General features: G+C 44.4%; 1 protein-coding gene across 1 annotated transcript; it reads right to left on the reverse strand.

Moving 5' to 3' along the window:
- Positions 1-38,575: 38,575 nt before the first annotated feature.
- Positions 38,576-49,598, reverse strand: ELL2 (elongation factor for RNA polymerase II 2). Its single transcript, XM_058043813.1, has 6 exons — positions 49,470-49,598; positions 46,494-46,691; positions 44,977-45,101; positions 39,285-39,456; positions 38,814-38,858; positions 38,576-38,674 (listed from the first exon to the last, which is right to left on the reverse strand). Exons 1-6 carry the CDS (start codon positions 49,596-49,598, stop codon positions 38,576-38,578), a joined length of 768 nt encoding a protein of 255 aa, XP_057899796.1.
- Positions 49,599-66,792: the final 17,194 nt, after the last annotated feature.

Raw genomic sequence — 66,792 nt, forward strand, 5'->3', positions numbered from 1 at the left:
GAAGGGTTTGAAAGAGATGTTCCTTCAGACTGAAGGAATTATCCTTTGCATTCCACTTGGCTACCTACAGGCAGATATGTAGGAAAACAAACCTTTATTATGCTTGCTGCATGCAAAACTACAGAAATATGATTGGTCCTGAACAGCTGCTTATGAGAACCCAGTTTCAACTAAATTATGTCTTTTAGTACAGAGCTTGATTATTCCTCTATCACATGAGTTTTAAACCATATTACTGTTTTCACCAATTGGAAACAAGCAAGGATCTCTCTTCATATCTAGCAACACTGAGGGTTACAATGTGTAAGCAGAGGGGACCAGGCCCAGAGTCCCTTATCATGTGGCTGAGGCAGGGCTCATTTCAGCAAAGTCCTGCCATGAGAAGGCAATGCACATGCCTTGCTGTATTTCGTTGAAAAGAAATTAGGTTCATATCTTCCTCAAGACACATACAAAGTCTAATCAAAAAGATAAAATTAGGTAGTAAAACCTCAAGACCTCTGATATCAAAAGTGTTGGTTAAGACTTCATCTGCTGACAGCTGCTCAGAGTTACATAGAAAAGCCCTTTGAAAAACCTTCATCATTTTTTTTCCTAGGTAAAGAGGAAATGTTCCTATTTGGTATATCACTATTGGCGGCATTCAGAAACAGCCTAGGAGAACAGGGAATATATTAAAAGGAAGGAAAGAACCAATGCATCTTTCCATGCATGTGTATCCTATGGTGGGCTATAATAAGGAAATTCCAGTGCAGTTCAGAGGAGCAACTTCAATGCATGTGCATCCTATTGTTGGCTGTAATAACAAAATAGCCATGGAATTCAGAGGAGCACTGGAGAATTTACTGAATAAAAGCCTTCCAAGGAATATGGAGATTTAATTCACATGACAGCAAATAAACCCTCTGCTCAAAGTTTGGCTACCATCTTTATCATGGAGGATGTGCCTGGAACACCCTGGGAAGGCAATCCCCACAGATCCTGAAACAGCCACCAACTCTGTTCAAAAGAAACACTGGCCTCTGCAGTTCCTGACCTCCTCTGCTCTGGACAACTCCCAAGAAATTTTATGTGCCATCACAAACCATTTCACACAATGAGGGAACACCTGTGAAGTTACTCCATGAAGCAGTTAAACAGTGCACGGAAAAGAAAAAGAATGGAATAAGGCATGAGAAGCAACAAGATTACAAAGTGTTACCCATTGCCAGCCATTCTAGGAAAACAACAATGCCCCAATTTTTTATAGTTTTCTTTCTTTTTGTCACATGGACCTGCAGCTTGACACGTCTGGATGAAGCCAATGGAAGAATTGAAGAGGGAGAATTCCCTAACTTGTTCATAGGTATCTAATTTAAAGAGACAGAATTTAAAGTGACTATTAGGAACAAAAGAATAGCGTGCTGGAAATAATGCTGGCACAAACTCCACAATCTCACCTGCTGAAGGATCTTTGCAAGGCTGCCCTTGTCCTTTTGCATGACTCCATCTCTCTGCAAGCGAGCAAGCAACTCTGGCTTCTTGTAAGCCCTCAGAGCAAGTAAATGAATCACCCTGTCCCTGTAGGGTCGCCGATAAACAGCACTGCAAGGATTCTGTTCACTCCCTGCAGGCTTCATGGGCTTTGTTCTCTTGTCCTCAGAGGAAGGGCATGAAGCGTTTGGTTTGGCTCTTCTCACATCTGCTGGTTTTCCCAAAGGAAAGGAAAAGAGAAAAAGAAGTCTCAAATGGTAAGTTGGCAGAAGGGAAAAGCGTTGATTGAAAATGATGATGGAAATCTTGGAGATGGAGCTGCACTTGCGTATCCTTGTGGATCCCTTTGAATTCCCATATTCTCTGACTCTGTGACAAGGCCCAGTCCCTAACTGGTACTGTATGGAGCATGTTGCAAAGGCACCCTGTACCCTACCAGCAACCAGACCTGTGTCACCTGAATTTCTCTGTGCCAGCCCAAAGCAAAATTGCCACCAGGTTCCACAGCTGACTCAATACTGCCAGTCCTCACATGCCAGGTATTTAAGGTTAAATATCCCCTTAGCATCTATGTAGACCACCACCAAGAATCACACAAATCATCAATCACATGTGAAACAAAGCATCCCCAATGAGAAATTTAGAAGTTGAGTTTTGTCTCTCCAAAAGGCCACCTTGATGCTGCCTTAAAATGCTCTGCACGAGGCTAAGGCAGAGCAAGAGCTGCACTCGCAGGGGCAGGGATGTCCCTGCAGGCAGGTGACTGCAGCCACAGCCAGGTCAGAGCCTGTTTTGCTCAGAGCAGCTGGCTGTGGCTGGCTCAGCTCCCTGCTGCAGGCAGCACCACTGAGTGCCTGGAAGGGGAATGTGCACCTGGTGTCTGCCCGGAGCCAAGCTCCTGGGGGAAACTGCACTCAGAACAGGTTAATACAAATGGCACCACCTAAGCACATTGTGCTTTGAGGGGAATGTTAGAATCTGTGGGTAAGATGAAATCAATATCTTCCTTTCAATTTCCTTGAAAAGAACCCAGTGTAGTATTGTGGTAACATTCACCTATTACTGACCAAGGGAAATAATTAAATCAAGCATGTTTTTCCCATATTGGCGTTATGAAATTCTCTATGCGACTTCCTAAACCGCATTTTCTTTCAATTTCCCAGTTTGATTTAATGGATAATGACATTGCCTAGGTTTTCCAAAACCAAAATCTTAGCTACCAAGTCTGTGAATTTAAGTGCATATGGTGGTCCAAACCTTGACCTCCTTGTGCCAAATTGCAACCCAGCACGCAGTATGGGAACAAGGAAGGACTGGCAGGCTTTCTCAGAGGAAAACAAACCAGTGCCTAAATGCAGTGGTAAGAGACTGCAAGGCTGACCTGAGGGCAAACCACCTCCGGGCTAAGAAATCTGAACACAAGAGATCCCTGTCCCAGGAATATGCTGCAAAAATGAATGACCACGTTGAAAATCTTACAGACATTGAGCAAAAGATGAAAGGCAGCCATACCTCCAAGTGGGTTACATGATTTCACATCCTCTGTACTTCCATTGTGCAACACCTTGCTGTCATTTGGCTAAAGAAGAAAGCAATTGTCTGTAAAAACTTCAGCCTTCTCTCCATCACTACTGATCTACTAGGCCCTTCATTTTAAACATGACCTGTAATTGCAAAGGTTTGCTGTCACATCACCAAAAAGGGCTGCTTTGACACAGTTCTCCCTCTGAAAGCAGCCAGCTACAAAAGTGCCCTGAGAGAGCCACTCTCACTCAGCCTCTAATGCAGCCAAACCTTGGAGTAGCAAGTCATTGTTTCCCAATTGCTGGAATTTATAGGCACAGGCTTCCCTTGAATTCCAGTGCCTGAGTACAATTGACCTGGCCAGCTTGCCTTAGCTAACAATCCTGGTGAGAGTGGTTCACAAAACGATCAAGAATACAGGGCATGACCAGCACTGGCATTCATTGGGCACTATGGAAGCACATCACAGAGTCAGCACTGAGAAGAATTTCATCTGCACAATCTGAATTTCAACATGCATGTAAACTCTTTCACTGTTCTTTATCTCTAGAGGCAATTTTTTGCATAGATGTGAAATGGAAACCGTTTATCCTAAGTTAGTAAGATGTAATGAAATTTGGGTTTCTTGGCTGAACCCCTCATTTTGTAGAGAATATGTCATATTCCATTGAAACTCAAAAAACACTAAAATGTTTATCAGCCTAAGTAAAGTTTTTAATAGAAATAACTATAACTTCATTCTGAAGGCAAAATTGGCTGAGATAAAATCTAAACTGCTATGATAAATGTACTAAAAAATGTGGACTAATTACCATGAGAAGAGAGATATCCATAACAAATACAAGACAGAATATTAATTAATGGAATTGTAATTTTGAATCAAAGAGGACTGTTATTTACTTTCATTGGTGAAAATGTATCCATAACTGGAAAATCTTTGAAAACAGGGTTCATGTGGCTGGAGTTCTCTACTACGCATCACAGCAAGAACTACAGTAATATATCCTGCTAATAATAGAAAATACTGTAAGAGAGTTTTCTATACCCAGACCTGTTCTGTGAGTTTAGTACAAACAATGGACCATGAGAAATACTTGCATTTTGGCCATGAGCAATGCCCAGAGCATGAATTTCCTGAGTGTCACAGCATGGAGAATATCTGCCTTCCACTGGCACATCCTCTCTGTTATCCCTGAGGGCCACTTCCATCAGAGAACCTCCCAGTTCCACAGACGCCTCCTCCGTGCCATCCCTGTGCATGGCTTCCCCCTGGGCAGCTGCCTCAAAGGGCCCTTGGAGCACCAGAGGGGCCCCAGCCCTGCCCAACAGGTCCCGCGGGCTCAGCAGCGCCTGACACCAACACCATGGCCAAGCCCCCACCCGCTGCCAACCCACACAGCCACACACCTGCCCCTCACCTGCTGCTCCTGGCACCTCTGGCTCACCCTGACGGGCATGGCAGTGCTGGTGGGGGCCCTGCGGGACGCAGTGCGGATTGGGGCCCTGTGGAACTCACTGGATCCTGCCCAGGCCCGCAGCTCCGCCATCCCGCTCTGCCTCGGCTGCTCCCGCTCCCACACACACACTGATCCTGCTGAAAATCTGAAAAGTGTAAAATATTTCTTAGGAAAATGTGTTCCTGGACATTTGGCCTTTGTAGCTTCCAAGGCTCATCAACAAGAAGGGAGATGATTCCCATGAAACAAGAAGCAGCCAACAAGCTGGAAGTGATGGCCATGCCATGGAAATGCAGGTGACTTCTTGGCTGAATTGCCTTGTGGAGGTGCAGGGCCTGACAGGCTTCAGTGACCTCAGACACAGGGCAGGTCAGCAAGGTTTGAGAACAAGGATGAGACACTGGTTGTGGATACAAAGAATACAGAATTTTGGCCACAAGCACATTTGGACAAACCCCCCAAAAAAGGAACAAACTGATAAAGGCAGTGCATCAACTCTACTGAATCAGCTCCAGCAGGGTAAAAGGCCATTCCAGCAAGAGCAGATCATGGGCAGCTACTCAAGAAACCTCTCTAAGAAGAAGGGAGAGACTGAGCATGCAAACTAATGAGCATGAGAAGTGAGAGGATCATTACCCAGCAGCAGACAGAATACTCCTTTTGAAGACAACTAGGGAAATTGCAGTCAACGAAAACTAATTCCTTTCTTTGCTCAAATGTATAAATACTCAAACATTCTGTGTTCTTGTGCTGCTGAATTTGTGAATTTGTCCCTGAGCCCCCCTGTCTGCACAGATCTGTAAATAATTACCTCCACTCAGTGGGTGGATCGGGCTCTTGAACAATGGGTGCTGGAGCCAGCCAAGGTGGAACAACACTCGCTGTGGCTCTGACACCCCCGCTCTCGCTGCAGCCGCCGAAGGCTCTGAGCGCTCCTGCCCTGTGCCGGTGACAATGGCCACGTGTCCTTGGAAATGGGGAGTCCCGTGTGCCAGGCTGGCCGGGATGTCACTGAGGAGTGAGACGTGACACAGTGGGGGCAGAGGGATTTCACAGTGGGCACAGGTAGGGAATGCCCCGCCCTGTCCCATCACTGGCTCTGCTCACTTCAAAGTGCAGAAAGGGGCACCCCACCAACCCCAGCAGTTTCTGCTGTGCAAACCAGGGCTAATGAAGTGTTTCTGCACCAAAGTGCTGCACTTGGCTCTCTCTGAGGCAAAGGAGCAGCTCAATACCTCTAACCAGGGCAGCAAGGTGCAGCCCTTACAGCTCTGGGCCATCCTGTCGTGGGCCCGTCAGTCTGTGAGGCTTCCAGCACGCACACGCTCTCTCAAATATCATCTCTTTGACACAATGCCCCGGCCTTTCCTCATCCCAGCCTCCTCAATGGAAACAAGCCAGCAGCATGCCCAGGCCCGCAGGTGCTCTGCAGGAGGAGCTGACATGGAAAGGCCAGGGAGGACCATGAACACAATTACAGTTGGTTGAAAGTTGTGCTGGCTGCAGGAGGCCATTGAAATTACTGACGCACCTGAAAAACATTTCATACTCTGCTTATGATCATTTGACTTTTATTTTCCCCACACCTAAGCTTACTCCTGATTTCAGCCAGCTGGCACCCATGAAACTCTTGTCCAGTCATTACAGGGAGATGTAATGAAAGCATGTCATATACAATGGGTTGAATATTACCATCCAAAGCTGATTTCTCATGAAATCTTGTCTTTGTTTTCAAGACCATGTCCATTGTTGCCCATGTCTCATCTGGCTGCCACACTCACAAGGACATTGTAATTTGGGGACAGAAAGGAAGGAAGCAAATTATCAAACACCAGACACAACATGAATAGAAGAACTGTGTTCCTTTTTAGGAATGACTGGATTGTATTGATCCAGTCCAATTGGATGTCCAATGGATGAACTTTTGGAAAAGCCTTTGTATGGATTGGATTCCATGAAAGAAATCCAAGGAGGTGTTACACCGGACTGCAAAATGTCCAACAGCCTTTCCATCTCTTAAAAAGACATTGATGGCAGCTCCTGCCCTGGAGGTACCAGATTTGACTGAACCTTTTGCACTGTTCAGACATGAGAGCCTTTGCCTTGCACAGTCACTCCACAGTTCACTCAAGGGCTGGCAATCTATGGAAGAAGCGGGTTGAAAAGAGTGTATTTCTTAAAAAAGAGCTAAACAGTGTAACTGAGGGATGGCCAGTGCACCTCAGAGCAGGAGCCAGAACAGTTGAGGCTATTCTTTTGATAGAATAGGCCTGAAAATACATGGGGGGAAAAAAGCAATTGATGTCCTGCAGAGGGTTAGGTCTGGTGAAGAGCAAAAAGGAGCTCACTGGTTTTCCTAAAGGAATAGATGGCACTCCTGGAACAAAAGACATGGTGCTAAAGACAGCTACTGCCTTGAACCCTGCTGTGTTCCTCAATCCCTCTGCAAGGAATCAGCTTCTCAAATCAAATAGGGACAGTTTTGGGAGCATCCAGTTCCCTGCTGAATTAGCAATAATATGCCGCAGGGCTCACCAGCAGACTGATGAGGAGAAAAAATGCTGGAGAAGAGGCAGAACAAAGCGTCTTGTTGCCAATTTTTTCCAAATTGTGATTTTTTCCAAATTAGAACCCGAACACCACAATGAAAACAATCATTCTTCAAATCCCTTAATTGTCCTGAAGGATGGTAGGTAGCAACAAATGAACAAGTTAGAGTGCGTCAAGCAGCAATGACACAAACTTGAGAAGACAAAGATAAAGAAACCCAATGGTGTATTGAAGGTACAGCAGACAATTTGGAAAGGCAGCTACTTGGTGTTAGGCTGACAGGGATGGTGACAAGTGAAATGTAAAATCTTTTTACAGAACAATGCCGAGATTTACAAAAGACTGCCCGGAGGGATCCAATAAAAGGGAAGTAGTACAGGAGATTTATTTCCAAAGACTATTTTCTGACTTACCTCAGCAGGAAGGGTCTAGGTATTTATTTGCCTTAGTAGGCCCTTTTCTGCATGGCCAGAGGCTTTTCCCTGTCACACCAAACAAAGCTTTAGGCATAGCTCAAGTAATAATAAAAGAAATAACTCCTAGTTGAGACCTACTTAGCACATGGAGGTCTTACCCCAGCAGCGAGATTGAGAGAACAAATCAGAGCCTACAAAGACAGAAATGAGTACAACTTGCCAGGAAAGCACACAGCAGATCACAAGAGCTTCCCCTTGCACTACTGAGAATCAGAATTCCAGTGGCTCCTAAAGAAAAATTGACCCCACAGGGAATGCTCTATGGAAGACCTTAGCAAGTCACAATCCTAATCTAGAGAAAGTCATATGAGAGGAAGTGATAATTTAAGTCCCTTTTCATCATCTTTTGGCCAAGTGCTCCCATCTCTACAGCAATTTTGGGTATGACCATCCCTGATGAGTTTGGATGCTCAGGTACATCCTCATCAAGGTGGGGACAGTGTCTGTGTCAGAAAGCACAGCAACAAGGCACTTCAAGAAAAGTTGGAAGAACCATTTGAAGTATTCCTAAGCACTCCTGCAGCAATAAAAGGGGATGGGACTACTACTATGATACACCTTCCCCCAAGGGGAGCCTGCCCCTACTCACAAGGAACTGGAGAGGAAAATATAGTTGAGAATTTGAAACTTAGATTTGTGAAGGTTGGAAATAATACACGTTTTTTGCTGTGTTGAATCAGAAGAAATTCTATGAAATACCAGATAAGTCATGAATGGGTAACTATGAAAAATCCTCACTCTCAGCCCACAATCTTGCCAGCAGCATTCCTGCATGCTCTGTCAACCAGCAGCAGCCACCGGGCCACGGGGAGGCTTCCCGGCACAATTCACCCCATGCCCCCCTAGGCAGCGTTCCTGGGGCTGCTGCACTGCAGAGCTGTAGGAGAAACTCCTGACCCAGGCAAAAAAGCACCCAAGTCTCAGGGTTTAAGTGGTGACATATTGCTGAACTTCACTTGACAGAGAACAGAAGGGAAAAATGGCTCAGATGTTCAATCTAAAATGCCCCAAGAATTCTCAGGAATGGGCACTCAACATAATTGGCACGGATATAATTCAGGAATTTGTAGAATATTTTCCAAGGAAGAACGTCCTACTTGCATGTTCCCAAATGTTATCCACCCTCAGTCAATTTCATATCTTTCCCAAAAGAAGGTTCTGGCATTGCTGGCCACACCTCTACCCTGTCAGCTGAATATATTCCTGACAAGAACTTAGAAAAGGGTTTAGACTTCAAAGTCTGTGCAGGAATTAACATTCGTGTATCTCTAGAAAGATGGGTTGTGACAGAGTAGTTTGGAGAAAACTACAAAATTCATTGAGATTCCTTTGGAGACTCTTGAACCCAATTTTTCTTCAAAACCCATTGAAGTACCTTGACTCCAACACCTCTCCATGTGTTTTTCAAAACTCTTGAAAAGAACTGGATATTCTGTGGCATCCACTGTCAAGGTGAGGCCGTGATTTACAAGCAGTCCTGAGAGCTGCTTCAGCTGACACCTTAGAGCAGCCCATGTGCACTGCTCTGTAACCCTCCTGAACAAGGTCATTTGGGGGGGGGTTTGTCCAAACTTCAATGCCTTTGACCACTCAGGCAAAGAGTTTGCCACAACAAGAAATGTCCAAAAACACATGTCCTAAACAATTTCCATCTGCCACAATCTTTTCCTAAAAGGAGCACAACTTCACAGTAGAGGTAGTGGGTTTCCAACCTCTACTGATGAATTAATTTCAGTGGACAAACTTAAGACTTGAGGAACGGAATTGACCGGAAGAAACCCACTCCAAATATAATACAAGCAACAACAGGAGAAAGAATTAAAAACAGTGAGATTTCTTTATTGTTCATATTCAACACTATCATCTATCAACTTCTTAAACTTACTAAACTTCTTTGAACTAATTCTACGCTTTAAAGAAATAACCTATTGCTCAGTGCTAAAGGAACCTACTGTACAATACTAACTTAAAAAAATCCTAAAAACCTAATCTTGTAGTTGAAATAAAAAAATCCTGGGTTCGCAAATTTCAGGAGGCTGAAGCAGGTGTCTGGTGCCAGTACTCCACTTACAGCTGGTCAAATTCAGAAATGCGGCTCTGAATATGGGCCAGCTTGTTGTGGAGGTACAGGCACCTGCTCTTCATTTCAGAGTGGCTGGGACTACCCTGTGAAGGAGAAAGAAAAAGAAAATTAGGGCATGCAAACACTTCTGCAAAGTCTACACTCTGATGTCCTTTGCTTTAGAAAAGCCTTGAGGCAGACTCAGCAGTTACCATGGCCCCGCAGCTCTGGTGTCACACGTACCTGTTGTAACTGCTGATAATCTGCTAGGATTCGATGATGCAGTGCCAACAAGAGAAAAAAAATGAGGAGTATTTCACCACCACTATGAAATACAAACATTGGTAAAACTAAATGTTCACTCAGTCTGGCTCTAGACATTTTCTTCTCTGTCAGTCACCACTCTTCTGGGAGATTTACAAAAACAAATCTCCTCCACCCAGCATCACCCAAGATCTGCAATTAAGACTCTCAACAGGCAACAGAAGGAGCCCATGCTCTAAGACTCTGCTTGGGACACCTCCCCTCTTACTGATCATTCACAGACAGCTCAAACAGAGGCTTTTGGGCATGGTCTTGCAAAAATCAGACCCAGCCCAAGCACTGTCTGACCATATATGCCAATTCTGCAGGTTGCCGTTGTTTCCCTGAGCAGCTCCAGGGAATCCAAAACACTGCTGTGATGATGAAGCACAGTCTTCATGGTTTTGTCCTTCTTTACCTGATAGGATTCAGAGCCTGGAGTCAGACACTTCCATTGCTCCTGAAACTGTCTGAACTTCTTTGTGATCTTCTCAATTTGAGAATATAAATTCCGGTATTCATCATACTCTGCATTGAAGTCATCCTTGTAGCGCTGGCGTTGCTCCAAGGAGACAATGGCTATGTATTTTCTAAGGGAAAAAATAAGGCCAATTTTTCCATGAGTGAACTCTAGGAGAACAGTCCAGTATGTTTCTAGTCCATAAAACACGTGTAATTTTACACTAAGCACAGGGTAATGCCAAACACAGACACCCAAGCTTTGAGTCAGTTGCTCTGGAAATGACAGTTTCTACTTTCAAGCTCATGTGCATGAAGAGAATGCAATTAGGTAGCTCAGGAATCTGTAACATTTCTATCACACTTAGTTACTAACACTTGACGTTGTAGAGGTTTTCTCCATTAGGAAGTGGAGCACACTTAGAAAACATTTGCTTTAATTTCAAATTTCATAGGAAAAACACAGCATCTTAAGGAAGAGGAGATCCATTACTAGATTATAATCTCTTCGTCTGTGGGAAAAGCTTAAATTAGTTCCACTTTCTTGTGACAATACGTGTCTAAAACCTATTTGTCAGGGACCGCATTTATGGAGCTGAGTGCACAGAGTTGGACTTTTGAGCTACATTCTTTACTCTCTAACGTCAGAGTTAATTACAATATTGGATTCTTCAAGCGGACAGCAGTTACATCACTGATCATGGAACTGAGGCATTTGCAATACAGCCACAAAATCAATCTCTAGATCAGCTTGAAACAACTACTCCATAAAGAATATCTGCTCCTAGGGAGGGCACAATTCATTGATGCTTCAGGCCACTGATGGGAGTCAAACCTTCTTCATTCCGTTCTCCTTCAAATCAACAGGCATGAGGTTTATCAAGCTCATGATAAAAATCCAAGATGAAGAGGGAATGAGAACAATAGATGCCACTTCCCAACACTTTCACACCAATGTTTCTGCTCCTCTGGGCCTTAAGATCTTGCTCTTTTTCAATAACAAAAGCTGCCTCCACATGGGAGTAAGTAGTTCAAACCATCCTGAGACTGATATTAAAAGGAATAAATTTTTAACAAGGACTGAAAACAACTGGTGCCAAGGATGCATTCCAGGCCAGACACACCTGACTAGTTTGCAGGATAATTTTGAAAAGAAAACTACAGATGCCTTGCAACATTTTGGGAGGCCACGGAGCAATGTGACACAGGGCCCTGCCAGGCCTGCTCCAAAGGCCGCAGCTACCCCAGGGCTGCAGGAGGCCTGACTGCCTTTGCCAACATCCCTGCTCTCACACAAGCTGGCAGCAAGTTCCAGACTTTTATACCACACACACACACACAGACACACACACTTCTCCCTCCCCTCCTGCACTGCAAATCCAATGATGGCATGCAGCAGCACTGCTGCAGCTGAGCCTGTGCAATTGCACTGCAGGAAGGGAGGGCCCGTCCGGGCCTAACCCACCTCAGTGTTCATCTCTGCTCTGAGCCTTCCAGGCCCAACTAAACCTGCCCAAACTCACCCTTTCAGCACAGGAAAGAGCTTGACACTGCACCCCACTGATAGGGGCAAGGGTGAATTGTTTTTTACTCACCTCAAGTAATCTGGTTGGTCACTTGTTGCAGAGCATGTGGAGGCAATGGAAGTATCTCTTCTTGCTCCTGCAAAAAAACCACAATTTTGGCACTCTTCATCAGGAGATCTTTAAAAGTCCAATAGACCCCATTAGACAGTCTTGAAAAAGTCCTTCAGAGCATTCTTCTCACAGCTAATTACTCACAAGAAGCAACAACATTGAATAATACGGCACAAACAACCTTCTCCAAAGAACCATTCCTGGGAATTAGAAAGAGGGCATGGCCACTGTATTCTACAGGTTGTGCATTCCCATAGGGTTAGTCCCAGCTCAGCTCTTCTTATTTGATGGCATTATGTGGCATCTACAGAGCCATTCAAGTCATGCATCAAAAGTTGCACCTTCACAAAAGACAACAGCTTGAGAGAAATCAACATCCAGGTTCTAACCAGAAATAAAGAAGAAATCAGAAGTTCTTCTCATGCCATGATTTTATCCCCACTTCCCTGCCAAATCCAAAGGCCCGAAGCTCCGATGAGTGCCTGCACTCTTGTCAGCAGGAAAGCCAATTCCATTCTATAGGGCTTACTGGCACTAAGGCTCCAATACCCTGCAGACAAAACCCAGTGCTCCTCATTAACGTGGCAGGATGGGCTTGGAAACAGCTCTGCACTTGGGAATTGCCCTTTGGCTCTTGGCAGAGGCATTTGGGAAACAGTGCACATGTAACCTCTCAGCCCTCTTTCCAAAGAAATGTCCAAGAATTACCATCCTAAGAAAAAGAGCTGCCATAAAGACAAGGCAGCTGAAACTGGAAGGAACAATCAAGATCATGGTAATCTCTCTCTGCTTTCCATTTCAGGTCTAGTGGCAAGCATAATAATTCCACACGATCCGTACCATTCCTTATGACCTTCCATTTCCCATTGTTTGCACAAATTAATCTTGTGAAAACTCAGCCATTCTTGACAATATTGAAGATACCTGAACTTGAATTCTTGAGGAAAGAACTGTTTTTGTGATGTTCCACTTTCTTTTCTTGATTTCAGTTGTATAGCAGAGGTATAAAAAGTAGAGTAAAAGTGGTAGTAAAACTGGACAGAAAGACCAAGAGTCACAGTATGCTCAGAGCAACTTGGAAGAGTAGCTTTGCTGTGAGCATTTCATTCCTAAAAGTACATTTGCTCTCATGCCTCATTCCACATCAAAGTTTCTGCCTAAGTCCCAACTTCAAACACGGAACAGATTTTTCCTTCATTTGCTGGGCAGAATTTGGGAACTGGCTCCTGAACAAAGCTGCTCACATGAGTTTATAGATTTAAGCAAAAATCTTTCCAAAGGCATCCCAAGGTTTGCAGGTAGCATGTCTGCGTCCAGAAGAAATGTGGAAAGACCATCTCAAAGCACCTGTCTCCACAAGAACACCACCACTTGCAAGAGGCGTCTGCACACTTCAAACCTGCCTCCAGGCTGAACCCAATAGGGAATTTGCAAGCTCAACCTCCAAAAGAATCAACCCACAGATTTAACAAAGCAACTGAACTGTGCCTTGCTGGGTGTGTCCCCGTCATCAGAAATCAAGTGTTCTTTATGCATTTCTGTTTACCTTTTCTATGCTGTTTCCAATCTGTACCACTTCCACACCTTTTGAAGAATAAAATTCTACAGCTGGGATGGAGAGAAAACTGCCAGCGCAGTTCAAAGTAGAACTCCAGGAAAGCACAGCCCAGGATTTGTAGCTTTTGCAGTTTCCATGAAAAGGCTGAGTTCAATGAAAACAACCGTGGAATCACTGAGATTTTATCAATATGTATCAGCAAACGAGTCTGCAATAAATGTGTGACAGGTTTCTGCCTTCAACATGCAGTCTTGAAAACCTGCTGATTGAAAAAGCGCTGACTCAATCAACACTTGCGATTTTACTAGAAATCAGATGGAAAGAATACAATCCATTGCCTGTGGCTATCCATTGTCTGGCTCTTCCTTTTAACCAGCTTCTTCTAACAGCAATCTATTTCACATTTCATTGTTCTTCATTGGTATTGAACTACCTAAAGAAAGAATTTCTAAAAATGAGTTTAGAAATTGTAGGTTTTTATGTAGTTTTCAACAAGGGTCCATCAGCACAGGTTCTGGGCTTTGTTATAGTTGTCTTTTAAACCAAGAGACAAAGTCTTATGTAATGGCAGAAATAGAAAGAAGTCTTGATTTATCATCACCATACATCAAGGAAAAGGATTGAGCAGTCATGCAGTGCAGCGCCTTTATATATCCAGTGCCCGTTTTCAAAGCTCCCTTTTCACAGGGTGTAAAACCACAATTAACTATTTCAGAACACTGACAAAGAAGGATTTTCCCATAAGATAAGCCAACACAACAGGAATGTGAGAGAAACACAGATGGCAAGAAGAAAACCTCGAAATCTTGGCATAACAGAAGCGAAGGTTTGGAATTAGGACACAAGACAAAAACCTCCACAGTAGAGAGCGTGGGTAAGGAAAATCACTGCTTTCGTGGCTTCTAGCCCAAGATGTGGGGACAGATGTGACCATCCTGTGGATACTCTAATCTTGGACAGTATAAAGGTGGCACCTCCAGAGAGACTTGGAGATCCCAAACATTGAGAAGACCAAGGGTGAAGAAGGAAAGGCTGGACAACAGAGAGTCCATTTGATGATGTTATCTCCCCACTTAATGTCTCTCTCTCCCCCTCACCCTGCTTCTCTTCTCTCATTTCTTTCTATCTCACTAGTTTGCATTTATGTTTCAATAACATTTTTACTATTGACTGTGGAAAAGAGTCATGCTTGCACCTTCATTTAGGCAGAAGCTTCTCCTAATAACCAAATCTTTACACCTCAGTTATCCACACAGGAGTCAGGAACACCAGCACATCAATACCTTCATCGAAATCCAAGCGGTGCCACTGCTTCAGCCTCCCCAATTCATTTTTCTCCCCGTTTGAATTGGGGATCTCCTTCTGCTCCCTGGCAGGTGCTGGGACGCTGGAACTCAGAAATTTCTCTGTTGGCTGCACCACATGAGTGCAGGGGGAAATAGAGCCAGCACTTGGAGACATGTCCAAAGGGAAAAGAGATGTGGAGGGCAGAAGGCAGGAAGAAAAGTGGCCACCAGCTGCTGGCTGGACATGACTGGGCTGGTGGTCAATTCTCCTCTTCTTGCTCGTCACAGGACTGGAAAACTCAGAAGCCAGAGGCCGTTTCTGCAACAATAACAAAATAATTCATTCATTCACCGATGATCAGGATCATCTTTTGCTCCCATTCTCTAAAAGCAGCACTTCTGAACATGCAAAGGTTGAAAACATGTTTTTCTTCACTAAAAAGTGCATTCAAACCAGGAAGTACTGCAGGTAAAAGAAGTACTGAGGCTCTGTCTCACTCCTACTTTCTCATCTTAGCACTCAGCAAGTCCCACTTCATATCAGTATCTATAAAGCTTTGGGAGAAAGACATTCCTTTTGGGAGCTCCATCAAAGGATTCCCTGCAAGGGAACGTCCTGCACTTTCACATCACAGCTTTTACACCACCTGCAAGTCTTCTGAAACTAACCATCGAGTCCAGAATTTTACAAAAGCACAAATACCTGAGCAGGTCTTGCTGGAGCATCTCTCTCAGAAGGCCCTGGAGATGTCTCTTGGCTGGTGTTGGTGGTGTTCTGAGATGGAGTCGATTTTCTGTATGGATGGACCAATATTTCATGTTATAAAGCCTAAATATCAACTATCATAGTATTTTCCTTGCAATGAAATCAAAGTCCTTCAGTGTCAGGACTCAAGGAAACAGCATGAAGCAGAGTTGGGGGAGCTTTAGGCAGGATACCAGGAAAATGTTCTGCCCCAGAGGGTGCTGGAGCACTGCAACAGGCTCCCCAAGCCAGTGGTCACTGCAGGAGACTTCGAGAAGAGTCTGGACAACACTCTTGGGCACATGGTGTGATTCTTGTGGTGTCCTGTGCAGAGCCAGGATCCTGGCAGGTCCCTTCTACCTCCCCATATTCTAACAATCACAGCTTCATTAACTAGGGATTTTTTTTCCTTCCTCTCAGCAACTGAACTTACCCAGAGAGGATTAACTTCAAATTCTGTCTGTCTGTTTCAGTGTAGCCAGGCCAATCAGTCTGAAGGGTTTGAAAGAGATGTTCCTTCAGACTGAAGGAATTATCCTTTGCATTCCACTTGGCTACCTACAGGCAGATATGTAGGAAAGCAAACCTTTATTATGCTTGCTGCATGCAAAACTACAGAAATATGATTGGTCCTGAACAGCTGCTTATGAGAACCCAGTTTCAACTAAATTATGTCTTTTAGTACAGAGCTTGATTATTCCTCTATCACATGAGTTTTAAGCCATATTACTCTTTCACCAATAGAAAACACCAAGGATCTCCATCCATATCTAGCAAGATTTCCTGTGAAAACAACATTGAGAGCTACAGTGAGTAAGGAGAGGGGGTCAAGCCCAGGGTCCCTCATCATGTGGCAGAGCCAGGGTTCATTCTAGCAAATCCTGCCATGAGAAGGCCATGCATAGGCCTTGCTCTTTTCTTCTGAAATCAAATGAGGATCATATCGTCCTCAAGACAAATACAAAGTCTACTCAAAAGGTAAATTGTGGTAATAAAACCTCCAGACCACTGATCTCTAAAGTTCAGGTTTTGATTTCATCCCCTGACACCTGCTCAGAGTTCCACTGAAAAGTGCATTGGGAAAAATCTCCATCAATTTGACCCCTGCAACACACTGCATAACTCATCTAACACACCACCACCATTTCTCACAACTTTGACTTTTTGCCTTGAAAACATAATTTATGTCTATATTGATGCCTATCTGCCCAAAGCTAAAAAAGAAATGTAAAAGTGACAAAGATATCCAGAATCAGGGATTGACTCCTTAGAAAGAGAACTCAGGTTGTGTTGGAAAGGAAGCAAATGTGTGTGTTACCAGATCTCAGCAAGCTCACTCGTCCCATTTGAGACTTATACAAAATAAACCCCCACTTGCTCTGATGTCCATAAAAGTCTGAGCAAGGCATTTCAGGCTGCAGGGCTGCTCACAAAGAAGTTTCACAATGCAAACCTGGACCCTGAGGCAGTTCCTAAAGCACATGGATTCCAGGGAAATATCAAATATTGCAACGGCACAGGAGAAAATGTTTTCATCCTTTACAATCTAAGGAGCTGAAAATTCATAATCAACTTGAAATCTAAATGAGCTACTTCAGTTGGGGTGGCAGAACATGGATTTCATTATATTGTGAATGTCTTCAAGGTGAAAAAGCTCTGCCACGGCCTTGAGCAAACCCAGCAACAAATTTTCCATGTTCAGGGATTGAGTTCTTAAAAGTCACTGTGGGATCAACCGAAACTGCATCCATGTTGAATACTCCTCCATGGACTAGGTTCCAAGATACTGTTTTCCTAGATAAGGAGGAAATGTTGCTACTGGATATATTAAGGATGGCATCATTCAGCAACGGCCATGGGGAACAGGGAATATTGAAAAAGGCAGGAAAGAACCACTGCATCTTTCAATGCATGTGCATCCTTATGTTGGCAGTAGTAACAAAATAACCATGGAATTCAGAGGAGTACTTTAGAAGTTGGTGAATAAATGAGATCCAAGGAAGATGGAGCTTTAATTCACATAACAACACAGAAACCCTCTGCTCGAATTTTCGCTACCATCTTCAACATGGAGGATGTGCCTGGAACACCCTGGAAGGCAATCCCCACAGATCCCAGCAGAAGCCAAGTACCATTGAGAGGCCACCAACTCTGTTCAAATGAAATAATGGCCTCTGCAGTTCCTGAACTTCTCTGCTCTGGAGCTTCTCCCAGGAAATTTTATGTGCCATCACAAACCATTTCACACAATCAAGGAACACCTGGTACTCCATGAAGCAGTTAAACAGTACACGGAAATGCAAGAGAATGCAATAAGGCATCAGGAGCAACAAGATTACAAAGTGATACTCCTTGCCAGCCATTCTAGGAAAACAACAATGCCCCAAAAGTTTTGAAATTTTCCTTCTTTCTGTCAAATGGACCTGCAGTTTGAGACCTCTGGATGAAGCTGATGGAAGAACTTAACAGGGAGCATTCCCTAACTTGTTCATCGGTATCTCGTTTAAAGAGACAGTAATGAAAAAGACAATTAGGTACAAAACAATAGCTCGGTGGAAATAATGCTGTTACAAACTCCACAATCTCACCTGCTGAAGGATCTTTGCAAGGCTGCCCTTGTCCTTTTGCATGACTCCATCTCTCTGCAAGCGAGCAAGCAACTCTGGCTTCTTGTAAGCCCTCAGAGCAAGTAAATGAATCACCCTGTCTCTGTAGGGTCGGCGATAAACAGCACTGCAAGGATTCTGTACACTCACTGCAGCCTTCATGGGCTTTGTTCTCTTCTCCTCAGGGACAGGACATGAAGTGTGTGATTCGGCCCTTTTCACATCTGCTGGTTTTCCCAAAGGAAAGGAAAGCAGAAAAAGAAGTGTCAAATGGGAAGTTTTCAGAAGGGAAAAGAGTTGATTTAAAATGATGATGGAAATCTTGGCTACAGAGCTGATTTTCACTGTCCTTGTGGTTCCCTTTCAATTCACATATTCTCTGACTCTGTGACAAAGCCCAATCCCTAACTGGTACTGGATGGAGCATGTTGCAAAGGCACCCTGTACCCTACCAGCAACCTACCAAGTGTCTCACCTGAATTTCTCTGAGGCAACCCAAAGCAGATGTGGCACAATGTTCCACAAATGACTCTTTAATGCCAGCCCTCACATGCCAGGTATTCAAGGTTGAATATTCCCAAAGGAACTATGTAGACCACCAGCAAGAATCACACAAATCATCAATCACATGTGAAACAGAACATCCCCAATGAATAACTCAGAAGTTGAGTTTTGTCTCTCCAAGAGCCATCATGATGATGCCTTAAAATGCTCTGCACTAGGCTAAGGCAGAGCAAGTGCTGCACTCGCAGGGGCAGGGATGTCCCTGCAGGCAGGTGACTGCAGCCACAGCCAGGTCAGAGCCTGTTTTGCTCAGGGCAGCTGGCTGTGCCTGCCTCAGCTCCCTGCTGCAGGCAGCACCACTGAGTGCCTGGAAGGGGAATGTGCACCTGGTGTCTGCCCGGAGCCAGGCTCCTTGGGGAAACTGCACTCAGAACAGGTTAATACAAATGGCACCACCTAAGCACATTGTGCTTTGAGGGGCATGTTGGAATCTGTCAGTAAGATGAAATCAATATCTTCCTTTCAATTTCCTTGAAAAGAACCCAGTGTAGTATTGTGGTAACATTCATTTATTAATGACCCACAGAAATAATTAAATCAAGCATGGTTTTCCCATATTGACGTTATGAAATTCACTATGCGACTTCGTAAAACGCATTTTCTTTCAATTTCCCAATTTGATTTAATGGATAATGACAGTGCCTAGTTGTTGCAAAACCAAAATCTTAGCTACCAAGTCTGTGAATTTAAGTGCATAAGGTGGTCCAGTGCTTGACCTCTTTGTGCCAAATTGCAAGCCATCAAGCAGTATGGGAACAAGGAAGGACTGGCAGACTTTCTCAGGGGAAATAAACCACTGTCCAAATGCAGTGACAAGAGACTGCAAGGCTGACCTGAGGGAAAACCACCTCCAGGTTGAGATCTCAGAACACAAGACATCCCCCGTCCCCAAACTATGCTGCAAAAATGAATGACCAAGTTGAAAATCTGACAGACATTGAGCAAAAGATGAAACGCAGCCATACCTCCAAGTGGGTTATAGAATTCGACATCCTGTGCACTTCCATTGTGCAACGCCTTGATGGCATTGGGCTAAAGGGAAAAAGAAATTTTCCGTAAAATCTTCAGCCTACTCTCCATTACTGCTGATTAACAAGGCCCTCCATATAAAACAGAAGCTGTATTTGCAAAGGTTTGCTATCACATCACCAAAAAGAGCTGCTTTGACACAGTTCTCCATCTGAAAACAGCTGGCTGCAAAAGTGCCCTGAGAGAGCCACCCTCACTCAGCCTCTAATGCAGCCAAGCCTTCAAGTAGCAAGTCATCCTTTCCCAGTTCCTGGAATTTATAAGCACAGGCGTCCCTTGAAATCGAGTGCCTGAGTACAATTGAACTGGTCAGTGCTAAGCAAAAACTCCAGAGAGGTTCACAAAAAGATCTGAATGTCGGGGCATGACCAGCACTGGGATTTATGGGGCACTAAGGAAGCCCATCCTGGAGTCAGCTCCAGGAAGAACTTCAACTGCAGAAAGATGAATTTCATCTGTAACAGGCACCCAACCCTTTCTCTTTTCTTCAACTCTAGATGCACCTTTTGCATAGATGTAAAATGGAACTTAGTTTATCCTAAGTTAGCCAGATACTACAAAATTTGGGTTTCTTGGCTGAACTCATCATTTAGTAGAGAATATGTCACATTCCATTGGAACGCAAAAATAACTTAAATATCTATTGGCCTAAAGTTTTTTTCTTAACATAAACAACCTACTGCCATGCAAGTGCTTCATTCTGAAAGCAACATTGCTTGACAGTGAAGCTAATAAGCTATTCATTTTAAATTGGCCTGAACTTTTACTGAAATACAAGTATCACCTGCAATGGTCGCAAGAAGAAATATTCAACAAGTCTTTTTTCTAAATCCTTCAATACTTTGCTTGTGAGACTATTCATCCTTCATTCATGTCGCTGTCATTTAGAGAAAGTGCTGCCTCAACCCAATTCCATACATATTTCTGTTTCAATCATCACTACTGGCAAAGATCAGAACAGGGACTTGACATGAAGGGGAAGGGGAAGAGGGCGTCCCCTGAACTTCACATGCTTTTACGTCAGCTTAACGAATCAGTAAGCTCAAAGAGCACCTGTGCGTTTTATAGAAGATTGGAAACAAATCAGGTAAGGCAGGAAACCCATCAGCTTGGAATACTTATGCAGCTTTTCGTTGCTTGTTTAGCATACAGTTTTTTCTAATTAATGATTTTAATTATATATGTCATTAATCAATTAAATATTCATAGGCAGTATATTGATTACAAGCAGTGTATTAGTCTTAAGCATTATAATTTTCTGCTTTACAGAGAAGGTAGGTAAGTGTCTTTGGAGAGTCTATTGCCAGAGTTGGATTGTTAGATCACCACAACTTTTAGCTTTGCTAAACTAACGCTGATAACCTCCAACAGACAAAGCCTGAGGGCGCAGAAGGATGGACACCTGGATCCTAGAGTTCCTAGCCCTCCATGAACACGTTGCAGTAGACAGAAGACAAAGAAGAAACAAATTAAGACAATTCAGTCTCAGAGCCTAAATCAACTGTTCTGGGAAAAAAGATAAAAAGGAAACTTAAAAATGTGGAGTAATTGGCATGAGAAGAGAGACATCAATATGCAAGAAAAGATAGAAGACTAATTAATGTGGACAATGATGTAATTTAGAGCCAATGAACAGTCATTTCTTTGTTGGCTCAAATCTACAAATAAGGGGAAAACTTTGAAAGCGACATGCATGTGCCTGGAGTTCTCCCCTCTGCACCACAGCTGGAACTAAAAAAATGCCTACTCCTAATACCGAAAAATTACAGTTCAAAGGCTTCATCTATCCTTGGATTTTTGGTGACCTGGGTATAAACACAGAACAATGAGAAATCAGAGCATTTTGAGCATGAGGCAGACCCAGAGCATGAATTTCCTGGATGGCACAGCATGGGGAACCTGCCACATACGCAGACACTTCTTCTGTGTCATCGCCCCGGGGCAGCTGCCTCAAAAGGCCCTTGGAGCACCAGAGGGGCCCCAGCCCTGCCCAACAGGTCCCACGGGCTCAGCAGCGCCTGACACCAACACCATGGCCAAGCCCCCACCCGCTGCCAACCCACACAGCCACACACCTGCCCCTCACCTGCTGCTCCTGGCACCTCTGGCTCACCCTGACGGGCATGGAAGTGCTGGTGGGGGCCCTGCGGGACACAGTGCAGATTGGGGCCCTGCGGAACTCACTGGATCCTGCCCAGGCCCGCAGCTCCGCCATCCCGCTCTGCCTCGGCTGCTCCCGCTCCCACACACACACACTGATCCTGATGAAAATCAGAAAAGTGTGAAATATTTCTTAGAAAAATATGTTCCTGGATGTTTGGCCTTTGTGGCTTCCAAGGCTCATCAACAAGAAGGGAGATGATTCCCATGAAACAAGAAGCAGCCAACAAGCTGGAAGTGATGGCGAGACCATGGAAATGCAGGTGACTTCTTGGCTGAATTGCCTTGTGGAGGTGCAGGGCCTGACAGGCTTCAGTGACCTCAGACACAGGGCAGGTCAGCAAGGTTTGGGAAGAAGGATGCACCACTCATGATGGTGGACACAAAGAATGCAGAATTTATGGGTAGAAGGATATTTGGGAGAACCCACAAGAAAAGAACAAACGGATAAAGGCAATGCAGCAACTGTGTTGAATCAGCTCCAGCAGGGTAAAAGGCCATTCCAGCAAGAGCAGACCATGGCCACCCACTCAAGAAACCGCTCTCTAAGAAGAAGGGAGAGACTGAGCTTACCAACTAATGAGCATGAGAAGTGAGAAGATCATTTTCCAACAGCAGACAGAATACTCCTTATGAAGAGAACTAGGGAACTTGCAAGCATTGAAAACTAATTTCTGTCTTTGCTCGAATGAATAAATACTCAAACATTCTGGGTTCTTGTGCTGCTGCCTTTGTGAATTTGTCCCTGACAGAACTGTAAATAATTACCTCCACTCAGTGGGTGGATCGGGCTCTTGAACAACGGGTGCTGGAACCAGCCAAGGTGGAACAACACTCGCTGTGGCTCTGACACCCCCGCTCTCGCTGCAGCCGCCGAAGGCTCTGAGCGCTCCTGCCCTGTGCCGGTGACAATGGCCACGTGTCCTTGGAAACGGGGAGTTCCATGTGCCAGGCTGGCTGGGATGTCACTGAGAAGCGAGACGTGACACAGTGGGGGCAGAGGGATTTCACAATGGGCACAGGTAGGGAATGCCCCGCCCTGTCCTATCACTGGCTCTGCTCATTTCCAAGTGCAGAAAGGGGCACCCCACCAACCCCAGCAGCTTCTGCTGTGCAAACCAGGGCTAATGAAGTGTTTCTGCACCAAAGTGCTGCACTTGGCTCTCTCTCAGGCAAAGGAGCAGCTCAACACCTCTAACCAGGGCAGCAAGGTGCAGCCCTGCCAGCTCTGGGCCATCCTGTCGTGGGCCCGTCAGTCTGTGAGGCTTCCAGCACGCACACGCTCACTCAAATATCATCTCTTTGACACAATGCCCCGGCCTTTCCTCATCCCAGCCTCCTCAATGGAAACAAGCCAGCAGCATGCCCAGGGCTCCAGGTGCTCTGCAGGAGGAGCTGACATGGAAAGGCCAGGGAGGACCATGAACACAATTACAATTTGCTGACAGTTGTGCTGACTGCAGGTGGCCATTGAAATTACTGTCACTTCTGGAGAAACATTTTACACTCCACTTACTATCATTTGACTTTCATTTTCCCCACACCCAAGCTTACTCCTGATTTTAATCTGTTGGCATTAAAATCTCTTGTCTAGTCATTACAGGGAGAGGGAATTAAAGCATGTCATTGAAATTAGGTTTAATGTTACCATGCCAAGATCATTTCCCATGTCACTAATTTTTTTCTTTTTCTTCAGGATCATGTCCATATCTGCCCATGTCTCATCTGGCTGCCAAACTCACAATGAGAGTGTAGTTTGGGGGCAGAAATGTAGGAAGCACACTAAAACATCAGAACTAACATGCATAAAAAAGCTGTGTACTTTTTCGGGAATTAATGGATTGCATTTTAATGGATCCCCAGTTAAGGACTGTTGGAAAAGCCTTTGTATGAACCATGAAATGAATCGAAAGAGATGTTTCCCTCAACTGTGGACTGTCCATATCTTAAAAAGTCATTGATGGCAGCCCCTGCTCTGGAGTTAACAGATTTGAGTCATCCCTTTGCACTGTTCATACATGAAAGCCTTTGCCTTGCACAGTCACCACATATTTATCTCAAAGACTCGGAATGCAGGAAAGAACCCTGTAGAAAGGAGCATATTTCTTAAAAGAATATCTAAACATTGTCTCCCAATTTCTCTTTAAGATTCATGTAGCACCCTGCCTCCAACACTTCTCCATGTGTTTTACAAAACTCTTGCAAAGATGTGGATATTCCTTGGCTCACTGTCAATGTGAGGCCATGAATTACAAGCAGTCCTGAGAGCTGCTTTACTGACACCTTAGAGCAGCCCACGTGCACTCCTCTGCAACCCTCCAGAACAAGGTCATTTGGGGAGGGGTTTGTCCAAACTTCAATGCCTTTGACCATTTTGGCAAAGATTTAACGTAACAAGAAATGTCAGAAAAAAGGCTTATTTGAATCAAAAAGAATTTCCACTTGCTGCAATCTTTTCTTCAAATGTGCACAACTTGACAGTAGAGGTAGTGGGTTTCCACTCTCTACTGATAAATTTATTTCAGTGGACAAACTTAAGACTTGAGGAACTGAATTGACAAGAAGTTCACTCCAAATATGATACAAGCAACAATGAGAGAAAGAATTACATATAGTGAGATTTCTTTATTGTCAAATTTAAACACTATCATCTTTCAATTTCTTAAACTTACTAAACTTCTTTGAAATAATCCTACACGTATAAGAAATATTCTACTGCTCAGTGCTAAAATAAACTACTGTTCAATACTAACTCAAATAATCCTAAAAAACTAATCCTCTAGTTTAAATGAGAAATCCAGGGTTCGCAAATTTCAGGAGGCTGAAGCAGGTGTCTGGTGCCAGTACTCCACTTACAGCTGGTCAAATTCAGAAATGCGGCTCTGAATATGGGCCAGCTTGTTGTGGAGGTACAGGCACCTGCTCTTCATTTCAGAGTAGCTGGGGCTACCCTGTGAAGGAGAAAGAAAAAGAAAATTAGGGCATGCAAACACTTCTGCAAAGCCTACACTCTGATGTCCTTTGCTTTAGAAAAGCCTTGAGGCAGACTCAGCAGTTACCACGGCCCTGCAGCTCTGGTGTCACACGTACCTGGTGTAACTGCTGATAATCTGCTAGGATTCGATGATGCAGTGCCTACAAGAGAAAAAAAATGAGGAGTATTTCACCACCACTATGAAATGCAAACGTTGGTAAAACACTAAATGTTCACTCAGTCTGACTCTAGACATTTTCTTCTCTGTCAGCCACCACTCTTCTGGGATGTTTGCAAAAACAAATCTCCCTCTCCCAGCACCACCCAAGATCTGCAATTAAGCCTCTCAACAGGCAACAGAAGGAGCCCATGCTCTAAGACTCTGCTTGGGACACCTCTCCCCTTACTGCTCCTTCGCAGACAGCTCAAAAAAGGCAGTTTGAGGCAAAAATCAGACCCAGCCCAAGCACTGTCTGACCATATATGCCAATTCTGCAGGTTGCCGTTGTTTCCCTGAGCAGCTCCAGGGAATCCAAAACACTGCTGTGATGATGAAGCACAGGCTTCATGGTTTTGTCCTTCTTTACCTGATAGGATTCAGAGCCTGGAGTCAGACACTTCCATTGCTCCTGAAACTGTCTGAACTTCTTCACGGTCTTGCCAATCAGAGAATGTAAATTCCGGTATTCTTCATACTCGGCATTGAAGTCATCCTTGTAGCGCTGGCGTTGCTCCAAGGAGACAATGGCTATGTATTTTCTAAGGGAAAAAATGAGGCCATTTTTCCATGAGTGAACTCTAGGAGAACATTCCAGTATGTTTCTAGTCCATAAAACACGTGTGTAATTTTACACCAAGCACTGGGTAATGTCAAACACAGACATCCAAGATTTGAGTCAGCTGCTCTGGGACTGACAGTTTCTACTTTCAAGCTCAGGCCCTTCAAGAGAAGGCATTCAGGGAACTCTAGGAATCTGCTACATTTCTAGTACACTTAGTTTCTAATAGTTTACATTGTGGAGGTTTTCTTCATTAGCAAGTGGAGCACACTTAGAAAACATTTGCCCTCATTTCAAACGTCAAAGGACAAACGAACCCAGCACCTTCAGGAAGAGGAGATACATTACGGAAGTATAACCTCTTCTTATGTAGGAAAAAACTTAATTTAGTCCAATTAACTTGTAAAATTACAACTGTAAAACATTTTCATAAGGGACTGCATTTATGCAGTTAAGAGTTTCAAAGAGCTGCACTTTCGAGCCACATTCTGGTCTAACAGCAAAGCAGAGTTAATGATAATATTTGATACTTCCAGCGGACAGCCGTTACATCACTCATCATGGAACTGAGGAATTTGTAATGCAGCCAACAAAAGCAAACTCTATATCAGCCTGAAACTAGAACTACTACCCAAACAGCATCTGCTTCTAAGGAGGACAAGACTCAATAAGGCTTAAAGCCACTGATGGTCATCAAAACTTCTTCATTCCCTTCTTCCTCAAGTATACAGGCATGAGGTTTATCATGCTCATGACACAAATCCAAGATGAAGTGGCACTGAAAACAACAGATGCCATTTCCCAACACTCTCACACCAATGCTTCTGCTCCTCTGAGCCTGTAGACCTATTTCTTTTTGGATGACAAAACCACCTTTCATATGGGAATAAACAATTCAAACCATCCTGAGATTAAAATTTACAAACAGTAAATCCTCAACAAAATGAAATTCAGTCCCAGGACAGACATCAGATTTTGCCAAGTATGCCTCCCAGACCAGATATACATAAATAGAAGGATAAGTTTGAAAAGAAAACTACAGATGCCTTGCAATATTTTGGGAGGCACCAGAGCAATGTGACTCAGGGCCCTGCCAGGCCTGCTCCAAAGGCCGCAGCTGCCCCAGAGCTGCAGGAGGCCTGACTGCCCTTGCCAACATCCCTGCTCTCACACAAGCCAGCAGCAAGTTCCAGTCTTTTATACCACACACACACACACACACACACACACACTTCTCCCTCCCCTCCTGCACTGCAACTTCAATGAGGGGATGCAGCAGCACTGCTGCAGCTGAGCCTGTGCAACTGCACTGCAGGAAGGGAGGGCCAGTCCAGGCCTAACCCACCTCGGTGTTCATCTCTGCTCTGAACCTTCCAGGCCCAACTAAACCTGCTCAAACTCACCCTTTCAGCACAGGAAAGAGCTTGACACTGCACCCCCTGGGAGTGGCAAGGCTGAATTGTTCTTTCACTCACCTCAGGTAGTCCGGTTGGTTGCTTGTTGCAGAGCATGTGGAAGCAATGGAAGTCTCTTTTCTTGCTCCTGCAGGAAAGCACAATTTTGGCACTCTTCATCATGAGATCATTAAAAGGCCGAAAGATCCCACTTGGAGAGTCTTGAAAAAGTCTTTCAGAGTGCTCTTCTCACAGCTAATTACTCACAAGAAGCAACAACTTTTAAAAATATAACAGAGAGGTTCTCCACAGTATACAGTCCTGAGAAGTAGACAGAGGGAATGGCCACTGTATTCTCAGGTTGTGCATTTCCAGTGTTAGCACCAGTTGAGCCTTTCTTATTTGAAGGCACGAGGTGGCATCTGCACAGCCATTCAAGTCATGCAGCAATAGATGCAGCTTCCAAAGACAACAGCTTGAGAAAAATCATCATCAAGGTTCCAAACAAGAAATATAGAAGAAATCAGAAATTCTTCTCATGCCATGTTTTTATCCCTACTTCCCTGCCAAATCCAAAGGCCCGAAGCTCCAATGAGTGTCTGCACTCTTGTCTGCAGGAAAGCCAATTCCATTCTATAGGGCTTACTGGCACTGAGGCTCTAATACCCTGCAGACAAAACCCAGTGCTCTTCATTAACGTGGCAGGATGAGGTTGGAAACAGCTCTGCACTTGGGAATTGCCCTTTGGCTCAGGGCAAAGGCATTTGGTAATGCCTTTTTCAAAGGCATTTGGGAAGCATAACCTTGCAGCCCTCTTTCCAAAGAAATGTTGAAGAATTACGATGATATTAAAAAGAGTTGACATAAGGAAAAGACAGCTGAAACAGGAAGGACCAATCAAGATCATGGTAATCTCTCTCTGCTTTCCATTTCAGGTCTTGTTCCAAGGATAGAAAGCCACAAGTTCCTTTACTTTCCTTATGAGCTTCCATTGGCCATTGTTTACACAAAGTAACCTTGTTAAAACTCAGCCATTCTTGACAATATTTAGGCAAAATCAGCTTCAATTCTTGAGGAAAGAGCTGTTGTGTGATGTTCCACTGGCTTTTCTTGATTTCAGTTGTATAGCAGAAGTATAAAAGGAAGTGTAATAGTGGTAATAAAACAGGACAGAAATACCAATAGTCATAGTATGTCCAATAACAACTTGGAAGACCAGTTTGCTGTGAGAATTTCATTTCCAAAAGTGCATTTACTCTCATGCCTCAGTCCACATGAAAGTTTCAGCCTATGCCCCAACTTCAAACATGGAAAAAATTTTTCCTTCACCAGCTGGGCAGAATTTGGGAACTGGCTCCTGAACAAAGCTGCTCACATGTGTTTAAAGATTGAAGCAGAAATCCTTCCAAAGACATCCCAAGGTTTGCAGGTACCGTGTCTATGTCCAGAAGAAATGTGGAAAGACCATCTCAAAGCACCTGTCTCCACAAGAACACCACCACTTGCAAGAGGCATCTGCACACTTCAAACCTGCCTCCAGGCTGAACCCAATAGGGAATTTGCAAGCTCAACCTCCAAAAGAGACAACCCACAGATTTAACAAAGCAACTGAACAGTGCCTTGTTGGGTGTGTCCCTGTCATCAGAAATCAAGTGTTCTTTATGCATTTCTGTTTAGCTTTTCCATGTTGTTTCCAATCTGTACCACTTCCACACCTTTTGAAGAATGAAATTCTACAGCTGGGATGGAGAGGAAACTGCCAGCGCAGTTCAAAGTAGAACTCCAGGAAAGCACAGCCCAGGATTTGTAGCTTTTGCAGTTTCCATGAAAAGGCTGAGTTCAATGAAAACAACCATGGAATCACTGAGATTTTATCAATATGTATCAGCAAACGAGTCTGCAATAAATGTGTGACAGGTTTCTGCCTTCAGCACGCAGTCTTGAAAACCTGCTGATGGAAAAAGTGCTGTCTCAGTCAACACTTGTCATTTTCCTAGATATCAGAGGATAGCAAAAACATCCATCATTCCCTTTGGCTTCTAGCATCTGGCTCTTCCTTTTACCAGATACTCCCAATAACGTTCCATTTCATATTCCTTTGTTCTTCATTGGTTTGTAGAGGGAGAATTTCTCAAAATCAAAGTACTTTTAGAGAAGGTTCCAGTAGCACAGGTTCTTGCCTTTGCATTTGTTGTCTTTTAAACCAAGAGTTACAATGTAATATAAGGGCAGAAAAGAAAAAGTTTCTGATTCATCATGACTATACAGCAGAGAGAATGGTAGAGCAGTCATGCACAGCAGTGCCTTCATGTATCCAGTGCCCACTTTCAATGCACCCTTTCCACAAGCTGCAAGAGCAGAATTAACTATTTCAGAATGCAGTCAAAGAAGGATGTTCCCATAAGATAAGCCATTACAACAGGAATTGGAGAGAAGCACAGACGGCAAGAAGAAAAGCGCTAAGACTTGACCTAGCAGAGCTGAAGGTTTGGAATTAGGACACAAGACAAAAACCTCCACAGTAGAGACCGTGAGTAAGGAAAATCAGTGCTTGCCTGGCTTCTAGCCCAAGATGTGGGGACAGCTGTGACCACCCTGTGGATACTCCAATCTTGGACAGTATAAAGATGGCACCTCCAGAGAGACCTGGGGATCCCCACCACAGACAAGACCATGGGTGGAGAAGGAGAGACTGGGCAACACAGAGTCCATGTGGTGATGGTATCTCCCCACTTAATGTCTCTCTATTCCCCTCACCCTGCCTCTCCTCTTATTACTTTCTATCTCCCTAGTTTGCATTTCCTCTTCAATAACATTTTTACTATTGACTGTGGAAAAGAGTCATACTTGCACCTTCATTTGGGCACAAGTCTCTCCTAATAACCAAATCTTTACACGACAGTGATCCACACAGGAGTCAGGAACACCAGCACATCAATACCTTCATTGAAATCCAAGCGGTGCCACTGCTTCAGCCTCCCCAATTCATTTTTCTCCCCGTTTGAATTGGGGATCTCCTTCTGCTCCCTGGCAGTTGCTGGGATTTTGGAACTCTGAAATTTCTCCGTTGGCTGCACCACATGAGTGCAGGGGGAAATGGAGCCAGCACTTGGAGACATGTCCAAAGGGAAAAGAGATGTGGAGGGCAGAAGGCAGGAAGAAAAGTGGCCACCAGCTGCTGGCTGGACATGACTGGGCTGGTGGTCAATTCTCCTCTTCTTGCTTGTCACAGGACTGGTAATGTCAGAAGCCAGAGGCCGTTTCTGCAACAATAACAAAATAATTCATTCATTCACTGTTGATCAGGATCATCTTTTGCTCTCGTTCTGAAAAAGCAGCATTTCTGATTGGGTAGAGTTTGAACATTCATCTTTCTACACAAAGAAGAGCATTCAAACCCAGAAGTATGGCAGGTAAATACCAGGTCTGTCTCATTCCCACTTTCCCATCTTAGCACTCAGCAAGTCCTACTTCAAGTCTGTAGCTAAAAAGCTTTGGGAGAAAGACATTCCCTTCAAGAGCTCCATCAAAGGCTTCCCTAAAAGGGAAGGTCCTGAACATTCCCATCACAGCTTTTACAGCAGCATCAAGTAAGCTAAAATTTACCATACAGTCTAGAATGTTCAAAATGAACAAAATACCTGAGCATCTCTCTCAGAAGGCCCTGGAGATGTCACTTGGCTTGTGTTGGTGGTGTTCTGAGACGGAGCTGATTTTCTGTATGGATGGGCCAATATTTCATGTTAAAAAAACCTAAAGATCCACTGTCGAAATTCGTTCCTTGCAGGGAAAACAGAGTCCTTCAGTGACAGGACTCAAGGAAAAAGCATGAAGCTGAGTTGGGGGAGTTTTAGGCAGGATATCAGGAAAACATTCATGGCCCAGAAGGTGCTGGAGCACTGCAACAGGCTCCCCAGGCCAGTGGTCACTGCAGGAGGCTTCGAGAAGAGACTGGACAACACTCTTGGGCACCTGGTGTGATTCTTGTGGTATCCTGTGCAGAGCCAGGATCCTGGCAGGTCCCTGCTACTTCACCATACTCTAACAATCACAGCTTCATTAACCAGGGACGTTTTTTTTTCCTATGTCTGAAAGACTGAACTTACCCAGAAAGGATTAACTTCAAATTCTGTCTGTCTATTTCAGTGTAGCCAGGCCAATCAGTCTGAAGGGTTTGAAAGAGATGTTCCTTCAGACTGAAGGAATTATCCTTTGCATTCCACTTGGCTACCTACAGGCAGATATGTAGGAAAACAAATCTTTATTATGCTTGCTACATGCAAACTACAGAAATAGGATTGGTCTTGAACAGCTGCTTGGCAGAACCCAGTTTCAACTAAATTATGTCTTTTAGTACAGAGCTTGATTATTCCTCTATCACATGAGTTTTAAGCCATATTACTGTTTTCACCAATTGGAAACAAGCAAGGATCTCTCATCATATCTAGCAAGAGTTTCTTTGAATACAACACTGAGGGTTACAATGTGTAAGGAGAGGGGACCAGGCCCAGAGTCCCTCATCATGTGGCTGAGGCAGGGCTCATTTCAGCAAAGTCCTGCCATGAGAAGGCAATGCACATGCCTTGCTGTATTTCTTTGAAAAGAAATTAGGTTCATATCTTCCTCAAGACACATACAAAGTCTAATCAAAAAGATAAAATTAGGTAGTAAAACCTCAAGACCTCTGATATCAAAAGTGTTGGTTAAGACTTCATCTGCTGACAGCTGCTCAGAGTTACATAGAAAAGCCCTTTTTCATCATTTTTTTTTCCTAGGTAAAGAGGAAATGTTCCTATTTGGTATATCACTATTGGCGGCATTCAGAAACAGCCTAGGAGAACAGGGAATATATTAAAAGGAAGGAAAGAACCAATGCATCTTTCCATGCATGTGTATCCTATGGTGGGCTATAATAGAGGAAATTCCAGTGCAGTTCAGAGGAGCAACTTCAATGCATTGTGCATCCTATTGTTGGCTGTAATAACAAAATAGCCATGGAATTCAGAGGAGCACTGGAGAATTAACTGAATAAAAGCCTTCCAAGGAATATGGAGATTTAATTCACATGACAGCAAATAAACCCTCTGCTCAAAGATTTGGCTACCATCTTTATCATGGAGGATGTGCCTGGAACACCCTGGGAAGGCAATCCCCACAGATCCTGAAACAGCCACCAACTCTGTTCAAAAGAAACACTGGCCTCTGCAGTTCCTGACCGCCTCTGCTCTGGACAACTCCCAAGAAATTTTATGTGCCACCACAAACCATTTCACACAATGAGGGAACCCCTGTGAAGTTACTCCATGAAGCAGTTAAACAGTGCACGGAAAAGAAAAAGAATGGAATAAGGCATGAGAAGCAACAAGATTACAAAGTGTTACCCATTGCCAGCAATTCTAGGAATACAACAATGCCCCAATTTTTTATAGTTTTTCTTTCTTTTTGTCACATGGACCTGCAGCTTGACACCTCTGGATGAAGCCAATGGAAGAATTGAAGAGGGAGAATTCCCTAACTTGTTCATAGGTATCTAATTTAAAGAGACAGAATTTAAAGTGACTATTAGGAACAAAAGAATAGAGTGGTGGAAATAATGCTGGCACAAACTCCACAATCTCACCTGCTGAAGGATCTTTGCAAGGCTGCCCTTGTCCTTTTTGCATGACTCCATCTCTCTGCAAGCGAGCAAGCAACTCTGGCTTCTTGTAAGCCCTCAGAGCAAGTAAATGAATCACCCTGTCTCTGTAGGGTCGCCGATAAACAGCACTGCAAGGATTCTGTTCACTCCCTGCAGGCTTCACGAGCTTTGTCCTCTTCTCCTCAGGGGAAGGGGCATGAAGCGTTTGGTTTGGCTCTTCTCACATCTGCTGGTTTTCCCAAAGGAAAGGAAAAGAGAAAAAGAAGTCTCAAATGGTAAGTTGGCAGAAGGGAAAAGCGTTGATTGAAAATGATGATGGAAATCTTGGAGACGGAGCTGCACTTGTGTATCCTTGTGGATCCCTTTGAATTCACATATTCTCTGACTCTGTGACAAGGCCCAGTCCCTAACTGGTACTGTATGGAGCATGTTGCAAAGGCACCTGTACCATACCAGCAACCAGACCTGTGTCATCTGAATTTCTCTCTGCCAGCCCAAAGCAAAATTGCCACCAGGTTCCACAGCTGACTCAATACTGCCAGTCCTCACATGCCAGGTATTCAAGGTTAAATATCCCCCTTAGGATCTATGTAGACCACCACCAAGAATCACACAAATCATCAATCACATGTGAAACAAAGCATCCCCAATGAGAAATTTAGAAGTTGAGTTTTGTCTCTCCAAAAGGCCACTTTGGTGCTGCCTTAAAATGCTCTGCACGAGGCTAAGGCAGAGCAAGAGCTGCACCTCGCAGGGGCAGGGATGTCCCTGCAGGCAGGTGACTGCAGCCACAGCCAGGTCAGAGCCTGTTTTGCTCAGGGCAGCTGGCTGTGCCTGCCTCAGCTCCCTGCTGCAGGCAGCACCACTGAGTGCCTGGAAGGGGAATGTGCACCTGGTGTCTGCCCGGAGCCAGGCTCCTTGGGGAAACTGCACTCAGAACAGGTTAATACAAATGGCATCACCTAAGCACATTGTGCTTTGAGAGGAATGTTGGAATCTATCGGTAAGATGAAATCAATATCTTCCTTTCAATTTCCTTGGAAAGAACCCAGTGTAGTATTGTGGTAACATTCACCTATTACTGACCAAGGGAAATAATTATATCAAGCATATTTTTCCCATATTGGCGTTATGAAATTCTCTATGCGACTTCCTAAAGCGCATTTTCTTTCAATTTCCCAGTTTGATTTAATGGATAATGACAGTGCCTAGGTGTTCCAAAACCAAAATCTTAGCTACCAAGTCTGTGAATTTAAGTGCATATGGTGGTCCAAACCTTGACCTCCTTGTGCCTAATTGCAACCCAGCACGCAGTATGGGAACAAGGAAGGACTGGCAGGCTTTCTCAGAGGAAAACAAACCAGTGCCTAAATGCAGTGATAAGAGACTGCAAGGCTGACCTGAGGGCAAACCACCTCCGGGCTAAGAAATCTGAACACAAGAGATCCCTGTCCCAGGAATATGCTGCAAAAATGAATGACCACGTTGAAAATCTTACAGACATTGAGCAAAAGATGAAAGGCAGCCATACCTCCAAGTGGGTTACATGATTTCACATCCTCTGTACTTCCATTGTGCAACACCTTGCTGTCATTTGGCTAAAGAAGAAAGCAATTGTCTGTAAAAACTTCAGCCTTCTCTCCATCACTACTGATCTACTAGGCCCTTCATTTTAAACATGACCTGTAATTGCAAAGGTTTGCTGTCACATCACCAAAAAGGGCTGCTTTGACACAGTTCTCCCTCTGAAAGTAGCCAGCTACAAAAGTGCCCTGAGAGAGCCACTCTCACTCAGCCTCTAATGCAGCCAAGCCTTGGAGTAGCCAGTCATCCTTTCCCAATTGCTGGAATTTATAGGCACAGGCTTCCCTTGAATGCCAGTGCCTGAGTACAATTGACCTGGCCAGCTTGCCTTAGCTAACAATCCTGGTGATAGTGGTTCACAAAACAATCAAGAATTCAGGGCATGACCAGCACTGGGATTTATTGGGCACTATGGAAGCACATCACAGAGTCAGCACTGAGAAGAATTTCATCTGCACAATCTGAATTTCAACATGCATGTAAACCCTTTCACTGTTCTTTATCTCTAGATGCAATTTTTTGCATAGATGTGAAATGGAAACCATTTATCCTAAGTTAGAAAGATGTAATGAAATTTGAGTTTCTTGGCTGAACCCATCATTTTGTAGAGAATATGTCATATTCCATTGAAACTCAAAAAACACTAAAATGTTTATCAGCCTAAAAAAAGTTTTTAATAGAAATAACTACAACTTCATTCTGAAGGTAAAATTGGCTGAGATAAAATCTAAACTGCTATGATAAATGTACTGAAAAATGTGGACTAATTACCATGAGAAGAGAGATATCTATAACAAATAGAAGATAGAATATTAATTAATGGAATAGTAATTTTGACTCAAAGAGGATTATTATTTACTTTCATTGGTGAAAATGTATCCATAACTGGAAAATCTTTGAAAACAGGGTATATGTGGCTGGAGTTCTCTACTACGCATCACAGCAAGAACTACAGTAATATATCCTGCTAATAATAGAAAATACTGTAAGAGAGTTTTCTATATCCAGACCTGTTCCATGAGTTTAGTACAAACAATGGACCATGAGAAATACTTGCATTTTGGCCATGAGCAATGCCCAGAGCATGAATTTCCTGAGTGTCACAGCATGGAGAATATCTGCCTTCCACTGGCACATCCTCTCTGTTATCCCTGAGGGCCACTTCCATCAGAGAACCTCCCAGTTCAACAGACACCTCCTCTGTGCCATCCCTGTGAGTCGCTTCCCCCCGGGCAGCTGCCTCAAAGGGCCCTTGGAGCACCAGAGGGGCCCCAGCCCTGCCCAACAGGTCCCGCGGGCTCAGCAGCACCTGACACCAACACCATGGCCAAGCCCCCACCCGCTGCCAACCCGCAGAGCCCCACACCTGCCCCTCACCTGCTGCTCCTGGCACCTCTGGCTCACCCTGACGGGCATGGCAGTGCTGGTGGGGGCCCTGCGGGACGCAGTGCGGATTGGGGCCCTGCGGAATTCACTGGATCCTGCCCAGGCCCGCAGCTCCGCCATCCCGCTCTGCCTCGGCTGCTCCCGCTCCCACACACACACTGATCCTTCTGAAAATCTGAAAAGTGTAAAATATTTCTTAGGAAAATGTGTTCCTGGACATTTGGCCTTTGTAGCTTCCAAGGCTCATCAACAAGAAGGGAGATGATTCCCATGAAACAAGAAGCAGCCAACAAGCTGGAAGTGATGGCCATGCCATGGAAATGCAGGTGACTTCTTGGCTGAATTGCCTTGTGGAGGTGCAGGGCCTGACAGGCTTCAGTGACCTCAGACACAGGGCAGGTCAGCAAGGTTTGGGAAGAAGGATGCAACACTCATGATGGTGGACACAAAGAATACAGAATTTTGGCCACAAGCACATTTGGACAAACCCCCCACAAAAAGGAACAAACTGATAAAGGCAGTGCATCAACTCTACTGAATCAGCTCCAGCAGGGTAAAAGGCCATTCCAGTAAGAGCAGACCATGGCCACCCACTTAAGAAACCTCTCTCTAAGAAGAAGGGAGTGACTGAGCATGCAGACTAATGAGCATGAGAAGTGAGAGGATCATTACCCAGCAGCAGACAGAATACTCCTTATGAAGAGAACTAGGGAAAATGCAATCAGTGAACACTAATTTCTGTCTTTGCTCAAATGTATAAATACTCAAACATTCTGGGTTCTTGTGCTGCTGAATTTGTGAATTTGTCCCTGAGCCCCCCTGCCTGCACAGAACTGTAAATAATTACCTCCACTCAGTGGGTGGATCGGGCTCTTGAACAACGGGTGCTGGAATCAGCCAAGGTGGAACAACACTCGCTGTGGCTCTGACACCCCCGCTCTCGCTGCAGCCGCCGAAGGCTCTGAGCGCTCCTGCCCTGTGCCGGTGACAATGGCCACGTGTCCTTGGAAACGGGGAGTTCCATGTGCCAGGCTGGCCGGGATGTCACTGAGAAGCAGGACGTGACACAGTGGGGGCAGAGGGATTTCACAATGGGCACAGGTAGGGAATGCCCCGCCCTGTCCCATCACTGGCTCTGCTCATTTCCAAGTGCAGAAAGGGGCACCCCACCAACCCCAGCAGCTTCTGCTGTGCAAACCAGGGCTAATGAAGTGTTTCTGCACCAAAGTGCTGCACTTGGCTCTCTCTGAGGCAAAGGAGCAGCTCAACACCTCTAACCAGGGCAGCAAGGTGCAGCCCTGACAGCTCTGGGCCATCCTGTCGTGGGCCCTTCAGTCTGTGAGGCTTCCAGCACGCACACGCTCTCTCAAATATCATCTCTTTGACACAATGCCCCGGCCTTTTCTCATCCCAGCCTCCTCAATAGAAACAAGCCAGCAGCATGCCCAGGCCCCCAGGTGCTCTGCAGGAGGAGCTGACGTGGAAAGGCCAGGGAGGACCATGAACACAATTACAGTTGGCTGACAGCTGTGCTGACTGCAGGTGGCCATTGAAATTACTGACGCACCTGGAAAAACATTTCATACTCCGCTTACTATCATTTGACTTTCATTTTCCCCACACCCAAGCTTACTCCTGATTTTAATCTGTTGGCATTAAAATCTCTTGTCTAGTCATTACAGGGAGAGGGAATTAAAGCATGTCATTGAAATTAGGTTTAATATTACCATGCCAAGATCATTTCCCATGTCACTAATTTTTTTCTTTTTCTTCAGGATCATGTCCATATCTGCCCATGTCTCATCTGGCTGCCAAACTCACAATGAGAGTGTAGTTTGGGGGCAGAAATGTAGGAAGCACACTAAAACATCAGAACTAACATGCATAAAAAAGCTGTGTACTTTTTCGGGAATTAATGGATTGCATTTTAATGGATCCCCAGTTAAGGACTGTTGGAAAAGCCTTTGTATGAACCATGAAATGAATCGAAAGAGATGTTTCCCTCAACTGTGGACTGTCCATATCTTAAAAAGTCATTGATGGCAGCCCCTGCTCTGGAGTTAACAGATTTGAGTCATCCCTTTGCACTGTTCATACATGAAAGCCTTTGCCTTGCACAGTCACCACATATTTATCTCAAAGACTCGGAATGCAGGAAAGAACCCTGTAGAAAGGAGCATATTTCTTAAAAGAATATCTAAACATTGTCTCCCAATTTCTCTTTAAGATTCATGTAGCACCCTGCCTCCAACACTTCTCCATGTGTTTTACAAAACTCTTGCAAAGATGTGGATATTCCTTGGCTCACTGTCAATGTGAGGCCATGAATTACAAGCAGTCCTGAGAGCTGCTTTACTGACACCTTAGAGCAGCCCACGTGCACTCCTCTGCAACCCTCCAGAACAAGGTCATTTGGGGAGGGGTTTGTCCAAACTTCAATGCCTTTGACCATTTTGGCAAAGATTTAACGTAACAAGAAATGTCAGAAAAAAGGCTTATTTGAATCAAAAAGAATTTCCATTTGCTGCAATCTTTTCTTCAAATGTGCACAACTTGACAGTAGAGGTAGTGGGTTTCCACTCTCTACTGATAAATTTATTTCAGTGGACAAACTTAAGACTTGAGGAACTGAATTGACAAGAAGTTCACTCCAAATATGATACAAGCAACAATGAGAGAAAGAATTACATATAGTGAGATTTCTTTATTGTCAAATTTAAACACTATCATCTTTCAATTTCTTAAACTTACTAAACTTCTTTGAAATAATCCTACACGTATAAGAAATATTCTACTGCTCAGTGCTAAAATAAACTACTGTTCAATACTAACTCAAATAATCCTAAAAAACTAATCCTCTAGTTTAAATGAGAAATCCAGGGTTCGCAAATTTCAGGAGGCTGAAGCAGGTGTCTGGTGCCAGTACTCCACTTACAGCTGGTCAAATTCAGAAATGCGGCTCTGAATATGGGCCAGCTTGTTGTGGAGGTACAGGCACCTGCTCTTCATTTCAGAGTAGCTGGGGCTACCCTGTGAAGGAGAAAGAAAAAGAAAATTAGGGCATGCAAACACTTCTGCAAAGCCTACACTCTGATGTCCTTTGCTTTAGAAAAGCCTTGAGGCAGACTCAGCAGTTACCACGGCCCTGCAGCTCTGGTGTCACACGTACCTGGTGTAACTGCTGATAATCTGCTAGGATTCGATGATGCAGTGCCTACAAGAGAAAAAAAATGAGGAGTATTTCACCACCACTATGAAATGCAAACGTTGGTAAAACACTAAATGTTCACTCAGTCTGACTCTAGACATTTTCTTCTCTGTCAGCCACCACTCTTCTGGGATGTTTGCAAAAACAAATCTCCCTCTCCCAGCACCACCCAAGATCTGCAATTAAGCCTCTCAACAGGCAACAGAAGGAGCCCATGCTCTAAGACTCTGCTTGGGACACCTCTCCCCTTACTGCTCCTTCGCAGACAGCTCAAAAAAGGCAGTTTGAGGCAAAAATCAGACCCAGCCCAAGCACTGTCTGACCATATATGCCAATTCTGCAGGTTGCCGTTGTTTCCCTGAGCAGCTCCAGGGAATCCAAAACACTGCTGTGATGATGAAGCACAGGCTTCATGGTTTTGTCCTTCTTTACCTGATAGGATTCAGAGCCTGGAGTCAGACACTTCCATTGCTCCTGAAACTGTCTGAACTTCTTCACGGTCTTGCCAATCAGAGAATGTAAATTCCGGTATTCTTCATACTCGGCATTGAAGTCATCCTTGTAGCGCTGGCGTTGCTCCAAGGAGACAATGGCTATGTATTTTCTAAGGGAAAAAATGAGGCCATTTTTCCATGAGTGAACTCTAGGAGAACATTCCAGTATGTTTCTAGTCCATAAAACACGTGTGTAATTTTACACCAAGCACTGGGTAATGTCAAACACAGACATCCAAGATTTGAGTCAGCTGCTCTGGGACTGACAGTTTCTACTTTCAAGCTCAGGCCCTTCAAGAGAAGGCATTCAGGGAACTCTAGGAATCTGCTACATTTCTAGTACACTTAGTTTCTAATAGTTTACATTGTGGAGGTTTTCTTCATTAGCAAGTGGAGCACACTTAGAAAACATTTGCCCTCATTTCAAACGTCAAAGGACAAACGAACCCAGCACCTTCAGGAAGAGGAGATACATTACGGAAGTATAACCTCTTCTTATGTAGGAAAAAACTTAATTTAGTCCAATTAACTTGTAAAATTACAACTGTAAAACATTTTCATAAGGGACTGCATTTATGCAGTTAAGAGTTTCAAAGAGCTGCACTTTCGAGCCACATTCTGGTCTAACAGCAAAGCAGAGTTAATGATAATATTTGATACTTCCAGCGGACAGCCGTTACATCACTCATCATGGAACTGAGGAATTTGTAATGCAGCCAACAAAAGCAAACTCTATATCAGCCTGAAACTAGAACTACTACCCAAACAGCATCTGCTTCTAAGGAGGACAAGACTCAATAAGGCTTAAAGCCACTGATGGTCATCAAAACTTCTTCATTCCCTTCTTCCTCAAGTATACAGGCATGAGGTTTATCATGCTCATGACACAAATCCAAGATGAAGTGGCACTGAAAACAACAGATGCCATTTCCCAACACTCTCACACCAATGCTTCTGCTCCTCTGAGCCTGTAGACCTATTTCTTTTTGGATGACAAAACCACCTTTCATATGGGAATAAACAATTCAAACCATCCTGAGATTAAAATTTACAAACAGTAAATCCTCAACAAAATGAAATTCAGTCCCAGGACAGACATCAGATTTTGCCAAGTATGCCTCCCAGACCAGATATACATAAATAGAAGGATAAGTTTGAAAAGAAAACTACAGATGCCTTGCAATATTTTGGGAGGCACCAGAGCAATGTGACTCAGGGCCCTGCCAGGCCTGCTCCAAAGGCCGCAGCTGCCCCAGAGCTGCAGGAGGCCTGACTGCCCTTGCCAACATCCCTGCTCTCACACAAGCCAGCAGCAAGTTCCAGTCTTTTATACCACACACACACACACACACACACACACACTTCTCCCTCCCCTCCTGCACTGCAACTTCAATGAGGGGATGCAGCAGCACTGCTGCAGCTGAGCCTGTGCAACTGCACTGCAGGAAGGGAGGGCCAGTCCAGGCCTAACCCACCTCGGTGTTCATCTCTGCTCTGAACCTTCCAGGCCCAACTAAACCTGCTCAAACTCACCCTTTCAGCACAGGAAAGAGCTTGACACTGCACCCCCTGGGAGTGGCAAGGCTGAATTGTTCTTTCACTCACCTCAGGTAGTCCGGTTGGTTGCTTGTTGCAGAGCATGTGGAAGCAATGGAAGTCTCTTTTCTTGCTCCTGCAGGAAAGCACAATTTTGGCACTCTTCATCATGAGATCATTAAAAGGCCGAAAGATCCCACTTGGAGAGTCTTGAAAAAGTCTTTCAGAGTGCTCTTCTCACAGCTAATTACTCACAAGAAGCAACAACTTTTAAAAATATAACAGAGAGGTTCTCCACAGTATACAGTCCTGAGAAGTAGACAGAGGGAATGGCCACTGTATTCTCAGGTTGTGCATTTCCAGTGTTAGCACCAGTTGAGCCTTTCTTATTTGAAGGCACGAGGTGGCATCTGCACAGCCATTCAAGTCATGCAGCAATAGATGCAGCTTCCAAAGACAACAGCTTGAGAAAAATCATCATCAAGGTTCCAAACAAGAAATATAGAAGAAATCAGAAATTCTTCTCATGCCATGTTTTTATCCCTACTTCCCTGCCAAATCCAAAGGCCCGAAGCTCCAATGAGTGTCTGCACTCTTGTCTGCAGGAAAGCCAATTCCATTCTATAGGGCTTACTGGCACTGAGGCTCTAATACCCTGCAGACAAAACCCAGTGCTCTTCATTAACGTGGCAGGATGAGGTTGGAAACAGCTCTGCACTTGGGAATTGCCCTTTGGCTCAGGGCAAAGGCATTTGGTAATGCCTTTTTCAAAGGCATTTGGGAAGCATAACCTTGCAGCCCTCTTTCCAAAGAAATGTTGAAGAATTACGATGATATTAAAAAGAGTTGACATAAGGAAAAGACAGCTGAAACAGGAAGGACCAATCAAGATCATGGTAATCTCTCTCTGCTTTCCATTTCAGGTCTTGTTCCAAGGATAGAAAGCCACAAGTTCCTTTACTTTCCTTATGAGCTTCCATTGGCCATTGTTTACACAAAGTAACCTTGTTAAAACTCAGCCATTCTTGACAATATTTAGGCAAAATCAGCTTCAATTCTTGAGGAAAGAGCTGTTGTGTGATGTTCCACTGGCTTTTCTTGATTTCAGTTGTATAGCAGAAGTATAAAAGGAAGTGTAATAGTGGTAATAAAACAGGACAGAAATACCAATAGTCATAGTATGTCCAATAACAACTTGGAAGACCAGTTTGCTGTGAGAATTTCATTTCCAAAAGTGCATTTACTCTCATGCCTCAGTCCACATGAAAGTTTCAGCCTATGCCCCAACTTCAAACATGGAAAAAATTTTTCCTTCACCAGCTGGGCAGAATTTGGGAACTGGCTCCTGAACAAAGCTGCTCACATGTGTTTAAAGATTGAAGCAGAAATCCTTCCAAAGACATCCCAAGGTTTGCAGGTACCGTGTCTATGTCCAGAAGAAATGTGGAAAGACCATCTCAAAGCACCTGTCTCCACAAGAACACCACCACTTGCAAGAGGCATCTGCACACTTCAAACCTGCCTCCAGGCTGAACCCAATAGGGAATTTGCAAGCTCAACCTCCAAAAGAGACAACCCACAGATTTAACAAAGCAACTGAACAGTGCCTTGTTGGGTGTGTCCCTGTCATCAGAAATCAAGTGTTCTTTATGCATTTCTGTTTAGCTTTTCCATGTTGTTTCCAATCTGTACCACTTCCACACCTTTTGAAGAATGAAATTCTACAGCTGGGATGGAGAGGAAACTGCCAGCGCAGTTCAAAGTAGAACTCCAGGAAAGCACAGCCCAGGATTTGTAGCTTTTGCAGTTTCCATGAAAAGGCTGAGTTCAATGAAAACAACCATGGAATCACTGAGATTTTATCAATATGTATCAGCAAACGAGTCTGCAATAAATGTGTGACAGGTTTCTGCCTTCAGCACGCAGTCTTGAAAACCTGCTGATGGAAAAAGTGCTGTCTCAGTCAACACTTGTCATTTTCCTAGATATCAGAGGATAGCAAAAACATCCATCATTCCCTTTGGCTTCTAGCATCTGGCTCTTCCTTTTACCAGATACTCCCAATAACGTTCCATTTCATATTCCTTTGTTCTTCATTGGTTTGTAGAGGGAGAATTTCTCAAAATCAAAGTACTTTTAGAGAAGGTTCCAGTAGCACAGGTTCTTGCCTTTGCATTTGTTGTCTTTTAAACCAAGAGTTACAATGTAATATAAGGGCAGAAAAGAAAAAGTTTCTGATTCATCATGACTATACAGCAGAGAGAATGGTAGAGCAGTCATGCACAGCAGTGCCTTCATGTATCCAGTGCCCACTTTCAATGCACCCTTTCCACAAGCTGCAAGAGCAGAATTAACTATTTCAGAATGCAGTCAAAGAAGGATGTTCCCATAAGATAAGCCATTACAACAGGAATTGGAGAGAAGCACAGACGGCAAGAAGAAAAGCGCTAAGACTTGACCTAGCAGAGCTGAAGGTTTGGAATTAGGACACAAGACAAAAACCTCCACAGTAGAGACCGTGAGTAAGGAAAATCAGTGCTTGCCTGGCTTCTAGCCCAAGATGTGGGGACAGCTGTGACCACCCTGTGGATACTCCAATCTTGGACAGTATAAAGATGGCACCTCCAGAGAGACCTGGGGATCCCCACCACAGACAAGACCATGGGTGGAGAAGGAGAGACTGGGCAACACAGAGTCCATGTGGTGATGGTATCTCCCCACTTAATGTCTCTCTATTCCCCTCACCCTGCCTCTCCTCTTATTACTTTCTATCTCCCTAGTTTGCATTTCCTCTTCAATAACATTTTTACTATTGACTGTGGAAAAGAGTCATACTTGCACCTTCATTTGGGCACAAGTCTCTCCTAATAACCAAATCTTTACACGACAGTGATCCACACAGGAGTCAGGAACACCAGCACATCAATACCTTCATTGAAATCCAAGCGGTGCCACTGCTTCAGCCTCCCCAATTCATTTTTCTCCCCGTTTGAATTGGGGATCTCCTTCTGCTCCCTGGCAGTTGCTGGGATTTTGGAACTCTGAAATTTCTCCGTTGGCTGCACCACATGAGTGCAGGGGGAAATGGAGCCAGCACTTGGAGACATGTCCAAAGGGAAAAGAGATGTGGAGGGCAGAAGGCAGGAAGAAAAGTGGCCACCAGCTGCTGGCTGGACATGACTGGGCTGGTGGTCAATTCTCCTCTTCTTGCTTGTCACAGGACTGGTAATGTCAGAAGCCAGAGGCCGTTTCTGCAACAATAACAAAATAATTCATTCATTCACTGTTGATCAGGATCATCTTTTGCTCTCGTTCTGAAAAAGCAGCATTTCTGATTGGGTAGAGTTTGAACATTCATCTTTCTACACAAAGAAGAGCATTCAAACCCAGAAGTATGGCAGGTAAATACCAGGTCTGTCTCATTCCCACTTTCCCATCTTAGCACTCAGCAAGTCCTACTTCAAGTCTGTAGCTAAAAAGCTTTGGGAGAAAGACATTCCCTTCAAGAGCTCCATCAAAGGCTTCCCTAAAAGGGAAGGTCCTGAACATTCCCATCACAGCTTTTACAGCAGCATCAAGTAAGCTAAAATTTACCATACAGTCTAGAATGTTCAAAATGAACAAAATACCTGAGCATCTCTCTCAGAAGGCCCTGGAGATGTCACTTGGCTTGTGTTGGTGGTGTTCTGAGACGGAGCTGATTTTCTGTATGGATGGGCCAATATTTCATGTTAAAAAAACCTAAAGATCCACTGTCGAAATTCGTTCCTTGCAGGGAAAACAGAGTCCTTCAGTGACAGGACTCAAGGAAAAAGCATGAAGCTGAGTTGGGGGAGTTTTAGGCAGGATATCAGGAAAACATTCATGGCCCAGAAGGTGCTGGAGCACTGCAACAGGCTCCCCAGGCCAGTGGTCACTGCAGGAGGCTTCGAGAAGAGACTGGACAACACTCTTGGGCACCTGGTGTGATTCTTGTGGTATCCTGTGCAGAGCCAGGATCCTGGCAGGTCCCTGCTACTTCACCATACTCTAACAATCACAGCTTCATTAACCAGGGACGTTTTTTTTTCCTATGTCTGAAAGACTGAACTTACCCAGAAAGGATTAACTTCAAATTCTGTCTGTCTATTTCAGTGTAGCCAGGCCAATCAGTCTGAAGGGTTTGAAAGAGATGTTCCTTCAGACTGAAGGAATTATCCTTTGCATTCCACTTGGCTACCTACAGGCAGATATGTAGGAAAACAAATCTTTATTATGCTTGCTACATGCAAACTACAGAAATAGGATTGGTCTTGAACAGCTGCTTGGCAGAACCCAGTTTCAACTAAATTATGTCTTTTAGTACAGAGCTTGATTATTCCTCTATCACATGAGTTTTAAGCCATATTACTGTTTTCACCAATTGGAAACAAGCAAGGATCTCTCATCATATCTAGCAAGAGTTTCTTTGAATACAACACTGAGGGTTACAATGTGTAAGGAGAGGGGACCAGGCCCAGAGTCCCTTATCATGTGGCTGAGGCAGGGCTCATTTCAGCAAAGTCCTGCCATGAGAAGGCAATGCACATGCCTTGCTGTATTTCTTTGAAAAGAAATTAGGTTCATATCTTCCTCAAGACACATACAAAGTCTAATCAAAAAGATAAAATTAGGTAGTAAAACCTCAAGACCTCTGATATCAAAAGTGTTGGTTAAGACTTCATCTGCTGACAGCTGCTCAGAGTTACATAGAAAAGCCCTTTGAAAAACCTTCATCATTTTTTTTCCTAGGTAAAGAGGAAATGTTCCTATTTGGTATATCACTATTGGCGGCATTCAGAAACAGCCTAGGAGAACAGGGAATATATTAAAAGGAAGGAAAGAACCAATGCATCTTTCCATGCATGTGTATCCTATGGTGGGCTATAATAAGGAAATTCCAGTGCAGTTCAGAGGAGCAACTTCAATGCATGTGCATCCTATTGTTGGCTGTAATAACAAAATAGCCATGGAATTCAGAGGAGCACTGGAGAATTAACTGAATAAAAGCCTTCCAAGGAATATGGAGATTTAATTCACATGACAGCAAATAAACCCTCTGCTCAAAGTTTGGCTACCATCTTTATCATGGAGGATGTGCCTGGAACACCCTGGGAAGGCAATCCCCACAGATCCTGAAACAGCCACCAACTCTGTTCAAAAGAAACACTGGCCTCTGCAGTTCCTGACCGCCTCTGCTCTGGACAACTCCCAAGAAATTTTATGTGCCACCACAAACCATTTCACACAATGAGGGAACCCCTGTGAAGTTACTCCATGAAGCAGTTAAACAGTGCACGGAAAAGAAAAAGAATGGAATAAGGCATGAGAAGCAACAAGATTACAAAGTGTTACCCATTGCCAGCAATTCTAGGAATACAACAATGCCCCAATTTTTTATAGTTTTCTTTCTTTTTGTCACATGGACCTGCAGCTTGACACCTCTGGATGAAGCCAATGGAAGAATTGAAGAGGGAGAATTCCCTAACTTGTTCATAGGTATCTAATTTAAAGAGACAGAATTTAAAGTGACTATTAGGAACAAAAGAATAGAGTGGTGGAAATAATGCTGGCACAAACTCCACAATCTCACCTGCTGAAGGATCTTTGCAAGGCTGCCCTTGTCCTTTTGCATGACTCCATCTCTCTGCAAGCGAGCAAGCAACTCTGGCTTCTTGTAAGCCCTCAGAGCAAGTAAATGAATCACCCTGTCTCTGTAGGGTCGCCGATAAACAGCACTGCAAGGATTCTGTTCACTCCCTGCAGGCTTCACGAGCTTTGTCCTCTTCTCCTCAGGGGAAGGGCATGAAGCGTTTGGTTTGGCTCTTCTCACATCTGCTGGTTTTCCCAAAGGAAAGGAAAAGAGAAAAAGAAGTCTCAAATGGTAAGTTGGCAGAAGGGAAAAGCGTTGATTGAAAATGATGATGGAAATCTTGGAGACGGAGCTGCACTTGTGTATCCTTGTGGATCCCTTTGAATTCACATATTCTCTGACTCTGTGACAAGGCCCAGTCCCTAACTGGTACTGTATGGAGCATGTTGCAAAGGCACCCTGTACCATACCAGCAACCAGACCTGTGTCATCTGAATTTCTCTCTGCCAGCCCAAAGCAAAATTGCCACCAGGTTCCACAGCTGACTCAATACTGCCAGTCCTCACATGCCAGGTATTCAAGGTTAAATATCCCCTTAGGATCTATGTAGACCACCACCAAGAATCACACAAATCATCAATCACATGTGAAACAAAGCATCCCCAATGAGAAATTTAGAAGTTGAGTTTTGTCTCTCCAAAAGGCCACTTTGGTGCTGCCTTAAAATGCTCTGCACGAGGCTAAGGCAGAGCAAGAGCTGCACTCGCAGGGGCAGGGATGTCCCTGCAGGCAGGTGACTGCAGCCACAGCCAGGTCAGAGCCTGTTTTGCTCAGGGCAGCTGGCTGTGCCTGCCTCAGCTCCCTGCTGCAGGCAGCACCACTGAGTGCCTGGAAGGGGAATGTGCACCTGGTGTCTGCCCGGAGCCAGGCTCCTTGGGGAAACTGCACTCAGAACAGGTTAATACAAATGGCATCACCTAAGCACATTGTGCTTTGAGAGGAATGTTGGAATCTATCGGTAAGATGAAATCAATATCTTCCTTTCAATTTCCTTGGAAAGAACCCAGTGTAGTATTGTGGTAACATTCACCTATTACTGACCAAGGGAAATAATTATATCAAGCATATTTTTCCCATATTGGCGTTATGAAATTCTCTATGCGACTTCCTAAAGCGCATTTTCTTTCAATTTCCCAGTTTGATTTAATGGATAATGACAGTGCCTAGGTGTTCCAAAACCAAAATCTTAGCTACCAAGTCTGTGAATTTAAGTGCATATGGTGGTCCAAACCTTGACCTCCTTGTGCCTAATTGCAACCCAGCACGCAGTATGGGAACAAGGAAGGACTGGCAGGCTTTCTCAGAGGAAAACAAACCAGTGCCTAAATGCAGTGATAAGAGACTGCAAGGCTGACCTGAGGGCAAACCACCTCCGGGCTAAGAAATCTGAACACAAGAGATCCCTGTCCCAGGAATATGCTGCAAAAATGAATGACCACGTTGAAAATCTTACAGACATTGAGCAAAAGATGAAAGGCAGCCATACCTCCAAGTGGGTTACATGATTTCACATCCTCTGTACTTCCATTGTGCAACACCTTGCTGTCATTTGGCTAAAGAAGAAAGCAATTGTCTGTAAAAACTTCAGCCTTCTCTCCATCACTACTGATCTACTAGGCCCTTCATTTTAAACATGACCTGTAATTGCAAAGGTTTGCTGTCACATCACCAAAAAGGGCTGCTTTGACACAGTTCTCCCTCTGAAAGTAGCCAGCTACAAAAGTGCCCTGAGAGAGCCACTCTCACTCAGCCTCTAATGCAGCCAAGCCTTGGAGTAGCCAGTCATCCTTTCCCAATTGCTGGAATTTATAGGCACAGGCTTCCCTTGAATGCCAGTGCCTGAGTACAATTGACCTGGCCAGCTTGCCTTAGCTAACAATCCTGGTGATAGTGGTTCACAAAACAATCAAGAATTCAGGGCATGACCAGCACTGGGATTTATTGGGCACTATGGAAGCACATCACAGAGTCAGCACTGAGAAGAATTTCATCTGCACAATCTGAATTTCAACATGCATGTAAACCCTTTCACTGTTCTTTATCTCTAGATGCAATTTTTTGCATAGATGTGAAATGGAAACCATTTATCCTAAGTTAGAAAGATGTAATGAAATTTGAGTTTCTTGGCTGAACCCATCATTTTGTAGAGAATATGTCATATTCCATTGAAACTCAAAAAACACTAAAATGTTTATCAGCCTAAAAAAAGTTTTTAATAGAAATAACTACAACTTCATTCTGAAGGTAAAATTGGCTGAGATAAAATCTAAACTGCTATGATAAATGTACTGAAAAATGTGGACTAATTACCATGAGAAGAGAGATATCTATAACAAATAGAAGATAGAATATTAATTAATGGAATAGTAATTTTGACTCAAAGAGGATTATTATTTACTTTCATTGGTGAAAATGTATCCATAACTGGAAAATCTTTGAAAACAGGGTATATGTGGCTGGAGTTCTCTACTACGCATCACAGCAAGAACTACAGTAATATATCCTGCTAATAATAGAAAATACTGTAAGAGAGTTTTCTATATCCAGACCTGTTCCATGAGTTTAGTACAAACAATGGACCATGAGAAATACTTGCATTTTGGCCATGAGCAATGCCCAGAGCATGAATTTCCTGAGTGTCACAGCATGGAGAATATCTGCCTTCCACTGGCACATCCTCTCTGTTATCCCTGAGGGCCACTTCCATCAGAGAACCTCCCAGTTCAACAGACACCTCCTCTGTGCCATCCCTGTGAGTCGCTTCCCCCCGGGCAGCTGCCTCAAAGGGCCCTTGGAGCACCAGAGGGGCCCCAGCCCTGCCCAACAGGTCCCGCGGGCTCAGCAGCACCTGACACCAACACCATGGCCAAGCCCCCACCCGCTGCCAACCCGCAGAGCCCCACACCTGCCCCTCACCTGCTGCTCCTGGCACCTCTGGCTCACCCTGACGGGCATGGCAGTGCTGGTGGGGGCCCTGCGGGACGCAGTGCGGATTGGGGCCCTGCGGAATTCACTGGATCCTGCCCAGGCCCGCAGCTCCGCCATCCCGCTCTGCCTCGGCTGCTCCCGCTCCCACACACACACTGATCCTTCTGAAAATCTGAAAAGTGTAAAATATTTCTTAGGAAAATGTGTTCCTGGACATTTGGCCTTTGTAGCTTCCAAGGCTCATCAACAAGAAGGGAGATGATTCCCATGAAACAAGAAGCAGCCAACAAGCTGGAAGTGATGGCCATGCCATGGAAATGCAGGTGACTTCTTGGCTGAATTGCCTTGTGGAGGTGCAGGGCCTGACAGGCTTCAGTGACCTCAGACACAGGGCAGGTCAGCAAGGTTTGGGAAGAAGGATGCAACACTCATGATGGTGGACACAAAGAATACAGAATTTTGGCCACAAGCACATTTGGACAAACCCCCCACAAAAAGGAACAAACTGATAAAGGCAGTGCATCAACTCTACTGAATCAGCTCCAGCAGGGTAAAAGGCCATTCCAGTAAGAGCAGACCATGGCCACCCACTTAAGAAACCTCTCTCTAAGAAGAAGGGAGTGACTGAGCATGCAGACTAATGAGCATGAGAAGTGAGAGGATCATTACCCAGCAGCAGACAGAATACTCCTTATGAAGAGAACTAGGGAAAATGCAATCAGTGAACACTAATTTCTGTCTTTGCTCAAATGTATAAATACTCAAACATTCTGGGTTCTTGTGCTGCTGAATTTGTGAATTTGTCCCTGAGCCCCCCTGCCTGCACAGAACTGTAAATAATTACCTCCACTCAGTGGGTGGATCGGGCTCTTGAACAACGGGTGCTGGAATCAGCCAAGGTGGAACAACACTCGCTGTGGCTCTGACACCCCCGCTCTCGCTGCAGCCGCCGAAGGCTCTGAGCGCTCCTGCCCTGTGCCGGTGACAATGGCCACGTGTCCTTGGAAACGGGGAGTTCCATGTGCCAGGCTGGCCGGGATGTCACTGAGAAGCAGGACGTGACACAGTGGGGGCAGAGGGATTTCACAATGGGCACAGGTAGGGAATGCCCCGCCCTGTCCCATCACTGGCTCTGCTCATTTCCAAGTGCAGAAAGGGGCACCCCACCAACCCCAGCAGCTTCTGCTGTGCAAACCAGGGCTAATGAAGTGTTTCTGCACCAAAGTGCTGCACTTGGCTCTCTCTGAGGCAAAGGAGCAGCTCAACACCTCTAACCAGGGCAGCAAGGTGCAGCCCTGACAGCTCTGGGCCATCCTGTCGTGGGCCCTTCAGTCTGTGAGGCTTCCAGCACGCACACGCTCTCTCAAATATCATCTCTTTGACACAATGCCCCGGCCTTTTCTCATCCCAGCCTCCTCAATAGAAACAAGCCAGCAGCATGCCCAGGCCCCCAGGTGCTCTGCAGGAGGAGCTGACGTGGAAAGGCCAGGGAGGACCATGAACACAATTACAGTTGGCTGACAGCTGTGCTGACTGCAGGTGGCCATTGAAATTACTGACGCACCTGGAAAAACATTTCATACTCCGCTTACTATCATTTGACTTTCATTTTCCCCACACCCAAGCTTACTCCTGATTTTAATCTGTTGGCATTAAAATCTCTTGTCTAGTCATTACAGGGAGAGGGAATTAAAGCATGTCATTGAAATTAGGTTTAATATTACCATGCCAAGATCATTTCCCATGTCACTAATTTTTTTCTTTTTCTTCAGGATCATGTCCATATCTGCCCATGTCTCATCTGGCTGCCAAACTCACAATGAGAGTGTAGTTTGGGGGCAGAAATGTAGGAAGCACACTAAAACATCAGAACTAACATGCATAAAAAAGCTGTGTACTTTTTCGGGAATTAATGGATTGCATTTTAATGGATCCCCAGTTAAGGACTGTTGGAAAAGCCTTTGTATGAACCATGAAATGAATCGAAAGAGATGTTTCCCTCAACTGTGGACTGTCCATATCTTAAAAAGTCATTGATGGCAGCCCCTGCTCTGGAGTTAACAGATTTGAGTCATCCCTTTGCACTGTTCATACATGAAAGCCTTTGCCTTGCACAGTCACCACATATTTATCTCAAAGACTCGGAATGCAGGAAAGAACCCTGTAGAAAGGAGCATATTTCTTAAAAGAATATCTAAACATTGTCTCCCAATTTCTCTTTAAGATTCATGTAGCACCCTGCCTCCAACACTTCTCCATGTGTTTTACAAAACTCTTGCAAAGATGTGGATATTCCTTGGCTCACTGTCAATGTGAGGCCATGAATTACAAGCAGTCCTGAGAGCTGCTTTACTGACACCTTAGAGCAGCCCACGTGCACTCCTCTGCAACCCTCCAGAACAAGGTCATTTGGGGAGGGGTTTGTCCAAACTTCAATGCCTTTGACCATTTTGGCAAAGATTTAACGTAACAAGAAATGTCAGAAAAAAGGCTTATTTGAATCAAAAAGAATTTCCATTTGCTGCAATCTTTTCTTCAAATGTGCACAACTTGACAGTAGAGGTAGTGGGTTTCCACTCTCTACTGATAAATTTATTTCAGTGGACAAACTTAAGACTTGAGGAACTGAATTGACAAGAAGTTCACTCCAAATATGATACAAGCAACAATGAGAGAAAGAATTACATATAGTGAGATTTCTTTATTGTCAAATTTAAACACTATCATCTTTCAATTTCTTAAACTTACTAAACTTCTTTGAAATAATCCTACACGTATAAGAAATATTCTACTGCTCAGTGCTAAAATAAACTACTGTTCAATACTAACTCAAATAATCCTAAAAAACTAATCCTCTAGTTTAAATGAGAAATCCAGGGTTCGCAAATTTCAGGAGGCTGAAGCAGGTGTCTGGTGCCAGTACTCCACTTACAGCTGGTCAAATTCAGAAATGCGGCTCTGAATATGGGCCAGCTTGTTGTGGAGGTACAGGCACCTGCTCTTCATTTCAGAGTAGCTGGGGCTACCCTGTGAAGGAGAAAGAAAAAGAAAATTAGGGCATGCAAACACTTCTGCAAAGCCTACACTCTGATGTCCTTTGCTTTAGAAAAGCCTTGAGGCAGACTCAGCAGTTACCACGGCCCTGCAGCTCTGGTGTCACACGTACCTGGTGTAACTGCTGATAATCTGCTAGGATTCGATGATGCAGTGCCTACAAGAGAAAAAAAATGAGGAGTATTTCACCACCACTATGAAATGCAAACGTTGGTAAAACACTAAATGTTCACTCAGTCTGACTCTAGACATTTTCTTCTCTGTCAGCCACCACTCTTCTGGGATGTTTGCAAAAACAAATCTCCCTCTCCCAGCACCACCCAAGATCTGCAATTAAGCCTCTCAACAGGCAACAGAAGGAGCCCATGCTCTAAGACTCTGCTTGGGACACCTCTCCCCTTACTGCTCCTTCGCAGACAGCTCAAAAAAGGCAGTTTGAGGCAAAAATCAGACCCAGCCCAAGCACTGTCTGACCATATATGCCAATTCTGCAGGTTGCCGTTGTTTCCCTGAGCAGCTCCAGGGAATCCAAAACACTGCTGTGATGATGAAGCACAGGCTTCATGGTTTTGTCCTTCTTTACCTGATAGGATTCAGAGCCTGGAGTCAGACACTTCCATTGCTCCTGAAACTGTCTGAACTTCTTCACGGTCTTGCCAATCAGAGAATGTAAATTCCGGTATTCTTCATACTCGGCATTGAAGTCATCCTTGTAGCGCTGGCGTTGCTCCAAGGAGACAATGGCTATGTATTTTCTAAGGGAAAAAATGAGGCCATTTTTCCATGAGTGAACTCTAGGAGAACATTCCAGTATGTTTCTAGTCCATAAAACACGTGTGTAATTTTACACCAAGCACTGGGTAATGTCAAACACAGACATCCAAGATTTGAGTCAGCTGCTCTGGGACTGACAGTTTCTACTTTCAAGCTCAGGCCCTTCAAGAGAAGGCATTCAGGGAACTCTAGGAATCTGCTACATTTCTAGTACACTTAGTTTCTAATAGTTTACATTGTGGAGGTTTTCTTCATTAGCAAGTGGAGCACACTTAGAAAACATTTGCCCTCATTTCAAACGTCAAAGGACAAACGAACCCAGCACCTTCAGGAAGAGGAGATACATTACGGAAGTATAACCTCTTCTTATGTAGGAAAAAACTTAATTTAGTCCAATTAACTTGTAAAATTACAACTGTAAAACATTTTCATAAGGGACTGCATTTATGCAGTTAAGAGTTTCAAAGAGCTGCACTTTCGAGCCACATTCTGGTCTAACAGCAAAGCAGAGTTAATGATAATATTTGATACTTCCAGCGGACAGCCGTTACATCACTCATCATGGAACTGAGGAATTTGTAATGCAGCCAACAAAAGCAAACTCTATATCAGCCTGAAACTAGAACTACTACCCAAACAGCATCTGCTTCTAAGGAGGACAAGACTCAATAAGGCTTAAAGCCACTGATGGTCATCAAAACTTCTTCATTCCCTTCTTCCTCAAGTATACAGGCATGAGGTTTATCATGCTCATGACACAAATCCAAGATGAAGTGGCACTGAAAACAACAGATGCCATTTCCCAACACTCTCACACCAATGCTTCTGCTCCTCTGAGCCTGTAGACCTATTTCTTTTTGGATGACAAAACCACCTTTCATATGGGAATAAACAATTCAAACCATCCTGAGATTAAAATTTACAAACAGTAAATCCTCAACAAAATGAAATTCAGTCCCAGGACAGACATCAGATTTTGCCAAGTATGCCTCCCAGACCAGATATACATAAATAGAAGGATAAGTTTGAAAAGAAAACTACAGATGCCTTGCAATATTTTGGGAGGCACCAGAGCAATGTGACTCAGGGCCCTGCCAGGCCTGCTCCAAAGGCCGCAGCTGCCCCAGAGCTGCAGGAGGCCTGACTGCCCTTGCCAACATCCCTGCTCTCACACAAGCCAGCAGCAAGTTCCAGTCTTTTATACCACACACACACACACACACACACACACACTTCTCCCTCCCCTCCTGCACTGCAACTTCAATGAGGGGATGCAGCAGCACTGCTGCAGCTGAGCCTGTGCAACTGCACTGCAGGAAGGGAGGGCCAGTCCAGGCCTAACCCACCTCGGTGTTCATCTCTGCTCTGAACCTTCCAGGCCCAACTAAACCTGCTCAAACTCACCCTTTCAGCACAGGAAAGAGCTTGACACTGCACCCCCTGGGAGTGGCAAGGCTGAATTGTTCTTTCACTCACCTCAGGTAGTCCGGTTGGTTGCTTGTTGCAGAGCATGTGGAAGCAATGGAAGTCTCTTTTCTTGCTCCTGCAGGAAAGCACAATTTTGGCACTCTTCATCATGAGATCATTAAAAGGCCGAAAGATCCCACTTGGAGAGTCTTGAAAAAGTCTTTCAGAGTGCTCTTCTCACAGCTAATTACTCACAAGAAGCAACAACTTTTAAAAATATAACAGAGAGGTTCTCCACAGTATACAGTCCTGAGAAGTAGACAGAGGGAATGGCCACTGTATTCTCAGGTTGTGCATTTCCAGTGTTAGCACCAGTTGAGCCTTTCTTATTTGAAGGCACGAGGTGGCATCTGCACAGCCATTCAAGTCATGCAGCAATAGATGCAGCTTCCAAAGACAACAGCTTGAGAAAAATCATCATCAAGGTTCCAAACAAGAAATATAGAAGAAATCAGAAATTCTTCTCATGCCATGTTTTTATCCCTACTTCCCTGCCAAATCCAAAGGCCCGAAGCTCCAATGAGTGTCTGCACTCTTGTCTGCAGGAAAGCCAATTCCATTCTATAGGGCTTACTGGCACTGAGGCTCTAATACCCTGCAGACAAAACCCAGTGCTCTTCATTAACGTGGCAGGATGAGGTTGGAAACAGCTCTGCACTTGGGAATTGCCCTTTGGCTCAGGGCAAAGGCATTTGGTAATGCCTTTTTCAAAGGCATTTGGGAAGCATAACCTTGCAGCCCTCTTTCCAAAGAAATGTTGAAGAATTACGATGATATTAAAAAGAGTTGACATAAGGAAAAGACAGCTGAAACAGGAAGGACCAATCAAGATCATGGTAATCTCTCTCTGCTTTCCATTTCAGGTCTTGTTCCAAGGATAGAAAGCCACAAGTTCCTTTACTTTCCTTATGAGCTTCCATTGGCCATTGTTTACACAAAGTAACCTTGTTAAAACTCAGCCATTCTTGACAATATTTAGGCAAAATCAGCTTCAATTCTTGAGGAAAGAGCTGTTGTGTGATGTTCCACTGGCTTTTCTTGATTTCAGTTGTATAGCAGAAGTATAAAAGGAAGTGTAATAGTGGTAATAAAACAGGACAGAAATACCAATAGTCATAGTATGTCCAATAACAACTTGGAAGACCAGTTTGCTGTGAGAATTTCATTTCCAAAAGTGCATTTACTCTCATGCCTCAGTCCACATGAAAGTTTCAGCCTATGCCCCAACTTCAAACATGGAAAAAATTTTTCCTTCACCAGCTGGGCAGAATTTGGGAACTGGCTCCTGAACAAAGCTGCTCACATGTGTTTAAAGATTGAAGCAGAAATCCTTCCAAAGACATCCCAAGGTTTGCAGGTACCGTGTCTATGTCCAGAAGAAATGTGGAAAGACCATCTCAAAGCACCTGTCTCCACAAGAACACCACCACTTGCAAGAGGCATCTGCACACTTCAAACCTGCCTCCAGGCTGAACCCAATAGGGAATTTGCAAGCTCAACCTCCAAAAGAGACAACCCACAGATTTAACAAAGCAACTGAACAGTGCCTTGTTGGGTGTGTCCCTGTCATCAGAAATCAAGTGTTCTTTATGCATTTCTGTTTAGCTTTTCCATGTTGTTTCCAATCTGTACCACTTCCACACCTTTTGAAGAATGAAATTCTACAGCTGGGATGGAGAGGAAACTGCCAGCGCAGTTCAAAGTAGAACTCCAGGAAAGCACAGCCCAGGATTTGTAGCTTTTGCAGTTTCCATGAAAAGGCTGAGTTCAATGAAAACAACCATGGAATCACTGAGATTTTATCAATATGTATCAGCAAACGAGTCTGCAATAAATGTGTGACAGGTTTCTGCCTTCAGCACGCAGTCTTGAAAACCTGCTGATGGAAAAAGTGCTGTCTCAGTCAACACTTGTCATTTTCCTAGATATCAGAGGATAGCAAAAACATCCATCATTCCCTTTGGCTTCTAGCATCTGGCTCTTCCTTTTACCAGATACTCCCAATAACGTTCCATTTCATATTCCTTTGTTCTTCATTGGTTTGTAGAGGGAGAATTTCTCAAAATCAAAGTACTTTTAGAGAAGGTTCCAGTAGCACAGGTTCTTGCCTTTGCATTTGTTGTCTTTTAAACCAAGAGTTACAATGTAATATAAGGGCAGAAAAGAAAAAGTTTCTGATTCATCATGACTATACAGCAGAGAGAATGGTAGAGCAGTCATGCACAGCAGTGCCTTCATGTATCCAGTGCCCACTTTCAATGCACCCTTTCCACAAGCTGCAAGAGCAGAATTAACTATTTCAGAATGCAGTCAAAGAAGGATGTTCCCATAAGATAAGCCATTACAACAGGAATTGGAGAGAAGCACAGACGGCAAGAAGAAAAGCGCTAAGACTTGACCTAGCAGAGCTGAAGGTTTGGAATTAGGACACAAGACAAAAACCTCCACAGTAGAGACCGTGAGTAAGGAAAATCAGTGCTTGCCTGGCTTCTAGCCCAAGATGTGGGGACAGCTGTGACCACCCTGTGGATACTCCAATCTTGGACAGTATAAAGATGGCACCTCCAGAGAGACCTGGGGATCCCCACCACAGACAAGACCATGGGTGGAGAAGGAGAGACTGGGCAACACAGAGTCCATGTGGTGATGGTATCTCCCCACTTAATGTCTCTCTATTCCCCTCACCCTGCCTCTCCTCTTATTACTTTCTATCTCCCTAGTTTGCATTTCCTCTTCAATAACATTTTTACTATTGACTGTGGAAAAGAGTCATACTTGCACCTTCATTTGGGCACAAGTCTCTCCTAATAACCAAATCTTTACACGACAGTGATCCACACAGGAGTCAGGAACACCAGCACATCAATACCTTCATTGAAATCCAAGCGGTGCCACTGCTTCAGCCTCCCCAATTCATTTTTCTCCCCGTTTGAATTGGGGATCTCCTTCTGCTCCCTGGCAGTTGCTGGGATTTTGGAACTCTGAAATTTCTCCGTTGGCTGCACCACATGAGTGCAGGGGGAAATGGAGCCAGCACTTGGAGACATGTCCAAAGGGAAAAGAGATGTGGAGGGCAGAAGGCAGGAAGAAAAGTGGCCACCAGCTGCTGGCTGGACATGACTGGGCTGGTGGTCAATTCTCCTCTTCTTGCTTGTCACAGGACTGGTAATGTCAGAAGCCAGAGGCCGTTTCTGCAACAATAACAAAATAATTCATTCATTCACTGTTGATCAGGATCATCTTTTGCTCTCGTTCTGAAAAAGCAGCATTTCTGATTGGGTAGAGTTTGAACATTCATCTTTCTACACAAAGAAGAGCATTCAAACCCAGAAGTATGGCAGGTAAATACCAGGTCTGTCTCATTCCCACTTTCCCATCTTAGCACTCAGCAAGTCCTACTTCAAGTCTGTAGCTAAAAAGCTTTGGGAGAAAGACATTCCCTTCAAGAGCTCCATCAAAGGCTTCCCTAAAAGGGAAGGTCCTGAACATTCCCATCACAGCTTTTACAGCAGCATCAAGTAAGCTAAAATTTACCATACAGTCTAGAATGTTCAAAATGAACAAAATACCTGAGCATCTCTCTCAGAAGGCCCTGGAGATGTCACTTGGCTTGTGTTGGTGGTGTTCTGAGACGGAGCTGATTTTCTGTATGGATGGGCCAATATTTCATGTTAAAAAAACCTAAAGATCCACTGTCGAAATTCGTTCCTTGCAGGGAAAACAGAGTCCTTCAGTGACAGGACTCAAGGAAAAAGCATGAAGCTGAGTTGGGGGAGTTTTAGGCAGGATATCAGGAAAACATTCATGGCCCAGAGGGTGCTGGAGCACTGCAACAGGCTCCCCAGGCCAGTGGTCACTGCAGGAGGCTTCGAGAAGAGACTGGACAACACTCTTGGGCACCTGGTGTGATTCTTGTGGTATCCTGTGCAGAGCCAGGATCCTGGCAGGTCCCTGCTACTTCACCATACTCTAACAATCACAGCTTCATTAACCAGGGACGTTTTTTTTTCCTATGTCTGAAAGACTGAACTTACCCAGAAAGGATTAACTTCAAATTCTGTCTGTCTATTTCAGTGTAGCCAGGCCAATCAGTCTGAAGGGTTTGAAAGAGATGTTCCTTCAGACTGAAGGAATTATCCTTTGCATTCCACTTGGCTACCTACAGGCAGATATGTAGGAAAACAAATCTTTATTATGCTTGCTACATGCAAACTACAGAAATAGGATTGGTCTTGAACAGCTGCTTGGCAGAACCCAGTTTCAACTAAATTATGTCTTTTAGTACAGAGCTTGATTATTCCTCTATCACATGAGTTTTAAGCCATATTACTGTTTTCACCAATTGGAAACAAGCAAGGATCTCTCATCATATCTAGCAAGAGTTTCTTTGAATACAACACTGAGGGTTACAATGTGTAAGGAGAGGGGACCAGGCCCAGAGTCCCTCATCATGTGGCTGAGGCAGGGCTCATTTCAGCAAAGTCCTGCCATGAGAAGGCAATGCACATGCCTTGCTGTATTTCTTTGAAAAGAAATTAGGTTCATATCTTCCTCAAGACACATACAAAGTCTAATCAAAAAGATAAAATTAGGTAGTAAAACCTCAAGACCTCTGATATCAAAAGTGTTGGTTAAGACTTCATCTGCTGACAGCTGCTCAGAGTTACATAGAAAAGCCCTTTGAAAAACCTTCATCATTTTTTTTCCTAGGTAAAGAGGAAATGTTCCTATTTGGTATATCACTATTGGCGGCATTCAGAAACAGCCTAGGAGAACAGGGAATATATTAAAAGGAAGGAAAGAACCAATGCATCTTTCCATGCATGTGTATCCTATGGTGGGCTATAATAAGGAAATTCCAGTGCAGTTCAGAGGAGCAACTTCAATGCATGTGCATCCTATTGTTGGCTGTAATAACAAAATAGCCATGGAATTCAGAGGAGCACTGGAGAATTAACTGAATAAAAGCCTTCCAAGGAATATGGAGATTTAATTCACATGACAGCAAATAAACCCTCTGCTCAAAGTTTGGCTACCATCTTTATCATGGAGGATGTGCCTGGAACACCCTGGGAAGGCAATCCCCACAGATCCTGAAACAGCCACCAACTCTGTTCAAAAGAAACACTGGCCTCTGCAGTTCCTGACCGCCTCTGCTCTGGACAACTCCCAAGAAATTTTATGTGCCACCACAAACCATTTCACACAATGAGGGAACCCCTGTGAAGTTACTCCATGAAGCAGTTAAACAGTGCACGGAAAAGAAAAAGAATGGAATAAGGCATGAGAAGCAACAAGATTACAAAGTGTTACCCATTGCCAGCCATTCTAGGAAAACAACAATGCCCCAATTTTTTATAGTTTTCTTTCTTTTTGTCACATGGACCTGCAGCTTGACACCTCTGGATGAAGCCAATGGAAGAATTGAAGAGGGAGAATTCCCTAACTTGTTCATAGATATCTAATTTAAAGAGACAGAATTTAAAGTGACTATTAGGAACAAAAGAATAGAGTGGTGGAAATAATGCTGTCACAAACTCCACAATCTCACCTGCTGAAGGATCTTTGCAAGGCTGCCCTTGTCCTTTTGCATGACTCCATCTCTCTGCAAGCGAGCAAGCAACTCTGGCTTCTTGTAAGCCCTCAGAGCAAGTAAATGAATCACCCTGTCCCTGTAGGGTCGCCGATAAACAGCACTGCAAGGATTCTGTTCACTCCCTGCAGGCTTCACGAGCTTTGTTCTCTTGTCCTCAGGGGAAGGGCATGAAGCGTTTGGTTTGGCTCTTCTCACATCTGCTGGTTTTCCCAAAGGAAAGGAAAAGAGAAAAAGAAGTCTCAAATGGTAAGTTGGCAGAAGGGAAAAGCGTTGATTGAAAATGATGATGGAAATCTTGGAGACGGAGCTGCACTTGTGTATCCTTGTGGATCCCTTTGAATTCACATATTCTCTGACTCTGTGACAAGGCCCAGTCCCTAACTGGTACTGTATGGAGCATGTTGCAAAGGCACCCTGTACCATACCAGCAACCAGACCTGTGTCATCTGAATTTCTCTCTGCCAGCCCAAAGCAAAATTGCCACCAGGTTCCACAGCTGACTCAATACTGCCAGTCCTCACATGCCAGGTATTCAAGGTTAAATATCCCCTTAGGATCTATGTAGACCACCACCAAGAATCACACAAATCATCAATCACATGTGAAACAAAGCATCCCCAATGAGAAATTTAGAAGTTGAGTTTTGTCTCTCCAAAAGGCCACTTTGGTGCTGCCTTAAAATGCTCTGCACGAGGCTAAGGCAGAGCAAGAGCTGCACTCGCAGGGGCAGGGATGTCCCTGCAGGCAGGTGACTGCAGCCACAGCCAGGTCAGAGCCTGTTTTGCTCAGGGCAGCTGGCTGTGCCTGCCTCAGCTCCCTGCTGCAGGCAGCACCACTGAGTGCCTGGAAGGGGAATGTGCACCTGGTGTCTGCCCGGAGCCAGGCTCCTTGGGGAAACTGCACTCAGAACAGGTTAATACAAATGGCATCACCTAAGCACATTGTGCTTTGAGAGGAATGTTGGAATCTATCGGTAAGATGAAATCAATATCTTCCTTTCAATTTCCTTGGAAAGAACCCAGTGTAGTATTGTGGTAACATTCACCTATTACTGACCAAGGGAAATAATTATATCAAGCATATTTTTCCCATATTGGCGTTATGAAATTCTCTATGCGACTTCCTAAACCGCATTTTCTTTCAATTTCCCAGTTTGATTTAATGGATAATGACATTGCCTAGGTGTTCCAAAACCAAAATCTTAGCTACCAAGTCTGTGAATTTAAGTGCATATGGTGGTCCAAACCTTGACCTCCTTGTGCCTAATTGCAACCCAGCACGCAGTATGGGAACAAGGAAGGACTGGCAGGCTTTCTCAGAGGAAAACAAACCAGTGCCTAAATGCAGTGATAAGAGACTGCAAGGCTGACCCGAGGGCAAACCACCTCCGGGCTAAGAAATCTGAACACAAGAGATCCCTGTCCCAGGAATATGCTGCAAAAATGAATGACCACGTTGAAAATCTTACAGACATTGAGCAAAAGATGAAAGGCAGCCATACCTCCAAGTGGGTTACATGATTTCACATCCTCTGTACTTCCATTGTGCAACACCTTGCTGTCATTTGGCTAAAGAAGAAAGCAATTGTCTGTAAAAACTTCAGCCTTCTCTCCATCACTACTGATCTACTAGGCCCTTCATTTTAAACATGACCTGTAATTGCAAAGGTTTGCTGTCACATCACCAAAAAGGGCTGCTTTGACACAGTTCTCCCTCTGAAAGTAGCCAGCTACAAAAGTGCCCTGAGAGAGCCACTCTCACTCAGCCTCTAATGCAGCCAAGCCTTGGAGTAGCCAGTCATCCTTTCCCAATTGCTGGAATTTATAGGCACAGGCTTCCCTTGAATGCCAGTGCCTGAGTACAATTGACCTGGCCAGCTTGCCTTAGCTAACAATCCTGGTGATAGTGGTTCACAAAACAATCAAGAATTCAGGGCATGACCAGCACTGGGATTTATTGGGCACTATGGAAGCACATCACAGAGTCAGCACTGAGAAGAATTTCATCTGCACAATCTGAATTTCAACATGCATGTAAACCCTTTCACTGTTCTTTATCTCTAGATGCAATTTTTTGCATAGATGTGAAATGGAAACCATTTATCCTAAGTTAGAAAGATGTAATGAAATTTGAGTTTCTTGGCTGAACCCATCATTTTGTAGAGAATATGTCATATTCCATTGAAACTCAAAAAACACTAAAATGTTTATCAGCCTAAAAAAAGTTTTTAATAGAAATAACTACAACTTCATTCTGAAGGTAAAATTGGCTGAGATAAAATCTAAACTGCTATGATAAATGTACTGAAAAATGTGGACTAATTACCATGAGAAGAGAGATATCTATAACAAATAGAAGATAGAATATTAATTAATGGAATAGTAATTTTGACTCAAAGAGGATTATTATTTACTTTCATTGGTGAAAATGTATCCATAACTGGAAAATCTTTGAAAACAGGGTATATGTGGCTGGAGTTCTCTACTACGCATCACAGCAAGAACTACAGTAATATATCCTGCTAATAATAGAAAATACTGTAAGAGAGTTTTCTATATCCAGACCTGTTCCATGAGTTTAGTACAAACAATGGACCATGAGAAATACTTGCATTTTGGCCATGAGCAATGCCCAGAGCATGAATTTCCTGAGTGTCACAGCATGGAGAATATCTGCCTTCCACTGGCACATCCTCTCTGTTATCCCTGAGGGCCACTTCCATCAGAGAACCTCCCAGTTCAACAGACACCTCCTCTGTGCCATCCCTGTGAGTCGCTTCCCCCCGGGCAGCTGCCTCAAAGGGCCCTTGGAGCACCAGAGGGGCCCCAGCCCTGCCCAACAGGTCCCGCGGGCTCAGCAGCACCTGACACCAACACCATGGCCAAGCCCCCACCCGCTGCCAACCCGCAGAGCCCCACACCTGCCCCTCACCTGCTGCTCCTGGCACCTCTGGCTCACCCTGACGGGCATGGCAGTGCTGGTGGGGGCCCTGCGGGACGCAGTGCGGATTGGGGCCCAGCAGAACTCACTGGATCCTGCCCAGGCCCGCAGCTCCGCCATCCCGCTCTGCCCCGGCTGCTCCCGCTCCCACACACACACTGATCCTTCTGAAAATCTGAAAAGTGTAAAATATTTCTTAGGAAAATGTGTTCCTGGACATTTGGCCTTTGTAGCTTCCAAGGCTCATCAACAAGAAGGGAGATGATTCCCATGAAACAAGAAGCAGCCAACAAGCTGGAAGTGATGGCCATGCCATGGAAATGCAGGTGACTTCTTGGCTGAATTGCCTTGTGGAGGTGCAGGGCCTGACAGGCTTCAGTGACCTCAGACACAGGGCAGGTCAGCAAGGTTTGGGAAGAAGGATGCAACACTCATGATGGTGGACACAAAGAATACAGAATTTTGGCCACAAGCACATTTGGACAAACCCCCCACAAAAAGGAACAAACTGATAAAGGCAGTGCATCAACTCTACTGAATCAGCTCCAGCAGGGTAAAAGGCCATTCCAGTAAGAGCAGACCATGGCCACCCACTTAAGAAACCTCTCTCTAAGAAGAAGGGAGTGACTGAGCATGCAGACTAATGAGCATGAGAAGTGAGAGGATCATTACCCAGCAGCAGACAGAATACTCCTTATGAAGAGAACTAGGGAAATTGCAATCAGTGAACACTAATTTCTGTCTTTGCTCAAATGTATAAATACTCAAACATTCTGGGTTCTTGTGCTGCTGAATTTGTGAATTTGTCCCTGAGCCCCCCTGCCTGCACAGAACTGTAAATAATTACCTCCACTCAGTGGGTGGATCGGGCTCTTGAACAACGGGTGCTGGAATCAGCCAAGGTGGAACAACACTCGCTGTGGCTCTGACACCCCCGCTCTCGCTGCAGCCGCCAAAGGCTCTGAGCGCTCCTGCCCTGTGCCGGTGACAATGGCCACGTGTCCTTGGAAACGGGGAGTTCCATGTGCCAGGCTGGCCGGGATGTCACTGAGAAGCAGGACGTGACACAGTGGGGGCAGAGGGATTTCACAATGGGCACAGGTAGGGAATGCCCCGCCCTGTCCCATCACTGGCTCTGCTCATTTCCAAGTGCAGAAAGGGGCACCCCACCAACCCCAGCAGCTTCTGCTGTGCAAACCAGGGCTAATGAAGTGTTTCTGCACCAAAGTGCTGCACTTGGCTCTCTCTGAGGCAAAGGAGCAGCTCAACACCTCTAACCAGGGCAGCAAGGTGCAGCCCTGACAGCTCTGGGCCATCCTGTCGTGGGCCCGTCAGTCTGTGAGGCTTCCAGCACGCACACGCTCACTCAAATATCATCTCTTTGACACAATGCCCCAGCCTTTCCTCATCCCAGCCTCCTCAATAGAAACAAGCCAGCAGCATGCCCAGGCCCCCAGATGCTCTGGAGGAGGAGCTGACATGGAAAGGCCAGGAAGGACCATGAACACAATTACAGTTGGCTGACAGCTGTGCTGACTGCAGGTGGCCATTGAAATTACTGACGCACCTGGAAAAACATTTCATACTCCGCTTACTATCATTTGACTTTCATTTTCCCCACACCCAAGCTTACTCCTGATTTTAATCTGTTGGCATTAAAATCTCTTGTCTAGTCATTACAGGGAGAGGGAATTAAAGCATGTCATTGAAATTAGGTTTAATATTACCATGCCAAGATCATTTCCCATGTCACTAATTTTTTTCTTTTTCTTCAGGATCATGTCCATATCTGCCCATGTCTCATCTGGCTGCCAAACTCACAATGAGAGTGTAGTTTGGGGGCAGAAATGTAGGAAGCACACTAAAACATCAGAACTAACATGCATAAAAAAGCTGTGTACTTTTTCGGGAATTAATGGATTGCATTTTAATGGATCCCCAGTTAAGGACTGTTGGAAAAGCCTTTGTATGAACCATGAAATGAATCGAAAGAGATGTTTCCCTCAACTGTGGACTGTCCATATCTTAAAAAGTCATTGATGGCAGCCCCTGCTCTGGAGTTAACAGATTTGAGTCATCCCTTTGCACTGTTCATACATGAAAGCCTTTGCCTTGCACAGTCACCACATATTTATCTCAAAGACTCGGAATGCAGGAAAGAACCCTGTAGAAAGGAGCATATTTCTTAAAAGAATATCTAAACATTGTCTCCCAATTTCTCTTTAAGATTCATGTAGCACCCTGCCTCCAACACTTCTCCATGTGTTTTACAAAACTCTTGCAAAGATGTGGATATTCCTTGGCTCACTGTCAATGTGAGGCCATGAATTACAAGCAGTCCTGAGAGCTGCTTTACTGACACCTTAGAGCAGCCCACGTGCCCTCCTCTGCAACCCTCCAGAACAAGGTCATTTGGGGAGGGGTTTGTCCAAACTTCAATGCCTTTGACCATTTTGGCAAAGATTTAACGTAACAAGAAATGTCAGAAAAAAGGCTTATTTGAATCAAAAAGAATTTCCATTTGCTGCAATCTTTTCTTCAAATGTGCACAACTTGACAGTAGAGGTAGTGGGTTTCCACTCTCTACTGATAAATTTATTTCAGTGGACAAACTTAAGACTTGAGGAACTGAATTGACAAGAAGTTCACTCCAAATATGATACAAGCAACAATGAGAGAAAGAATTACATATAGTGAGATTTCTTTATTGTCAAATTTAAACACTATCATCTTTCAATTTCTTAAACTTACTAAACTTCTTTGAAATAATCCTACACGTATAAGAAATATTCTACTGCTCAGTGCTAAAATAAACTACTGTTCAATACTAACTCAAATAATCCTAAAAAACTAATCCTCTAGTTTAAATGAGAAATCCAGGGTTCGCAAATTTCAGGAGGCTGAAGCAGGTGTCTGGTGCCAGTACTCCACTTACAGCTGGTCAAATTCAGAAATGCGGCTCTGAATATGGGCCAGCTTGTTGTGGAGGTACAGGCACCTGCTCTTCATTTCAGAGTAGCTGGGGCTACCCTGTGAAGGAGAAAGAAAAAGAAAATTAGGGCATGCAAACACTTCTGCAAAGCCTACACTCTGATGTCCTTTGCTTTAGAAAAGCCTTGAGGCAGACTCAGCAGTTACCACGGCCCTGCAGCTCTGGTGTCACACGTACCTGGTGTAACTGCTGATAATCTGCTAGGATTCGATGATGCAGTGCCTACAAGAGAAAAAAAATGAGGAGTATTTCACCACCACTATGAAATGCAAACGTTGGTAAAACACTAAATGTTCACTCAGTCTGACTCTAGACATTTTCTTCTCTGTCAGCCACCACTCTTCTGGGATGTTTGCAAAAACAAATCTCCCTCTCCCAGCACCACCCAAGATCTGCAATTAAGCCTCTCAACAGGCAACAGAAGGAGCCCATGCTCTAAGACTCTGCTTGGGACACCTCTCCCCTTACTGCTCCTTCGCAGACAGCTC

The sequence above is a fragment of the Melospiza georgiana genome, chromosome Z, assembly GCF_028018845.1.
Source record: "Melospiza georgiana isolate bMelGeo1 chromosome Z, bMelGeo1.pri, whole genome shotgun sequence".
In the NCBI taxonomy this organism is placed as follows: domain Eukaryota; kingdom Metazoa; phylum Chordata; class Aves; order Passeriformes; family Passerellidae; genus Melospiza; species Melospiza georgiana.

Coding starts and splice junctions, on each gene's coding strand:
- ELL2 (XM_058043813.1), bottom strand. CDS start 49,598: ATGGCGGAGCTGCGGGCCTGGGCAGGATCCAGTGAATTCCGCAGGGCC. Junction 46,692..49,469: donor AGAGGTGCCAGGAGCAGCAG/GTGAGGGGCAGG, acceptor CCTTCCCCTGAG/GAGAAGAGGACAAAGCTCGT. Junction 45,102..46,493: donor TTGCAAAGATCCTTCAGCAG/GTGAGATTGTGG, acceptor ATCTGCCTGTAG/GTAGCCAAGTGGAATGCAAA.